Below are 68,816 nucleotides of genomic sequence, written 5' to 3' on the forward strand. Positions count from 1 at the left end.
CGGGCACCGGAGCGGAGGTGATAGCTTTTAGCTAGCTAGGGTAATCTCCCCCTTTTTGGCTTTTCGCCGTTTTGGCCGGCCTCTTGGATTGAGGTCTTGTTTAGTTTTTGGTTCACTTTAAAAACCAAAAACTTTTTAATATTTTTCTTTACATTAAATTTTACGGTACATATATAACATTAAATATTAATTATCAAATAAAAACGAAATACTACAGTATCTAAAAATCTAAAAGATTTTGGAACTGAACAAGGCCTGGATGCCACCGGCCTCGCTAGAATTTGTGCTGCTGACATGGAAGTTGTGCTACGTACTGTACTCATGTATGAAGTATTAAATATAGACGAAAACAAAAACTAATTGCACAGTTTGTCTGTAAATCATGAGATGAATCTTTTAAACCTAGTTAGTCTATAATTAGATAATATTTATCAAATAAAAATAAAAATTGATGACCTAGTACTCCCATGTCTATGCATGGCCTTTCGCGCCACACGTACCTATCTCTGCTGGAGTGTTGGTTGCTCCTTCTGCTTCTTGGGCGGTTATCAGGATATATATGCAACGGAATTTTGTTGCAAACCCACTATCACTTATCATCAGGACATGATCACAATTCACAGGTGTCAATCAGCGGAAGTTCGGCTTCTGTTGTATGCGTGCCGTGCCGTGCTGTGCTGTGCTGTCAAGACTCAAGACAGAAACAATAAGGTTGCCTTAATTGATTGTTTCACTCTAGTACTCTACTTTGCAAGATACCGCCTTTTGACCACTACACATGCATGCCTCTTTTCTACGGAGTTCGGCAGGATTTTTGCCTTTTCAGTTTTCAGAGGACAAACGCTACTAGGCATATACGAAAAGTGTAATTTTGCCACTGATCATTCCAACTCTCTTACGCTTCAAATTATTGTACCTCCTGCGGAAATCAAAGAGACAAATTAATTAGAGATCAGCACCGAGGCAAGGCGAGGACTACGGGAGCAATACATATATTCAAAAAGGAATGCATTGTGGGTTCTTGAACTTTCCACATTCTCATCTAGGTTCATAAACATTTAAATTGACCATAGGGTTCTTTAACTTTTTTTAATATTTCCATCTAAGTTCACTTTTTTTCTCTCGATCCGGCATATTACATGTTTTTCATTAAGAGAAAGTTATAGAAGCAAACATTACAAATTGGAGCAGTCACGATAGTGAAGAGTCATCACGAGAGCCCGAGGAAACCTAGCTACTGGGTTTGGGGCGGTGTATTACATCAAGCTCAGATTTTGCAACCAAATTGGGCAAGGAGTAGCCAGAGTCCCAAACTCGAGCTCTACCCAAACCTCGGCTTCTCTGATCACCGCACGAAAGAGATCCAGGACGCCAGACGATGTGCCCTGGAAGGTCCTGTTGTTCCTCTCGAGCCATAGGGTCCATGAGACAAGGAGCACAATCGTGTTGAAGGTAAGACGTGTGTCAGCGGCCAGACATTGGCGTTCTAGGAGCCACCCGTCGACCAAAGTAGCACTGGCCTACGTCACCAAAGCGACAAGGCCAACCGAGTTGAGGAGCTTGAGCCAAGGCTCCTACCTCACAACCGAGAAAGAAATGATCCCCGGTTTCACTCCCTTAGGCACGGAGCGGCAATCGTCGGCGTCTTGTAGTCCGTGGCGTATACAATGTTCCGTGGTCCAAAGCCTACGACGATGTAGCACTAGCGAGAAGAAAAACAGCGCCTTCACCCTCTAGAGCTCCTTTGCGCCAGGTAGCGACACCGTGCCGCCGAAGAAGACATGGTACGCGGACGTTATCATCCGGCGACGACTTCCGACAAAGCGATATGATGCCAATGATCGAGTTCGACAGTGCTCAATAGGCGCCGGAACAAATCCTCCACCGTCCTCCCTAAGTTCACTTTAGGTATCATTTACCTTATTTAACACTTTGTTGAATGTACGAGTTCAAAAGTTGAAAGATTTAGATTATCATTTTGACGGTTCATGGACCCAGATCTAAATATAAATAAAGTTTAAGGATCCATGTGTGTTTCACTCATTCAAAAGCTAGCTTTGCTCGTTTTATATATTGTGGCATGTATGCCACCGCTTGCCCAACCGACCATACAAAATATTTCAAATCACCATGAACTCACACGCATAACCACACCCAAATTAGATTAGAATACCCATTTGTACACTCGTAGCTTACAGCTGTATTCCTCACGCCCCCACGCGTATGTGGTATTGTGGTGGTTAGCGGCTTGACTTCTATGACAAAAATCTTGATTAATTGCGCATGCATGATCGCAACACTTCATGAAAATTAAGGTGTGGACTTCAAAATTGAACGAACTCCAAGACTGATATCCGTTTTATGTTTCAAGATTTCAAAACTTAGAGTTCAGAAATTTTAAATAACATCGAACGCTGGTATAATCTATACAAAAGCTATAGTTGTCAACGCAATCTATAACTTTGAAGTTGACAAGATTTTATTTAAAAATATATATTGAGTTTCAAATATTTTTTTACACCCTATATCAAAATTATAGAGCCCAACAAGATCTAAAATTTTATAGTTAAAACTCTTTATATAAAATCATTTGGGGGATGAAATATTTAATATATAGAATTACAGAATGATAATACAAATGGGTATGTCACAGCCTAAAGTTTTGGAACGTCACATCGGCTGTCATATTAGAATCACATAGGAGTGTTTGCATAGTAATAATAAAAACAAACTACAAAAGTCTTCGCACTCCGTGAGATGAATTTATTAAGCCTAATTAATCTATTATTAGCATATATTTACTGTAGTTTTTTTAATATAGCACAATATTGTTAAATCATAGTCTAATTAGGCTTAAAAGATTTGTCTCGCAAAATAGTTGCAATCTGTGCAGTTAGTTATTTTTTAATATATATTTAATACTCTATGCGTGAGTCCAAATATCTGATGAGATAGGGAGTAAACTTTAGGGGAAGAAACTATATAAGACATTAGTTGAGTAATACTGTTATTTCATAGTATTTGCCATTTCCCCTAAAAAAATATAGGCCCTGTTTCGTTGCTAAATTTTAGTTAGCTAAACTTTAGTCACTTTAGTAGCTAAAGTTTTAAACACATTAACTAAAAGAAGCTAAAATAGTTTAGTTCCATTAGTCACCTAAAAATAACTAAAATAATTTTAGTTAACTAAAATTTAGCAAAGGTAATCAAAACGAGGCCATAATATTTCACCATTTATTGCTAGAAGGTAGCAGGTTGTCATAAAAGCTATCTTTGGGTCCGAGTTATACTCCCTCTGTCCGAATGCAACTACGAGTTGTGTGCCACGAAATTAGTTCACGTTTAATTAAATTTCTAATGAAAACTATTTATGTTTATGGCTTTAAATTATTTTATTACAAAAATACATTTTGTAATAAACCTAATGATATTTATAATATTGATATCTTTTATTTATAATTGATCAAACTTAAGATACTAAACTGTGACACTATGTTAGATTTACATTTTTTTTCTGAACTATAAGTCACTCTGGTCGTACATTTGGTTGTATATGAGTTATGTATACTTTGGAGCTTAGGAGAGTCTCTAACAACCGTCTACTCTCTCTGTCCTATTATATGTTATTCTAGCTTTCTTCCAAATACAATCAAGGTCCTTTAAACCTGACATAAGGTGTGTCCGCTAGACATCCAAATAAACTGCCAAAACGACAAATAGGATAGATGGAGTACGGAGCTAGCTGACTAGGATCAGGTGACATGGAGGGTAGAGAGCAAGCAAAAATCACCTCGTCAGCATTTGGTTCCTCGCTGGCTCGGAGCTCTTTCCCCGAGGAGGCGAGGACACAAGCATGCAGGAGAAATAAACTGGGGACCACATATAAAGAGGAGAGAAGATACTATAATTTTTTAAAAAAAATTCATACACATGGTCCCACATTGATGAGTTGGCATCAACTAACTAGCAGCCGGCTATATTGTTAGGAATAACCTAGGCCTTGTTTAGTTCCGAAAAATTTTGGGAAATAGACACTGTAGCATTTTCGTTTGTATTTGACAAATATTGTCCAATCATGGACTAACTAGGCTCAAAAGATTCGTCTCGTCAATTTCGACCAAACTGTGCAATTAGTTTTTATTTTCGTCTATATTTAATACTCCATGCATGCGTCTAAAGATTCGATATGACGGGGAATGTGAAAAATTTTGCAAAATTTTCTAGGAAGTAAACAAGGCCCTAATATAAGGGCATATGTTTCCTAGTGGTTCAAATAAAAAAAGTAATTGTATCTAGACGAGGAAGCAAGCAACATTGTTCTAAAACAAAAGCTATTATGCTAGGGTCTAAAAGCTACTTTTACTTTATTCCTTTTATACATTGTTTCATTCTTATTCCTTGCTATGTAATTTGGACATAGTCCTAGAAACTAAACTCATGTTATAGTTTTCCTCGGCCACTAGAGCGTCCAGGATATCATGTCACTAGGGTCAAGAACTAAACAACGGAGTCAAAGACATGTTGATTCTCTATTTGAAAGAGTAATTTACAGTTGGATAAAATAACATTTTAGTGGCGGCCCAAACGAAGACATGTAGATTGGCCCTGCTCAGCCACGACACATGATTTGAGTGTTGTTTGGTCCTTTTGTTAGACGACACATGTGCTTCTCTTGCATGTGTCTTTGACAGTCAAACATATTGCGACATCACTATTTGATGTTATGTGGAACTTTTAGAGGGATATGGAGGCCGGGGATGCATGTCGCTGCAGTCTCTAACATGTTGCGACGTAACTATTTGATGTTACATGGATATTGTACGGAGATATAGAGACCAGGGCTTGATGTTACGTGTATATTGTAGGGAGACATTGAGGCCGAGGCAGTATTCTAGCCTAGCTTGGTGCATTGGGAAGCTCTGAATAGAGACACTATCTCTAATTTTATAATTCACCATACCACCTTATACATAGCAATTTGGGCATGTTTAGTTGGCTATCAAATTGCCATACCAAAGACTTCGTAGGAATAACTTTCCAAAACCAAGACAAGAATATTTCATATCTTTGGCATGCTAATTGTGAGACGTTGGTAATTTTTTGTATTACAAAATTGTAGCTTGTCAAAGTTTTAGTACCAAATTTTGGTCATTTACCAATCAGTACCCTTTGTCCTAGAATTTTGGTTACTTGAGCTCTACGTAGTGTGGGCTCTAGGGCACATTGGAAGTCTTCCCTTCAACATCTTTTTTTTTTTAAACAACACCTTTCAACATCTTTGATACAGTGTGCTGCATCACGGGGCATTGTTGTCCGAATCAGCAACCACACACGCCGGGGTCCGCCGGGGCATCGTTGTCCGCATCACCTGCGTCGAAGCCTCGGCCCCGCATCTCCCCGTCCCCGGCCTCCATTTTTTCCCCGTCGCATACGACGCATGCAACACGTGTGGCCGGCGCAGGATTCCGCATCGCCTGCCCCCCCTGCGCGTCCGTCTCCGTCTCCGTCTCCGTCCAACCCCAGCCGAGCGAGACCGAGATGAACTCGTCGTCGCGTCGGTTGCTGCTCGCGCGGGCCCCGTCGAGTCCTCACTTGCTCCCAGTCCCACAGCTGACCCGAGTGACCGTCCCCCGGGCGGCGCGCCTATATATATGGTGCTTCTCCCACTGCGAGCAAGGGTAGCTCGCGGCCACTGCACAAACAGAGACTGGTCCAAAGCACTAGAACGCGAGGGGAAAGAAGGAAAAAAAAACACCCGAGCTGTTTTGACCGGCGATTTGATTTGATCTTTTTTTTTTTTGGTTCTTCAGTGCGCCAGCCAAACCTTAACTGCTACGATCGATCGATCGAAGGGGGTAGGAAGTTTCTAGAGTTCTTCAGCCCATGGCGTCGGCGATGGAGCTGGTTGGGAGATCTTTCTTGCCGGGCTCTGCCGCCGCGGCGTCGCCGGCGGGCCGGGAGCGGCGGCGAGGCGGGCCCTGCTTCGCCGCGGTCGGAAGGGAGGGGAGTGCGCACAAGCGGCGGCCGTCGCTGAGGTCGACCGCGCCGGTGGGCGCGCTGGCCGAGCGCGTCGTGGTGACCCCGGCGCCGCCGGAGGAGAGGGCCGGGACGGCCCCGCCGGAGCCGCACCCGCAGAGCGTGGCCGCGCGCGCCGTGGTCACCGTGCGGCGGAGGCGCAAGGAGGACGCCAAGCGCCGCGTCGCCGAGCAGCTGGACGCCTACGCCGACAGGGTCGGCCGCAGCGTCCTCCTCGAGCTCATCAGCACGGAGACCGACCCAAGTAAGAAACATTTCTTCCGTGATCCCACCTCCACCACCCCCACCGCCGCCGCCGCCGCCGCGCGACGGCATGGAATTCCATGGCGCATCCGGCGGGCGGTTGCGTTGCATCTTTGAATTGTATGCTACTAGCAGTAGCACAATTTGGTTCCATTTTCTTCTCTCCTCCTCGCCCTTTTTTCCATTCCACTCGCCGCTCCTTCACCTTCATGGAAACCCGCGCGCGGCGAGAATATTCCAGCTGGTGCGCCTTGACGTCTGGGGCCTCTGTCTCCGAGTCATCATCTCCAAATGGACCATCACGTGGAGCTGTCTCTCTTGATTTGATTTCTGCCAAAAGCCGCCGTCTTTACCGTCTCCTCGGCGTCGAAACGGAAATGGAACGAATTTTACTTACGCCTGGCGGCGAGCATTCACCTGACGATCGAAATGAATTGGTGGCAGGAAAAGGGGGCCCCAAGAAGAGCCGGCGGTCGGCGCTGGTGGGGTGGTTCGAGAAGAAGGACGTCAAGGCGGAGCGGGTGGTGTACACGGCGGACTTCACCGTCGACGGGTGCTTCGGCGAGCCTGGCGCCGTCACCGTGCTCAACCGGCACCAGCGCGAGTTCTTCATCGAGAGCATCGTGGTGGAGGGCTTTCCCTCGGGCCCCGCGCACTTCACCTGCAACTCGTGGGTGCAGCCCACCCGCGTGGACCGCAACCCGCGCGTGTTCTTCACCAACAAGCCCTACCTGCCGGCCGAGACGCCGCCGGGGCTGCAGGAGCTCCGCCGCCAGGAGCTCAGCGACCTGAGGGGCGAGGGCGGCGCCGACACCACCGGCGAGCGCAGGATCACCGACCGGGTGTGGGAGTACGACGTGTACAACGACCTCGGCAACCCGGACAAGGGCGCCGAGTTCGCGCGCCCGATCCTCGGCGGCGAGCAGCAGCTGCCGTACCCGCGCCGGATGCGAACGGGCCGGCCCAAGACCTTCACAGGTGCAGCCTCCCTCTCCGCTTTCAATTCCCCTCTCACTCTTCACTTCTTGTCACCACCGCCGTCCGCCCCATAAATCCCGCGACAGTAACTGTGGCCGACCGGACACGGCGGAGGTCGCCGTCGCGCGTAGCTTTCGTATCGAAACCACCCGATCGCGGGCGACGTTGACCGACCGACGCTAACATTTCGTCACGCACGCACGGTGCTTGCTGCTTTGCTTGCTCGCTCGCAGACGATCGCGCGGAGAGCAGGGTGGAGTACCCGGAGCCCATCTACGTGTCCCGGGACGAGGAGTTCGAGGAGGGCAAGAACGAGATGCTGTCGGAGGGCGCGCTCAAGGCGCTGCTCCACAACTTCATGCCGCTGCTGGTGAGCTCCGTGTCGCCGGACATCCGCGACTTCGCCGGCTTCCACGACGTGGACAACCTCTTCAAGGAGGGCCTCCGGCTGAAGCAGGCACTGCAGGACCAGCTGTTCCAGAAGATCCCCTTCGTGCGCAAGATCCAGGAGAACAGCGAGGGCCTCCTCCGCTACGACACGCCCGACATCATCAAGAGTAAGCGACCCCCACCCATGATCCATGGAGATTCGATACGATAAGATACGGGGCACGACAATGGTGTGCTCATGCTGTCATTCTGTGTGGCAGAGGACAAGTTTGCGTGGCTGCGCGACGACGAGTTCGCGAGGCAGGCGCTGGCTGGCATCAACCCCGTCAACATCGAGCGGCTTCAGGTACACATTTCAATCACAAGCCCAACACGCCGCGGACATTGAGACTACACGTCCACTGCTCGCTCATCTCACTGCCGTTCGTTTCCTCGTGTCTCTCTTCCCAGGCGTTCCCGCCGATGAGCAAGCTGGACCCGGCCGTGTACGGCCCGCCGGAGTCGGCCATCACGGAGGAGCACATCATCGGGCAGCTGGACGGCATGTCGGTGCGGCAGGCGCTGCAGGACAACCGGCTGTACATGCTGGACTACCACGACATCTTCCTGCCGTTCCTGGACCGGATCAACGCGCAGGACGGGCGGAAGGCCTACGGCACGCGCACGCTCTTCTTCCTGACGGCGGCGGGCACGCTCAAGCCCATCGCCATCGAGCTGTGCCTGCCGCCCATGACCGACGGGTGCGCGCGCGCCAAGCGGGTGTTCACGCCGCCCGCCGACGCCACCAGCAACTGGCTGTGGCAGCTCGCCAAGGCGCACGTCTGCTCCAACGACGCCGGCGTCCACCAGCTCATCAACCACTGGTACGACACGACACTGTCTGTGTCAGTCTTGCAGGAGGAGGCAATCTCAAAGTCAAAAGTGTTGGATTCCACTGATCATGAGTTGTGCCAGGCTGAGGACGCACGCGTGCATGGAGCCGTTCATCATCTCGGCGCACCGGCAGCTGAGCGCGATGCACCCCATCTTCAAGCTGCTCAAGCCGCACATGCGCTACACGCTCAAGATCAACGCGCTGGCGCGGCAGATCCTCATCAACGGCGACGGCGTCATCGAGTCCGGCTTCACCCCCGGCCGCTACTGCATGGAGATGAGCTCGTTCGCGTACCAGGAGCTCTGGCGGCTCGACCAGGAGGGCCTCCCTGCCGATCTCATCAGAAGGTACACAGATCAATCAATCACATGAAAGTTGTGATGCTTCGTGCGATGCAATGGTGCTTGCTGACATGGGTGTTTTCTTTGTCACAACACAGAGGAATGGCCGTGGAGGACCCGACGCAGCCGCACGGTCTCCGGCTGCTGATCGAGGACTACCCGTACGCCACCGACGGGCTGCTCCTCTGGGACGCCATCACGCGGTGGTGCGACGCGTACGTGGCCATGTACTACCCGTCCGACCAAGCCGTGCAGGGCGACACGGAGCTGCAGTCGTGGTACAGGGAGGCGGTGCAGACGGGGCACGCGGACAAGCGCGGCGCGCCGTGGTGGCCGCGCCTGTCGACGCCGGGCGACCTGGCGTCGCTGCTCACCACGCTGCTGTGGCTCACCTCGGCGCAGCACGCGGCGCTCAACTTCGGGCAGTACCCGCTGGGCGGCTACATCCCGAACCGACCGCCGCTCATGCGGCGGCTGGTGCCCGCCGACGGCGACCCGGAGTACGCGCACCTGGTGGCCGACCCGCACCGCTTCTTCCTGTCGGCGCTGCCCAGCCTGACGCAGACGACCACCTTCATGACCGTCATCGACACGCTGTCCACGCACTCCGCCGACGAGCAGTACCTCGGGGAGCGGCCCGACGAGGCGTGGACGGCCGACCCGGCGGCGCTGGCGGCGGCGCGCGAGTTCGCGGACGAGGTGCGCCGCGCCGAGGAGGAGATCGACCGGCGCAACGCGGACACGGGACGCCGCAACCGGTGCGGCGCCGGCGTGCTGCCGTACGAGCTCATGGCGCCCACGTCCGGGCCGGGCATCACCTGCCGCGGCATCCCCAACAGCGTCACCATTTAGTCTCTCGCGGTACCGATAGCCATGGGAGAAATCTAAGCAGAAGCAAAATGATTTTTTTTTTGCTTTACTTCTCCCCCATTGCCAAATTGCCATTGATTTGGAGGTCTGAACAGGTGGAGTTTGATTTTTGACTAGGGGAGAGACACTGAGGAACTGAATGGGTGTAAATAATTTGTTATTATAGAAAAAAAATCAATGAAATATAATCATTAGAGTTCTTTGGACAAAGCAATGTCATCATACAGAACTGTTTGCTGTGCTTTGTCATGCTCAAGCTGTGTTTTCTTCAATTACCCCCGCGACAATTGGCAGTCAACATTTCGTTCGAACTGACCCGAGGGCGTCATATAATTTGATCGCTAAAACTTCACTACTGTCTGACCAGTTGAATGCGTGATAGTCAAAATTTGAGATATTTTCTAAATTCGACATTTTGCAGCCAAGATTTGTTAGAACAGACAGATGGCATCATATATTAGGTTCGTCACAACTTAAGAACTGTTTGAACAGTTGAATGCGCCATATTAGGATGGTCAAAAATTTAGGTATGCTTATTCATTACTTGGTCAGCTGTGCAATCTTCAAGCATTACGGGCAGAGACTGGGAGGAACAGAATGGGTGTGAAGATATGGAAAACATAATCGATGCAATAGTCATTGCTATATAATTCCCTTGATAAGCAAATGTCATCCGAACTGTTTGTTGTGCTGTCTTGCTGAAACATTGCTTTCTTGAAATACTACAACATTTTTACCTGCCCCATTTTGCAGTCAACTTGTCTAAACAGTTGAATGCGTTGTAAGTCTGAAAAGTTCAATACGTCATATAAGGTGATAGTCAAACTTTTAAGTATGCTTATTCATATTTGCTCAAGTTGTGCTATCTTCAAACAGGCATTTTACTGTCGTGATTTGACTCATTTTTTTTTTGCTGTCATGATTTGCTTCACCTGATTGATGATTACTGGCGTCATATAATCAGATCGCCAATTGAAGTTTTGTTTGACCTGTAATTGAAGGCGTCATATAATTGGATCATCAAATGAAGTGCAGTTTGACCTGTAATTGAATGCGTTATACAAGCAACGAGATGGTCCACTTTATGTGCATAAGCAAGATTTGTAGAAGAGCTGGCATAAGTTTCTTCACAGTACTCACTGACTTTTGTTCTTTCCCAAATTTGGTAATAATTTATTATACACAGATCTTAATCAAGATTCATGCAAAAAGATGGCTGATTACCAGAATCTTTGCCCAATTGGTCCAGTTTATACACAGATCTTAATCAAGATTCTTTAATGTGAAGAAATGCACTTGTTCAGATTTGTCTAAGAGCTAACATCCCTTTCTACACAGTACTAGGTGATTTTGTGATTACCAAATTCAAAAATAATTTAATGAAAGTTATACGCAGATCTTAACCAATATTATAGCCAATCTAAGGGCCAAGATCTTGTCCCAATGATCTTGTTAATTTATTAAGAGTGAAGCAATCCTAGCATCAAGACTAACTGTCGGGAAGACGAATGCACAAGCCATACAAATGGATGGAAGTGCCAGAATCTTTGCCCCATTAATCTCGGCAACGTACAGCGCTGAAGACGCTACTGAAACAAGCGCATCAGAGACTCTAATTTATTGCCTCCAAAGTTAAATTCAAGTCAATCTTTTCGTTTAGACATGTTTATGCAATTATCAAGTAAAAGTTGGAATTACGTCCGTTAGATTATCTGGCACAAATGTTGACCAGAGTAGCAATAGGGCGCAAGCCATTGTGCGGCAAGGCAAAAAAACACACACAAATATCTCAAAATATTCATCTTGCAATTGAACGACAAGGAGGGGGGATCAAACAGATCAAATAACTGTATGGGCAAGTAGAATGCACAAGCCATACAGATGACAACTCGTGCCAGAATCTTAGCCCAATCACTCTCGGCAACGTACAGCGCTGAAAACGCCATTGAAAGAAGCGCATCAGAGACTCTAATTTATTGCCTTGGAAACAAATTTATTCAGAAACAAACAGGCGAAAAATTGAAGAAAACGAAAGAAACGAAGAATTGAAACCAGATGGAAGGATTGGAGGCAGAAGATCGCATCAGACTCACGGAAGCTTTGTGCAATCAACACAGCGTATGATTGTTCAGAGTTTGATGGTATATATGAGCAAATCATCATCGTCCAACGCAGAACAGAAGCTCCAAAGAATGAAATGAAACAAAGTAGAAAGAGAGAAAATAACAAGAGCACAAAGAGAAATCTGAAGTAGACGGACGAGAACCAAAATGGCGGCTAGACGGACGAGAACCAAAATGGCGGCGGCGGCGGCGCGTGGTCGTGATGTTGTAGATGGACAGGGGCGCGGTTATATATAGCACCAGCAGGAGGCGCCGGGGCGGTTTCAAGCCCTAGCAACGGTGAATTTACGTTTTTGCCCTCATCGATTGGCCCGCGATCGTGAAAACAAATTGGGCCCTCGCTGCCTTGTAGTTGCAAGGCCCTTCTTGAATCCGTTTCAAGTTCAGACGGCCCACGACAATAACTAACGGCCCATCGCCAACTCCATTCAAAATCAGATATCTCAGATTGCGCCACGACAGGTCATGAGCCATCTAATCTAATAATATGAATAGCAGATCAGTAGTGTGTCGCGCCTGCGAACCTATTGTTGAGAATAGACATCGATGATGATTCCAAGTTTCCAGTCAATACTTGTTACATTTCCTACATCTAAAATTCTCCATCCCTTGCTGTTCTTCTTCCTGCTCAGATTGCTGTCCTTCTCTAAATCTCCGATCGGTGCTTGGAATGTATTTATTGGAAAAGAGACAGAAACAAGTATTTGAAGCTTACAAGCGAGCATGATTGAAAAGGCAATCACTGCAACTGGTTAAGGCTGGACATGTTTGGAACACAAATGCAGCGGTTGGCATTTCATCGAACAATTTGTGGACGTCGAGGTTGGCTTGCACCAACGCCATCCAAACATACTCCTAGACGACATATAACATCCGGCTAGTCTATGATCAAGATTGTAGGATTTTTCCTCGCTTTGATCGATGGCAAGCCACCAATTATTTTAATTATTGAACTTCCGAGCAAGTGAGCAACCACAAATCCAGAATTTGTCATCTGAAGCCCAAGTTCATTACTGTACTTCATCTCGAAATGTATATATATATATATATGCCTACATCCTTCGAGTTAACAAGTTCTCTCGTCAATTGGCGCGAACAACCGCGCACAAATCGAAACAGACAAAATGGGAGCTCAAATCGAATCACACATACGCAGACGTAAACCAAAAAAAAAGAGAGAAGCCATAAGAAGAACTGAGTTCGTGATGATGTGAAACATCGATCTCGAATCAAAGAATGTTTCGTTATTCCTCCGCACGCAGCGGCCATCAGCACACCATGCTGCTCTTCTTCTTATTGTTGGCGACCAGCCTCCGCCAGAAGGTGGTGACCTCCTTCTCGATGTCGTGCACCGACTTCTTGGGGTGGTCCGGCGCCTTCTTGCCGGCGTGCGCGTCCATGTCCGCCATGGTCTTGCCCAGGTCGGCGATGAGGCGCTCGGCGAGGCCCCGGCTGAAGTCCTCGCGGATGACGACGCGCATCACGGCCACGTGCTCGGCGTCGGCGGGCATGGTGTAGGCCGGCACGATCCAGCCGAACCGCCGGAGGCTCTCGGCCACCTCGAACACCGTGTACTTGGAGGAGTCCTTGAGGGAGAAGGCCACCAGCGGCACCCCCGAGTCCTTGGACACCACGTCGAAGTAGCCCATCTTCTCGATGCCCTCGCGGAGCACCGTCGCGTTGTCGCGGCAGTTCTGCATCACGTCCTTGTACCCCTGCCAATCGGTCATGGTGCCCGATCGAAACGGCGTCATCAGTCACACATGCCCAGCGAATGCAAGCTGTTGTGGTTATATTACCTCGAATCCGAGGCGGATGAGCTGGTAATACTGCGCGATAATCTGGCTCGAACCTGAGAGAAAGGCAGAAGATGAACTCACTGTTTGCTCAGTGGAAGTCTGAAAACAAATTGATCAAACAAAAGCAACAGAGTTACAGATCGAAGCGCAGGTACGGGGACCTATATACCTTTGGAGAAGTTGAGCGTGAAGGTTGGCTGGTCGGCGCCGAGGTAGTTGATGTGGAAGATGAGCTCGTCGGGGAGGTCATCCTTGCTCCTCCAGATGACCCAGCCGACGCCGGCGTAGACGAGGCCGTACTTGTGGCCGCTGACGTTGATGCTCTTCACCAGCGGCAGCCGGAAGTCCCACTCCAGCTCCGGGTAGATGAAGGGCGCGATGAAGCCGCCGCTCGCCGCGTCCACGTGGATCGGGGTGTCCCACCCCGTCTCGGCGTTCTTGGCCGCGAGCAGGTCGTTGAGCATCTTGACGTCCTCGAACTCGCCGTTGAGCGTGGAGCCGAGGATGGCGGCGACGCAGATGGTGTTCTCGTCCACCATCTCCGCGGCCTTCTCCGGGTCCATCACGTAGTACCCTTCCCGCAGCTTCACCTCCTTGAGCTCCACCTCGAAGTACCTGGCGAACTTCTCCCAGCACACCTGCACGTTGGCGCCGGTGACGATGTTGGGCTTGTCGTAGGGCTTGCCCGCCGCCTTCATCTTGTTCTGCCACTTCCTCTTGAACGCCAGCCCGGCCAGCATGATGGCCTCCGAGGAACCCACCGTGCCGACGCCGACGGCCGTCTCGTCGTCGCCGATCGGGGCGTTGAAGAGGTGCGCGATCATGTTGACGCACCGGTTCTGGAGCTCGGTGGTGACGGGGTACTCGTCCATGTCGACGTAGTTCTTGTTGATGGAGGACTGGATGAGCTTGTCGCACTCGGGCTCCATCCACGTGGTCACGAACGACGCCAGGTTCAGCCGCGGGTTCCCGTCCAGCATCAGCTCGTCGTTGATGATCTGGTACGCCGCCTCCTTGGGGATCGACTGCTCCGGCATCTTGAACCTGCGTGACGACGACGACGACGATGGCACGCACGCACAGCGGATTAAAAAAAAACCCAGGAGATTCCGGCCGCCAATCAATCAAGCGGCCGGCCGGCCGGCGGCGCGCAAATAAGGAGCTAGCAGGAGGATACCTCGGGAGCGCGGTGCGCACGTAGCGCGACGCGAAGGTGGAGCAGTGCAGATGGGACTCGGCGGCGTTCGTGTTCGCCGTGGACAGCGCCATTTTCGTACGTCCTCGATCTCGCTTGGGGGTTCAACGGCGGCGGATCTCTGGCTTCGCCGTTGCTCTGTAAAGAGCTAGTTAAATTTGCCTTGTCCGAGATGAGAGGAGCAGATCAGAGGATGGGGGGCAGAGCGGTGACGATGGTTTTTGTAAGGAGGACGACGCGCATGGGCGCGACGTGGTCGGGGCGCCGTGGTTCTTGCCGAGAACAATGGGCGTGCGCGCCCCGCTCGTACGTCGGAGTTCGGACCGGGCGCATGGCTTTCGGCACTGAACTCGGGTGTGTTGTGTCTGTCACGCCTCGATCTGCTTATCGCAATTCTTTGCACTACAACTTGGGCTCGTTTAGTTCACCCTGAAAACCAAAAAGTTTTCAAGATTTTCCGTCACATCGAATCTTGTGGCACATGCATGAAACATTAAATATAGACAAAAATAAAAACTAATTACACAGTTTAGCTGTAAATCACGAGATGAATCTTTTGATCCTAGTTAGTCCATAATTGAATAATATTTGTCACAAACAAACGAAAGTGCTACAGTACCGAAATCCGAAAACTTTTCGGAACTAAACAAGGCCTTGAGTCGAAAATCATGTGGACGGTTCATTCTCGGAAACACTACTAGCCATTGTTCAGTTTTGAAGTCGTAGCATTTTCGTTTTTATTTGATAATTATTATCTATTTATAAACTAACTAAGTTTAAAAGATCCATCTCGTAATTTTACACATTAAATTGTGCAATTAGTTTTATTTTTGTTTATATTTAATGTTTTGTACATGTGGCACAAGATTTAATATGATGAAAAATTTTAAAAAAAAATTAGTTTTTGGGTGAACTAAACAATCCTTCCTCAAAAATGGTCTCACCAAAAACCCATCTCTATCAGTCGCATCTCCCCCGTGCGGTTGCGCCCGACAGCCGGCCGGCCCTTCTGCAGCAGCCCGCTCGCCCCAGGCGGAGGCAGTTCCCTCTCGCAACAGGCTGGGCGAGACCGGGGGGAAGCCGGCGAGTGGCTGGGAGCAGGAGCTATTGGTGGCCGGCTGGGGAGCTCGTCCTCTCGGCGTTTGCTAGTCTGTGACGACCGGTGGCGGTTGGATGGGACAAGCAGCTCCAAATCTTCGGTGAGGCGCGGTGAGTCAGGTGGCGGCGTCAGGAAGGTGAGTGCTGTCTTCGCAGGGAATAGCAGGAGCGAGCTGTTGGTCGTTGAAGCGGCGGCAGCTTACGGGGGACGAACGCACGGTCTCTGTTCGACGAATCGCGTCTGCAGAGGAGCTGGGAAGAAAGCTCTGCTTCCTGGTCTGCGTATTTACGTCTGTGGAGAAGCTTCATTCACAGGTAAGCTGGTCGGGGGTGTGATGTCTCTGAATTTTTTCATTTTGAGGATTCCAGTTGCTTGCTTTTACTTTGTTTAGAAGCTAAGACTGCTGAGCTCTGTAAGTTAAGCTTGGGGAGAGTTTGAACTTCAGACTGAACACTGCGTAGAAGCTAAGTCTTCCAGGCTTTGTGATCGGTGGTGTGATCTCTCTGAAGTTTTACATTTTAAGGAAATCCTATTGCCTTATCTTTCTTTGTTTAGAAGCTAAGTCTGCTAAACTATGTAAGCTAAGTTTGGGGAAGTTGTACATTTTGAGAAATCTCCAGTTGCTTGCTTTTACATGTTTTAGCAGCTAAGACTGCTAAGTGCTATAAGTTCGGGGAGGGTTTGGATTTCGGTTTGCATATGGCTTAGAAACTAAGCCTTCCAAGCTTTGTATGATAATGATTAAACAACAGGAACTAAAGGGTGATTTTCGGGTGCCAGGGGGTATGAAAAGAAGCTCCTTATCTTACAAACTCAGAACCGTTAGCCGGAGAAGTAAGACCTTGGAAGGCGTCAAAGTTCTGGGTTCTTGACAATGATTGTGGTGAAGACAGTGACGATGACGACTTTAAAAAGGAGGATAGAGACCCTGATGAAGAAGATTATAGGTCTGAGAAGGAGTTCATACGTGATGCAACGCAAGTCGGGTTCTGAGTTGATGATCTGTTAAGAGCTGAGTCTTGTTAACAGACAATTTCAGTTCCCCAAAGTTTGCTTCAGTGGATAGGGGGCAGGCCATGTTAGGCATCCCCGGCCACTGGCATCTAGGATTACAGAGGCAGTGGCCGATTTGCGTTTCCAGAGAATGGAAAAACTGTGGAAGGGACCACTGCCGAAACTGCGCCCCCCGCAGCTTGGGCAAATTGGAGATATATTGATCAAAGACTTTAGGGAGTCCAACTCTCCTAGGACAACAAAATCTTTGAAAGATTTGTGCTTGGAAAGGGACACTTATTTTAATTCTAGTATTAAAGAAAAGATGGAGGGGCAGACAGGATCAGCTTCTGTGCGGGGTCGATCGTTGGGCTGTCCAATGGTGTTCGGCTAGGGTAGATTTGCGGCAGGCACGTTAGTTAAGATAGGATCTCACCCAACGTTTAGACCAACACAAGGATTAAATTGCATGTTTAATGCTGGGGGGTACCGAGGAGTCTGGCAGCAAGAAGAGGGAACTTAAACGCTCCGACTCGGGTACGGAGGGTTCACTCGCATCCTAATCAAGAACTCTTGTCAACAAGAGAACCCGTTTCTGAGAGCAGGGTCGAGCGGGAGACCGAGGGGAAGAAGATGGCGGGCAACTACGGTGCACGCGATAGAGGTGGATGGGGGAACGCGGGGGCGTATGGGCCCTACCGCCGTGATAGGGGTGCGGCAGGAGTGGGACGAAGCTGGGGCAGACGGGACAGTTGGGTCTGGCAGGGCCACGCACCCCGGGGCGATTTCCGAGGGGCACGGGGCTGCAGGTTGGGAGGATTTGGGAGGGGACAGGATGGACAATCCCCTCCTCCACCGACTGGAGGTGGCAGAGGCGGCGCTGGGGAACAGGCGTCTGGGAGATGGTATGGCAGGAAGATAGGCAACAACCACCGGTGCAGGGAAAGGAAAACAGAGCAGGCGAACCTTCTAAAGGTGTCAGGGATACTTCTGGGTAGGGGTTTGTCATGGACTTAGGTGTGGCTATCGAAGGTGACAGTAGTATGGATGGCGGGGATGCTGTCAAGGTGGGTGGTCGTTGCTCAAGCTGTTCAAAGAAGGGGCATGCGGCGGCGGCCTACAAGGTGGAGGTCTACCGTGTGATCTGTGATTCTCACGAACATATGAACCACAAGTGCCCTTTACTCAAAGCACCAAGGCCGGTGGCGCACGCTGCGGATTATGCTGTGATGGGGTTGGGTTTCTATCATATCCCATACCCACCATTGAGGGAGGAAAAACGAACTTTCGTGAAAGTTAGTGAATAAAAGTAGACTTTTTTATTTAATTTATACCATACCCTCGGCCTAATGGGCTAGATGCATTACCTGGCCTAGTATGGTCTGTGCCTGGGCCAGGGAAGCCGGGCTGAAAGCTGAAGTGCATGTAACAGAATCGTGGGCTTTATTGGCTGCTGGGCTGGCAATCCGCTTCAGCGTACTAATTTCTCTAGTCCGAATGGCTTTGGCACTGCCAACGCACGAGTGGAGACTGGAGAAAGAGCAACCCTACTACCCTGCAAATCGGGCACAGGGGCCGCTGGTGAGACACGTGCGCGGCGGCGAGGGAAGGTGGGCAGGGTGAGAGGTATCTAAAAGAAGCAGTGGCAGATTTTCAGACAGTGCGGCACCAATAAGCGGCTGCGGCAGCATAACCGGCACCAGGTCAAAGTGACGACTGAACAGGTTTCTCCATGATCCCATTTGATAAGTTGTAGTACCTTTTTAGTCTGGTGCATAATTGCAGCTACGCTAGATGCACGCGCAACTGAGGAGACCTGCTGTTGTATTCGAACCTGTTTCTGGTTGTTCTTGTCTCTTAGAATAGGATATGCTTTACTAAAGCACATGAACTAGCTGTTGAACCAATAGAACTCACCTTATCCATAATGTCCACCCGTTGATTATAGATTTATGAAAAAACACAGAATACATTTGAAGGCCCAAAAAGTCACTAAAACTGTTGTTGCCTCATAACCAAACTTCAGGCTAGTATTTTACTGGTATGTTTCGTCCTATTTTCTGTGTTCAATTATTGAATCCTTATGATTTCATCACTAAATTTGCTAGCTTTGATCCATATATCAGTATATGATGATTCATACATGTTTTTGAGCTATCCTTGGTGCATCATCTATAACCAGGCTACTGTCATGGATTCATTGTTGTATTTCACTTTGATTCTGTTGTATTTATGTATGAATTTGGCTTTAATGAGGCTGTATCATGTAGGCTCTGTATGCATATCCTGAATTTCAGTGCCGCATACACTATCTACACGGCCCCTGCCATGCTAGATAAACACAGACAACCACGTAAGCAGCAGGCCATGTCATCACCAGCAGCAAGGAGCATCACCTGCTCCTCCAAAGTTCCAGAGTTCTTGGTGGGCAATATCGGGCAGCCAATGCCGGCAGTGGGGCTTGGCACAGCGTCACACCCATTTGTGGCGGAGGACGTCAGGACCGCCGTGCTCACTGCGCTGGAGCTTGGCTACCGCCACATCGACACTGCAGCACTCTACGCCTCTGAGCGCGTTGTCGGCGAGGCCATGGCTGAGGCAGTGCAGCGCGGGGTTGTGGTGTCCAGGGAGGAGTTGTTTGTGACATCCAAGGTGTGGTGCACACAATGCCATCCTGAGCTTGTGCTCCCGTCCCTCAAGGAGAGCTTGATGTATGTTTCTTGAGCTTGATTCTGCTTCTCTCTTATTTTTAATCTAATAAGAAGCACAGTCAAATGTTTGGTACTTAATCAGTTTCTCACCAAGGTTAGAATGCAAGATATTGATGTTCTGAACCCATATGCAATGCCTATCTATGCTGTGTTGTAGGCACAAAGGTAACAACTATTATTTTAAGTTGAAATCAAGATTTCAAATATTGTGCAATTTGAAGCTGGAAACAGTTCACAACTAGAATATGAAATTGACTGATTTATGTCTGAATCAAGTTATTTGGGTTAACGGTTCTTCATGTATTCTGTAAGTCTTGAAGTGTAAAAAACATGTTTGGAAACAAAATATCCCATATCAAACATTACAGTTTACACAAAAAGCTAATATGCAGTATTCCATAGATCTCAGGTCATAAAAGTTACTACAGAACTAATGTTATATTCAGACATGTAAATGGATTTAGCATTAGAATTAAGTTCTTATAGTTTAACTTTAACTAATTCTGCAGTTCCTAACATTACCCTATACAATGATGGACTGCATATCACTTCATCTGTAGGAACCTTCAAATGGAATATGTTGATTTGTACCTGATTCATTGGCCCATGGCTGTAAAGCCTAGCAAGCCTCATTTTCCAATGAAAAGGGAGGACATTGTGCCGATGGACCTTAGTGGTGTATGGCAGGCAATGGAGGAATGCCATCGGCTTGGCCTTGCTAAAATTATTGGTGTTAGCAATTTCACAACAAAAAAATTGCTGGAGCTGCTTGCCATTGCAAAAATTCCCCCAGCTGTAAATCAGGTTTGTGCTGATCAACTGGATAATCCTAGTGTCCTAGTGGCAATAATCTTCGGGACTCCTGCTATTTAGCATAGCAAATGATTTTACTACATTGAACTTGGAGTCAATTTGCATTTCTATATGGCTGTATCTGTCATACCATCGAGCCTACCATGTCACCTCAAATATCATATCCATGATATTAATGCATGTGATAACCTTTGCAGGTTGAATTGAATCCCACTTGGCAGCAGAAAAAACTAATTGAGTTCTGCATTGACAAGGGTATTCACGTGGCTGCTTATTCTCCCCTAGGAGGCCAAAGAATCTCTAAAATGAACCCAGTACGACAATCTGACATTTTGGAAGAGATTGGAAAGGCTAGAGGAAAGTCAGTGGCTCAGGTATGAACTGTATTCTCCCAGTGCATATTATTATTTTCATTGAAATTCAATTTTCTCAAGAAAATCAAATCATTGAAGTGTTATGACCGGGAACACCTACAGCAGAAGGAAGAGAAGAGAGGAGTGTGAGGACAGCGTGGGACACTGTGGGAGCACCCATGACTCTTGGAACCGAGTCACCGACCGGATTAGAGAGTTGGTTAGATGTGTGGTTGTGTATCCCTTAGTTTGTAATATAGGCTAATGAGGAGGATCAGTGAAAACTCAAGCAGGACAACATAGCTGTTGCCCCCTGTGCCATGCACCCTCTTCTATCTCGCTGGCCCGACGGCGCCTGCACAATGCAGTTTCTTGGAAGCGCCGGCCGGCCGTCTCCCACAGCTACTCTCTCAAATCCCTCTCTAACACGAAGGCTCTCGCATATGTATTGAATTGGTGTAGTAACTTTGATGACTTTATGAGGATTGTTCACTTCGTTTTGGTTAAATAAAAGGTTTGTGTGTTTTGTCATGGCACCTAATATGCTCAGCTGCGAGAAATACATATTTGGGCAAAGAGAACTTTTACACCACAGCACAATAAAAACAGTCTATTATAGATTTAACAAAAGCAGAATTATGATTTATACTGCAAATCTGTCTCATTCTTTTGCTAACATCATGTGATTTAAGCAGTAGAACTGATTCGGCATTTGCCCCCAGATTTCACTGAGGTGGATCTACGAGCAAGGCGCAAGCATGGTGGTAAAGAGCTTAAAAAGGGAGAGGCTTAAAGAGAACATTGAAATCTTCGATTGGGAATTGAGTGACGAAGATCGGTTTAAGATTGGTCAGATAGCACAGCGCAAGTTGATCACAGTACAGAACCTCCTGTGTCCTGAAGGTATCTCCAGTGTGGATATCTCGGATGTTGATGTTCTTGAAATATAGCTGCGATCTCCATCTATTTGCAATGGACAAAAAAATTGGAGTACAGCATGTTTGATACGTCAGAAGCAGGTACTTTTGTTCATCAACAATCAAAAGCCTTTTAATCCCAAGCAATTGGATAGGTTAATCTTTTGTTCCCATGACATCCTTCTTTCTGAAAGTTACCTGATTTTGCCCTGCATAATTTGTGAGCCCTAGATAAAATACAACAGTTTATCCTAGCATATATACCATCCAACATAAATTTTTAGATTGAAATATGTTTTAGAGATTACCATTGAATCGTAATGGGGTAGCATTTTTTTTTTGTTGAACTCATAAGCATGCTCTTTTCCAGGATTCATGCCACTATTAAACAGTTCTTTTATTCGGTTCTAAATATGGTAGTGGCAGATGCTCTAGGATTCTGATGTCTAGCAACCAACACGGCAACAGTTCTGCACTTAGATGAAATTCATTGGGTTTCTTCACACAGGATTTTTCTATCAATGCCTTAATCCATTAATGCTGTTGCTGAAATGCTGGAAACTACTTATTAACTAATAAACCATGCTCCAAAGAGTAAAGAGAGCTGTAATGTCTTCGAAGAGAGAAAACTGTGCACTTTGTTTCACAGTTCACTAGTAAGTAGTAACAAATAGGGTTTTTTGGTGCCCATTAAACTATGTTATATTTCTTCTATACCATTTAAATTTATTTCCTCTTTATTTTGTTTGAGAACACAAATGTAGCAGGTATCAGTAGAAATTTACTGGTAATCCATGAGGAAGAGACGCGAACAGATCTCACCAGTTGACGCAAAAAATGGCTGTAATAGTGATGGAACGAGTAAATTGGTGAAACGAGTAAAGAGCGTACACCAATTTGGAGACGGCACTTTTGTTTCTAGATAGAGGAACCTTTGTAATGACTACATGTAGCACACACAACTGTATGTTTTGATTTTTTTTAAAGAATTATTAAAGCGGCCCTTTATATAGGAAAAAAAACCTAAAGCGGTTAATCAAACAAAACTTTAAAATGGTTTCGCTGATAAACCAGATAAAAAAGTACTGTTCGCTAATTTATAGTGAGAGAAAACTTATGGCTGATAAATTCAAGATGAAATTGGTTAGGTTAGATGCAAACGCCAAATTGGTTAGGTACTCCATTCCAGACTGTAATTTTGGATTTTTAGATACATAGCAAAAGTTAAAATGATTTTTAATTTGGATGAAGAGAGTATATTATTATAAACTCATGATCATTTATTGTAGAACACTTTAATGATTATTTTATTAATTTCTTGGATCTAAAGAGAGAGAACATGATGGAAGAAAGTAGTTATAGTATTTACAGGAATTCACGTGGTATGTGAGAGGCGAGTTGCCTGATCTTGTTTAGAGGCGTCCATGCCAACCGGGTAATTTTAGGCTCTCTCTATGCTTCATGTCGCAGGCGTCCAATATGCAGACGGAGGCCTGGATATTTTGTCGAAATTTGGCTTTCTTTGGAGCGCAGGATTGAAAAAATGTAGGAATAAGAAAATTTCGTTTTTCCTGTAACATCAGGCACAAAGGAAAGTTTCCTATGTTTTCCTGTATCCTACATTTTTTCTTTGTTTCTTTTTCTGTAATCCAGAGAGGGTCTAATTGTTCTATCACTTGAATTCATCATTCACAGTTAATTCGATAGAGTTCTGACTAAGGAAATATTGGTGTGTAATCATGTTTTTGTCCCAAATTGCCCTGCATATTGGTGAGGTCATTTTGTGATAGCCAACGAATAGTGCTACATCATTATCATATAGGCTTGTTCACATTCTAGTGGGATCCGTTGATTTAGTTATTTATATTTTGTTACATCGCCTCCATATTCAATTGAGACCCCATGTTTCTAGAAGAGTTAGAGCAACTCCAACAGTTTGCTAAACATCACTAGGCAAATCTATACTTTTGTCAAGTCTAAAAACCATTTGCCAAGTGAATAAATAGACATGGTCCAACAGTTTGCTATTTGGTTTGGCAAATTTAAAATTTGTGGCCCATATATCTTAACTTGTTGTGGGTCCTCGGCTGGGCGACGCCCTTCAAGCGCACGTGACGGAGATTTGCCTGCACTTCTTCCACATTGCCATACTGTGTTTCTTAGGTCATCGGAATCTCGAGGTCGTCAAGACCATTAAGCTCACCATCAACTTAGTTGGAAACTCCGTTGCGAAGAATGTAAAAAATCCATCCCCTTCCATTGCAATGACCGTAAAAAAAATTAAAATGGCATCATCAATCTGTAAATAGAGATTGATCTAGCATATATGTACAGAAGTCCATCCCCTTCAATTATCAAGAACCATCGACCTACAGATCAAGAAAGACTCAGCGCTGCACCTACAGATCGATCCCATGTACATCGATTCAGCATGTAACTAGCTGATCGAATACCATGTACATATCAACTCAGCATGCACCTAGCTGATTGGATCGATCCCATGTACAGCTTGATTCACCTAGCTGATCGATCTGTCCTAGACCTAGGCATCGGCGACAGATTGTCCAGCAACGTACAATGATGAAACGGGATCTTCATCCCCTGTAGTCCCACTGCAATTGCTACTACTAAACAAATCCTCCAGCTCTTTGAAAGCGCAACCGGCTGAAAGCCCTAGTTTGGTTTTGGATAATTGATGAAACCCTAGTACTAACCTCTATGCTAAGTGTGTGTAGACTTAATGAGGTTGGTAAATGCCAAGTGATGGAGCAAGTGATGATCATGGTGATGATGGTGATGACCACAAGATGATCAAGTGCTCAACTTGGAAAAGAAGAAAGAGAAAAACAAAACCCTATGGAGATCAAGGCAAAGGTATTGCTTAGGGTTTTGGTTTTGGTGATCAAGACACCATAGAGGGTGTGATCATATTTAGGATAGATAGCCGTACTATAAAGAGGGGAATTCTTTGGCTAAGCGGTTATCAAGTGCCACTAGGTGTCATTGTTCATGTGCATGCATTTAGAACCTAGTGAGCTAACTTAACTCCTTCAAAGAAAATGTTTGTGAAAATGCTAACACACGTGCACTTGTTGGTACACATGTTGTGGTGTTGGCACACTTTGAGAAGGAGGTGGAGTTTCAAAGGTAGAGAGAGGATGGGTTCCTCTCTCCCTCCCGCCGAGCTTGCGAGGCGGGATTCGGCGCTTTTTGAGAAAATAAAGTGCATATTTTCTATTGCGCCGGAGGGAAATTTGGAGTAGTCGCGGGAGTGTTTCTCGCTGAGAAAACACTCACCGGACGCTGGCTTCTGGAGCACCGGACGCTGCGTCTGTGCGTCCGGTGCAGACAGTGCCTGGCCCAGTTAGGGTAAGGCACCGGACGATAGGCACCGGACGCTGGCTTGAGCGTCCGGTGGTGCGGGCGTTTTGCGACCCTCTCTGCGCATGGGTCCGGTGAGCACCGGACGCTAAGGGTGCGTCCGGTGGCTTGCGTCCGGTGACCCTGCAAGTTTGTGGAGCTCTCTGCGCATGAGTCCGGTGTGCACCGGACGCGTCCGGTGTCAACCTGCTCAGCGTCCGGTGCTCTGCAGGTTACCGTTAGACTCTGACACGCGGCTGATGTTGGAGCACCGGACGCTGGTGTTGAGCGTCCGGTGCCCCTTTAAGAGTGTCCGGTGACCCCGTATTTCGCCTAGTGAAAGAGCCAACGGCTCTATTTGTTTGAAGGGCTATAAATACGTGTTTGGCCGGCTTGGGGCTCACTCTCTTGGCATTCTAACATACTTGACATCCTTGTGAGCCTAAGCAAACACCTCCCTCTCATCTCCTTCATAGATTATACATCTTTGTGAGATTGGGAGTGATTCCAAGTGCATTTGCTTGAGTGATTGCATCTAGTGGCACTTGGGGATCGTTCGAGCTGCGGTTTTCTTGTTACTCTTGGTGGTTGCCGCCACCTAGACGGCTTGGAGCAGCGGAGGAGGATTGGCACGAGTTGGTGATTGTTCGTGGCCATCTCCCGGTGATTGTGAGAGGTTTGTGCCTACCTCAGCGGAGAGCCAAAGGCAACATTAGTGGATTGCTCGTGTCATTGAGCTACCTCACTTGTGGGTAGGTTCTTGTGGTGTCCTAGTGAGGACGAGGTTCGTGCTACACCTCTTAGCCACCGAACCACCAAGTGTTGGTCGACACAACGGGGACGTAGCGTGCCGGCAAGCACGTGAACCTCGGGAGAAAAATCGGTGTCTCAATTGTGATTGATTGGCATTCTCCCGGTGCTTGATTGTTGATATATTTTTGATTGGTTCATCCCCTCTACGCGGCGGTATAAAGTTCAAACCATCTCTCTTTACATTCCCGCAAACTAGAGTAGCTTACTTGTATAGAAACTTTAGGTAGCTTTCTAGTGTAAGTAGTGACATAGCTCTTATGTGCCTAGTGATTATATCAACTAGAATTGTTTGGATAGGTGGCTTGCAAACACCCCATTAGAGCTAGAGCAAAAAGCTTCGCTTTGTTATTTACTAACCTCTTGCTCTAGTGAGTTTGTAGATTTTTTTTCTTTTTTAAATAGGCTATTCACCCCCCCTCTAGCCATATTAGGACCTTTCACCGGCCTCTCCATTAATTACCACAAAACCACCTTCCTCCCCATTTCGGTTCCTACTGATGAGGCTACCAGCCTCGGCTTTCGGTACCACCCTTTCTTCTTTCCCCCAAACCTACCTTGGACTTCCTCTTTCTCCCCCATAAAAATCTCTGTTGCTGACTGTCTCCCCCTAATCTCTTCTTGTGACAATACCTCTCCGGCTGGCAAGCTTCCCTCCTAAACAGGGCTGGGCGCCTAACTCTCTGTACCTCTGTCCTCAGCGCCCTCCCCCTCCACGACATGTCCGCCCTGAGTGTGCCAAAAACGGTCATCAAACAAATCGACAGCAGAATGCATGCCTTCTTCTGGACAGGAGACGATAAATGTCATGGATCAAAATGCCTGGTGGCTTGGGAGACTGTGCAAGCCCCCAAAGACAGAGGTGGCCTCGGGGTCAAAAATCTAGAACTCCAAAACATGTGCCTCCTCATGAAATTCATCGACAAACTGCTTTCCCGGGCTGATGTGTGTTGGAAAGATTGGATTGATTCTAGTACTGCCACCTTTGACACCCCGGTGCCTGGCGAAACTGGGTTTCTTTGGCGCATCGTTTCTGAAAATCTGGACACCTTCCGCTCCATCACTTACGCCCGTCTTAACAATGGGGCCTCCACTTCGTTTTGGCTAGATCATTGGCTTCCTGCTGGCCCTCTGGCCTCTACTCATTCTGCCCTCTTCTCCCACACCCGGCCTAACACTTCGGTGCAGTGTGTCTTCAATAACGGTTTTGATTTGCGTCTTCGCCCGAGGCTAACCACTGCTGCTAGCCATCAGCTAGACAACCTGCTTGACATTTTGCAGGAAACCTCACTGGGCGACAGCCAGGATGTTAGGCTTCTCAAGCTTACAAATCGCCCGTACACCGTCAGAGACGCCTACGCCGCCTTGGACTCCTCTGGAGACTATGGTGATGTGTATGGCAAGCTCATCTGGCGTACCAGACTGCCCAACAAGGTCAAAATCTTTGCGTGGTTATACTTCAAGGATCGACTGAGTACTAAAGTCAACCTCCACTACAAGCATATAGTCGATGGGCCAACCTGAAGATGCCACCTCGGGGACGAGGACCGGGATCATGTCTTCTTCCACTGCGACACAACTTCTGTAGTGTGGGAGATCATCCGAATGCAGCACCTCTCGTCCATGACCGATGAAGAAGCCTGGACAGCACAGACGCCACCTGACCTCGAAGCTTCCCTCTGGCCCTTCGTGTTCCTGACAATACTATGGAGGATCTGGGATGCTCGGAACGGCCACGTTTTCTGCAACGAACAATTCATTGTGCGTGGTGTGCTGTGCAACGTTCGCAATGACATTGTAACTTGGCGAAAACGCCTCCCCCTAGTCATGTAAACAGCCTCCTGGGCTGGCACGCTTTCATCAGCGATTGTATCACCAACTCTTTTGCACGCCGCGGATTACCGACTGACGGAGCTGTTTGAAATTCAAAAGGTGGGGAATCTCTCCCCCCGACTAAGTTTCAAAAAAAATGAAATGGGATCGAGGAGGGAAGTAAGCTACCTCGCGACGTCGGTCCTCCAGCTGGTGACGTCGGTCCTCGCGACGTCGGTCCTCCGCTCGACGAAGAAGGGCGTCGGCGCTGACTCTACTACCCACCACATTGGTCTCCGCGCGACAAAGAAGGTCATCCTCGGTCCGTCTACTCGCGACGAAGAAGGGCGCGAGATAAAGGAAGCCGCACACGGAGGGAAGGAAAGGCGGGGTCGCTTCGCGCGCGCGGGAGAAGGAGCGTCGTCGCACGAAATAGCGATGCCAAGCGTGCGAGACCCGCGCAAATATGCGCCTAGAAGGCCCGAAGATGCCAAGTTTCCCAATTTGCCAAGTCCTTTTGCCAACTTGTCGGAGAACGTTTTTTTATGATTTTAGCAAAAATCCAAGGATGCAAAATGCTTTTGTCAAACTGTTGGAGTTGCTCTTACGAGGATGAGAGCATTTTATTTTTCTACGTGTAGTAACTTGTGCAAACCTATATTATCTAATATATGATCAAATCTAACATACTAGCTAATGCAACATCTGATTTCCCTTGTGCTAGCCTATATATGAGTTTATTTATACACTGATTTGTAGTGGATCACAAGGATACACCATGTCTAATATAGTAATACGAAATCGTGTCTGATACAAGAGACTTGGTGTATTTTACTCGTAGCTGGCATGTAGTCCAGCATAAAGGCACACGAAAAAACTAGTATATCCATTCAGATAGGCTCATAAATAGCCACGAGTCGCGTGGGTCGTTGGGCGTTGGCTACTCCAGCAGTCCAGCAGCAGCATATTATCAGGGTGATCGTCCACGCGCGCGGCGTGGTTTTATTTTATTTATCACCGCTGCTGCTGCCGAGTGCCATGCGCTCGCCGCTCGGGGTTGTTACGATGAAAAGCCATAGCTGACAATTCGTTGATTTAGGCCTTCTTTAGTTTTTTTTAAAAAAATTTCTTAAATTCTCTATCACATCGAATCTTTTGGCACAAGTATAGAATATTAAATATAGATTAAAAATAGCTAATTAAATCTTTCGGCGCATATATAGAGCATTAAATATAGATTAAAAATAACTAATTATACAGTTTACCTATAATTTGCGAGACAAATCTTTTGAATCTAATTAGTTCATAATTGAACAATATTTGTCAAATATATCATGTCTATTTTGAAAAAAATTGCAATTAAATAAGATTTTATTGTAAGAGAAAAATGCTGCTACCTAGAAAAAATACTTATAAAAAATACTTAGGCCTTGTTTAGTTCACCCCAAAAATAAAAAACTTTTTAAGATTTTCCATCATATCAAATCTTGCGGCACATGCATGGAGCATTAAATATAGATAAAAACAAAAACTAACTACATAGTTTGTTTGTAAATCGTGAGATAAATCTTTTAAGCCTAGTTACTCTATAATAGACAATATTTATTAAATAAAAACGAAAGTGCTATAATATCGAATTCTAAAAATTTTTCGGATCTAAACAAGGCCATTATAAGACAAGAGAACGAAGAGCCTCGGACTGAACTCGATCAGCTGGAACAGCCATGCGGAACAGTGGCGGGAAGAGGCGGCTGCTGCTGTCGCAGTGGTGGGTCGTCCTCCTCGGCAGCCTCCAGCTCCCGGCGGCCGCCGGCGGCAGCGGCCACGTCGTCAGGCGCATGCGCGGCTTCGACGGGCCACTCCCGTTCTACCTCGAAACCGGGTACGTAGGTGCTTGCCTGCATGCCGTGATTCTCGTCCCTGCAAACCCCGCAAGTTTTTTTTCTCTTCTCACCGCCGGCGCGGGGGGCGGGCTGGCGGGTGGCGTTGCGATGCAGGTACGTGGAGGTGGACGAGCAGCACGGCGTGCAGCTCTTCTACTACTTCGTGCGCTCGGAGAAGGAGCCCGGCGAGGACCCGCTGCTGCTGTGGCTGTCCGGCGGCCCAGGCAGCTCCGGCATCTCCGGCCTTGCCTACGAGATAGGACCCTTACAATTTGTTGACGCCCATGGCTACAGAGGTGGATTCCCCACTCTGCGCTACCGACCTGAGACATGGACCAAGGTCACAACAATATAATGCCATTTCAATTCACGGAGCATATGCGCCTTGGGGCCTCTGAATCTTGGTTTCTTTCTTGGTTTGCGAACAATATTTTCGCAGGTGAGCAACATCATATTTGTGGATTCGCCTGTGGGGACTGGGTTCTCGTACGCCAAGACCAAGGAAGGGCTTAAGACCGGTGACACCAAAGCAGTGAAGCAGCTACTCATTTTTCTCAGAAAGGTTATTAGAGCTTTCTGCACAAATGAAAACGCAGCCTTCTGTATGTTTGCTCTAAGATCGATACTTGTTGTGTTGCAGTGGCTCCACGACCATCCCCGGTTCCTGTCGAATCCTCTTTATATTGCTGGAGACTCATACAGTGGTCGCATCATTCCTGCTCTTACATTAGAAATTCACAGAAGTAAGCTCTCCTCTGTACACCAGGGATCTTTATTTTACTTGGGTGCACATTTGATGATGTACAATGAGTGGCTACTGCCGCTGCCACTGTACATTGAAGGCACACTATAGTGAGCATTACTCTATGATAGAGTATTGAATCCACTCAGGCATTGTAACCAAAGAATGCTATAACTAAGTCAATCTTATAGTAAAAAATGATGTCTCTGAATCAAAACCACAATGTTTGATTGACCTATCATCTATCACACATTTGATTTAAACTTCTCATTTGATATTTATACTACAATAACTTGGCAATATTTTTGGCCATCCAGTGATGGTAATGAAGAAAATAGAAGTCCTGCTAGGCCCAGCTAGATGGAGATATATTTTGATGTCTACTAAATATTTGATTTTTTTTATTGTACACATGATGGAGCTGCTATTAACAGTAGATATGCTTACAATTTGCAGGCATAAAACTCGGTGAAAAAACATTTTCCAATCTCAAGGTTTGCTGAAATGTCTCTTATTTAGTTATTAAGATATTTATATCACCAGAGCTTACCTTGATTAACAACATCATCCATTTGCACTTTTGAAATGGTTCTTTTTTTTTATTTCCTTCTGTTATTTGTTCGGGAACAAGTCCACTCACAGACCATAAAAATAAAACGAATTGTACATTCCCTATGCAAAGGATCAAGATTTATAAATGAACATACCAGTTTCGTGCATGTTCTAGTTCTACTGTACTGATGTAGATATTTACTTAACATTTACTTTGGAGTTTGATTTTAAGATTAACTAATCTACAAGAAGATGATGAATCTTAATGGATCAAGAAGATACAAAGAAAAATGTTACTTTCCCTGGCTGGGTCTATCTGCACAATTTAAGTTCTGCCTGGGTTGGTTATAGAATACGTGGACAATTCGTTCTCTTTTGTTTTCTTTAACTCAGGGGTACATTGCTGGCAACCCGCTGACTGACAACCAGTTTGATACGGACGGCAAAATTCCATACTTTCATGGCATGGGACTTGTATCTGATGAACTTTACGAGGTGATCCATCATCTCATGAAAGCTAAAGTGATTTACAGAATACTTTCAGAGTATCATTCTAGATTCTCTAAAGATAACATTTAAGCTCATTCTAATAACAAGTAACCAAGCTGTTCAAATTCATGGTTTTCATAAAACAAAGTTACCCTTGTCATATATGTTTCACACATTTAGAATACAAATAATTTTACCTGCAGAACGCTAGGGAGAAGTGTGGTGGAAAATATAGTGCTCCATTGCATGCTATATGCGCAGAGGCTGTCCAAGCTATCTACAATGTGAGTACTCCTTAGATATTTTATACTAGTATGTGTGTAACAGAGAGCTATATTTGGAATTCATATTGATCATGTGAAATGACATATGGGATATAATTCAAAAACAGTCTTGTTATATACGATTTTAGTTATGCCTCCTGCAAACGTAGTATTACAAATAGTTATGTTGAAAATTACATGTCAGAGAGAAATTGATGTTCAAAATTACATGGTTTCTTAACTATAGCCTGTGGTGGCTATGAAACAACAAAGCTTATGACACTAGCTGCTCACATATTTTGAATCAGACATTTTAGTAGCCTATGCATCAATTGGGGCCATATATTGTGCTTATGTGTCCCTGTATAATGGCCGGGCATGTGGCTCTCATGATTTACTGGCTTACTGCCTAAATCATGAAAATGCAGTGCACACGGGATATCAATCAGCAATACATCCTGGATCCTGCTTGCCCGGATGATGATCTGTGGAGCCCCAAGACTGTAGCAGAGACAGATGGAATGAGTAGGGTGATGCTAGAGTCTGCACTGCTTGCCTCCAAATGTACAGTTGAGTTCCAAAGATCAGTGGCAAAGCTTTTGCCGTCCTTTCTAAAAAACGTTCCAATGATCATATCCTTTAATTAATTAATTCCCCTTGTCCATTCATCATTAAGTCCTTGCCTGCTTATCTGACCCAAACTTTCCTTTGGCCGCAGGAATCTTTATACAGTCTATCCTACACTTGGGGGAATGATGAAACAGTTCAGGAGAGCCTTGGTGTCCGCAAGGTGTTAGCAGTCTATTAGGGCGCACAGTATATACTCTTTTTTTTTTTGCGAGAAACAAAGGACACATTTTGCATTGACATTGGACATCTCTACGTTATTCCAGGGAACAATTGGAGAGTGGAAACGATTTAACCATGAATTGCTTTACAATCATGATATCCAGAGTGCAGTGGGGTACCATTCAAGGCTAGCCACAAAAGGATACAGGGCGCTGATATACAGGTAATTAGCCCAGGAAAGCAGTGCCTTTATATTGCAAATTGTACTGCATAGTCATGGACGTTTCAATATATGCAATGTTGGTTGGGCTAGCTAAGAAGTGGAAATTGTTTCTATATCTGTTGACTTGCTGATCAAAGTATTTGGATTTGTTGTTTGTGTAATTAATTTATTATGCAGCGGCGATCACGATGCTGTCGTACCCCATGTTGGCACACAGGCATGGATTAGGTACCTCAACTTGACCATCGTAGATGATTGGAGACCATGGTACGTTGGTGGGCAAGTTGCTGGGTAAGGAGCACGCTTACACAAGATATCTCATTCCAAAACGTCACCATACTCGATCTGTTGGTTCTTGGTTGATAGCACCCTCGACAATTAAGCTGTTACATTATATTGCTGTTGAATGTTTTCCTGTCAAATATATTTTTCTTCTGACTGTTATATATATGTCAACATTGCTATTAGTTTATGACTCTGAAAGTTGTATTTGGGCCTGTTGAAAATCTGTTCTAAAGTACTACCACAATTTTCTCAAACAAATCTAAAAGCAGTAGATATTACACATTAATACTGCCTCTACTTTTATGTTCCTCTAACTAGTTCATTTGTTTCTCCTAGATTCACAAGGAGTTATGCGAGTGGACTAACATATGCCACTGTGAAGGTAGTTAAGCTTTTTCCAAAACACAATTAGTTGAATGATCAGGATATCCGGTTTACTCTGAAAATTTGTAGTTATATGAAGTTATATGCACTAGTACATTTTATATCACAATCTTGAAATAATCTTGTGTGTATAATATTTTGCAGGGTGCTGGGCATATCGCACCAATGTATAAGCCCTTGGAGTGCCAAAAAATGTTAATAAGATGGATTTCAGGGGATTCTCTTTGATATATGTCTAAAAGAATGGTCCATCACTTATTTGAGTGGGTAGCATGCTGTACCTCAAAGTCAAAATAAAGAATATTTTTCATGTCATGCAATGAATAACTTGCCAAGTCAGCTGATTGTTTTTTTTTCTCGAATACGTAAAAGGTTTGCGCGTCGTTGTATTAAAACGGAGACGTAGAGTTTTTACATCGACGCGCCACTCGGGTGCACTAGACAGGGCTTAATGTTTTACAACAAGCTCATCCCCATAAGTACATGACGATTACTCACGTAATAGACAACCTAACTTGGTCGCGCCAGCGTTGATACCGTGCAAGTGCCAAGAGGCATTGTAGAAGCATCTTCCGTTTATCTCTTTCCATAACTCGCATGCTACAAGTACGAACAGAGAGTCTGCTCCCCGCCTTTTGTCACCGGTCCAGTGCGTCCGCCATGAGTTCCACCAAGAAAGGAGGGTGTCTCTACCCACTTGGGAAGCGTCTGCGCCGAGCGCCACCAGCATGTTCCACTAAGCCTGTCTGGAGAAGGAAGATGATATGCTACGATATGGTTGATCGTCTCTTGCTCCTGGTCGCACAGGAAGCAGTGATCGGGCGCCTCGAGGCCATGCCGGCCGTGTCCATCGGTCCGCCAGTCCAATGTCTTCGGTGTGTACTGTGAGCCAGATGAAAATTTTGAACCCTAGCGGTGCTCAGGTTCCCCAAATCCTCCTGCATCTGCGGATGGGGGGTGCGAGGCTGCTCTGTCTGTATGCCGACCTCGAAGAGTATGTGCCGTCTGCAGACCACCTCCAGACCATGGTGTCCTCCGTGGCGTTCAGCTGGTTGGTTTCCTTGCTCGGAACCTATCGATGGTCACTGAACCTGCACCGCGTATCAGTACAAGTACAACCTCTTCTTCGGCCACTGTGGCAGCGGTGACATCACAGGCCGGCCGAGCGGCTGCCCGGCGAGGAAAACATCGACCTGATGCTCGACGGCGGCCGGAACTTGGACGCTGCCCGGCGCCAGATCGCTGGTGCTGGTGACTGGTGAACGACCAGAAGTTGTGTAGGTGACGGACTGATGATAGCCCAACTGCAAATCGCTGACGCTGAGATTGCGTCTGGACAACGACGGCACCCGGTTCAGTCAAGTCAACTTTTATTGCTCGGCTAGCAGATACCACCAAAGTCCGAGCGCTAACGGATTACGTCGCGGACTCTCTTCTTCCCTTCTCTTCTGGCTACGTTCATTAAAAAAGGGGAACCAAACAAAAGTCGTTTTGTCTTACACTGCAACGAATCTCACGGTAACCTGATTCCATTAGCGTTAGCACTCCCAAAACTGAACCAAACACTACCTGGGTGGTGGAGGTTCTTCTTATGTATGATGCAGAAATCTGCATAAATCGTTCTTGTCATTGGGATCTACTCCCAAATAAGAGCACCATATATACCATGGAGATATTTGGCCAAAGGACAAACAGAATGCACCATAGATTCGTCTGATCCCCTTGTTGGTTAACTCGTCTCTCTTGCTTTGTCTCTTCTTGGATCACCCGTGAAGAACTCCAATATGCTTTAGACAAAAATTCAATGTTGACTAGTTCCAAGGGTGCTCGGCCGGCCACCTAATAACATGCATCTCAGTCTCAGCCGTCCTTTTTGTTAACGATTATTTGGTCGGCTGAACACTTGAATAATTCAATGTCATTGGCTATTTGCTGGTCGTCTAGACACTCGGTTCACTAAAGAGAACCCTTGCCCAGCTCGAGCCGAGAAACTTGAATTTTCATCGGCAAAGCGGCCGCGGGATCGGTGGATCACACCACCCACAAATCAGTGTCAAACCAAGAGCTCCGGCGCCATGGCAGCACCAGCAGGGGCGGGGAGCACCAGCGCCGGCGGCACGCCGCCGATGATCCCACGCTACCCTCCTGGCGTTCCGGCGGTGGGTCTCGGCACGTTCTCCTACCCGTTCGTGGCGGACGACGTCAGGGCCTCCGTGCTCGCCGCGCTGGAGCTCGGCTACCGGCACCTGGACACCGCGGCGCTCTACGGCTCCGAGTCGGCCGTCGGCGAGGCCGTGGCCGAGGCGGTGCGCCGCGGGGTGGTGGCGTCCAGGGCGGAGGTGTTCGTGACGACCAAAGTGTGGTGCACGCAGTGCCACCCGCACCTCGTGCTCCCTACCCTCATGGAGAGCTTGCAGTAAGCTTCTCGAGCTCAGCCAAAATCTAGCACCGCGTGTGCATCTTCGTAAGGACACGATTAATGTTCCATACACTTTACAGGATTCTAGTTCAAAACTTGAACCTTGTTTCTATATATGGTGATAAAGTGCAGCCGTGAACCAAATAAACCTATAATACCATCGAAAGTGGGATGAAAATCGTCAGGATATATCCGGTACCATCCACTACCGGAATCCCTATGATTGCCGAGTGTCCGCAGATTCGCCGAGTGTAACCCATCAGACACTCGGCAAATACTAGGCATACGACACTTTGCGAACTAGGCTTTGTTGACATACAGTTTGCCGAGTGTACGTTCGTCTATACCGTGAGCGGTACTCAACAAACACTTTACCGAGAGTATTCTATATTGTGGCGACACTCAACAAACAGTTTGCCAAGTGTTTGTTGTCCTTTGCCGAGTGTTTGGCAAACAAGGCGATTTCAATAGTGGTCTCACATCGTTTTCTAAATTTGATCCACTCAAATTCGTATTTTTGGACAAATTTGAAATTGTTATGAAATATGATATGCCAAATTTGAAAACGGGCCGAAAACGTTTTAGGTGTTATGCGAATCATGTTCTACTTTTCCAGTTTTATTCAGAATATCCAGTTTTTGAAACGTATATACCATTTTTGGTCCACTAGAAGTCCACTCAACTATGGCAAGACGCAGTCTTAAAAAAATATATATATCTTTTTAATATGATCTTAGATGAAGATGATTTTTATATAAAAATTATAGTTTTCGATAAGGTCTGCAACTTTGTAGTTTGAGTTTTTTCATTTGAGATTATTATACGATGCTCAAAAAGTTACAGCAGTATATTAATCACATATAAGTGTTTGTCGTCTTAGAAAAAATCATATCTTTTCTATATGATGTCAAATAGAGATAATTTTTATATTAAAGTTGTAGTACTTGTTAATTGTTATACATTTGGTCATACACTTGTTAATTGTTACGCACTTGATCCTATGGATCGGTATTCTATATTGATTTTCCGTATACTCACCATGTTTGACATAATTATACTTGAATCAGTGTGTTTTCAAAATTCGTGGTATTATGTAAGTTTTGTGTTCGACTTTACTGCTTTCACTTTTATTTTTTATTCAAATGTAAAAGTAGAAAATGGTTGAGGGATTTTCCAAGACGGACTCCATTTTGTGCAGAAGCGCTTAGCCTTCTTCTAGGTATCGAACTAGTTCTTGCTCCGCACGTATGCACGCCTTGGATCACTCAGTGCTCGTCAGATCAGTCGTAATCTTTGTGGGACAGAGGTTTCTGCAAATAAGTCAATCTTCAACATTCCAAGGGGGAAAATGATGTTTAAAAGTAAAATACGTTATGCCAAAAAATAACACCACAAGCTAATAATACTATGCACCTTCAAATGTTAGTTATGTAACCAACTTATATTGCAGGAACCTTAAAATGGAATACGTTGATTTGTACCTTATTCATTGGCCCATGGCCATAAAACCTAGCAAGCCTCACTACCCACTGAAAAGGGAGGACATCGTGCCGATGGACCTGAGCGGTGTCTGGCAAGCAATGGAGGAATGCCATCGGCTTGGCCTTGCTAAAATGATTGGTGTCAGCAATTTCACCACAAAGAAGCTGCAGGAGCTCCTTGCTGTTGCGAAAATCCCACCAGCAGTAAATCAGGTTTGTGTGGATTGATTGGATCAACTTTCAACTAGATATGTATAGTCTTTGCTCGCAAAAAAAGATATGTATAGTCTCACCCATTGGCAGTATCGTCTTCCTTCACTCCTGTTATTACCTGTTGTTAATGTTCTGCCTCTGCAGGTTGAACTGAATCCATCTTGGCAGCAGAAAAAACTAATTGAGTTCTGCAGAGATAAGGGTATCCATGTGACTGCTTACTCTCCCCTAGGAGGCCAAACTGGACCAAGTTCAGTACTGCAGTCTGGAGTTTTGGAAGAGATTGCCAAGGCTAGAGGGAAGTCAGTGGCTCAGGTACTAGTGATTGCAGTCTCTAAATGCTTAAACTTGGTCTCAATTTATCTCTCACATGTGTTTTGACAGTTTTGAATAGTTGCTAGTAGCACGCATATGACTGACTTTGCATGCATTTTTTTTCTCTAGATTTCACTGAGGTGGATTTACGAGCAAGGCGTGAGCATGGTGGTGAAGAGCTTCAAACGGGAGAGGCTCGAGGAAAACACCATGATCTTCCACTGGGAGCTCAGCGACGAAGACCGGTTGAAGATTAGTCAGATGCTGCAGCAGAAAATGGCTACAGTGACAGGGCTCCTCTGCCCCGATGGAGTCTCCAGTGTGGATATCGCTGAGGTCGATGTTGTCGAGATGTAGTTGCATTGGCATCTCCATCTATTTGTTGTGCGCTAAGACTTTGGTGGCACGGTATTTGAAGATGTGTCGTCTTGTGAGCAATGTAGAGATGAATTTCTCTATGCTAGCTATACAAATCAACTCTTATATATTATCCTTCCAAAGAGAATATATCTGGCGATACTCTATCATTTCTTTTGTTCTGAAAAACGACAGGCACTAGATTTGGATTCTTGAAGAAAAATGGGAATGAAATGAAGTGCAACAGGTGAGATTCAGGGGGTAAAAGGAAAAAAACCCTTGTGCCCTGTTCATCCTTTGGCTTGTAGACTAGCTAGAAACCATGGGGGGACGCGAGGTCAGCTTGTGGGGTTGGACTGCAGACGGCCATAACTCTCGTGGACAGGGCTGGAGCTCGCAGGGCCAGGGACGGTCGGGCGCGCAGAGCTCGCGAGGCTTGGAGGTTGCGCTCGCGACAACGGGGGCGAGCTCACGTAGCCAAGGCGGGATCTCGCGCTCACGAGGATGGGCGAGCATGCCGGCTTGGGCCTTGTTTAGTTCCAAAATTTTTTAGCAAAATGTAAATAGTATCTTCGTTTGTATTTGACAAATATTGTCCAATCATGTCCTAATTAGGATCAAAAGATTCGTCTCGTCAATTCCGATCAAACTGTATAATTAGTTTTTATTTTCGTATATATTTAATACTTCATACATACCTTTAAGATTCGATATGACGGAGATCTGAAAAATTTTACAAAATTTTTTTTCGGAACTAAACAAGGCCGGCCAAACCGCGGTGCAGGCTGGGCATCGGCAGGAACGGCCTGGGCCTAGTGTGGGCTGAGCACCAGTACGGGCGGCCGTGCCCCAAGACGCTGCGTCGGTCTAGGTGGTCATGCCCTTGGCCGCCGCCCCAGCTATGTTGCTGGGACGGGCGAGGCGAGCAAGAGCGCCTAGAGGAGCCGTGCCGATTTTTTTCGTAGCCAATTGGACCGCGTGGGGAAGAAAGAAGTATGTCTGTAACCGCGTACAATGTATCACATGGGGAGATGTTCACGTTTGTGAGGGTCTAACGTGACACCCAAACTTTCTCAATTTTTTACCACAAGCTACACATGTGATATGATGACACCTCGTCAAAGTTACACGATTTTTGAACTCGTTTGAATTTTCTATAATTTTAAACTTATTCCGTACCGTCTCAAAAGTCAGGGTTCGCGAAGGAAACGTGCGAGAGTGTTTTCGTGCACACTGCCTTAAATTAGCGTAATTACCATGAATATCAACTTTTCGTGCATAGAAACACGTGATTTCATGCACTTGCAGTTCTAACCTATATTTTTCAAGAAACTCACTGAAACGAAAAAAGCAAGAAATATAGCAAATATTGATAAAATTATATCAAATTTAAATATGCCGCATAACTTTAACTAGGAAGCATAGGGAAAAAGTTTGGTGGCCAAAAAACAAAAAAATTGCCGAGAGGTCTTGCCCTAGCTCTCAGCAAAGGACCCTCTTTGCCGAGAGCTGAACCATAGCTCTCGGCAAATTAATTTCAAAAATAAAAAAAAAGAACAGTGCTTTGCCGAGAGCCCACGATCTAGCTCTTGGCAAAAGTCGACCCATTAGCTTGCCTGCCCGCCCCACCGCGACACAACCCACACACACACACACACACTAACTCACACACCCCGCAGCACGCCGCCGCCGCCGCCGCCACCTCCCCCGCCACCAGCGACCCGTCCCCGCCCGTGACCGGCCCCGCCCCGCCGTCCCCTGGCCCCCGCGCCCCGGCCCCGTTCGTGATCGGCCAACGCCCGCCGCCGGCCGCCCCTGCCTGCCTCACCCCCGCCCTCCATTGGCCAACGCCCACCCCCGCCCGCCCGACGCCCCGCCCTCCCCCGGCCACCGCCGGAACGGGCCAGCCCCGCCCGCCCGGCCACCGCCCTCCCCTGACACCGGCACGCCGCCGGCCTGGCCCCCGCTCCCCCCCCCCGGCCTCGGCGCGCCGGCCCCGCCCCACAGCAGCAGGGGCTCGCCCCACCGGCCAAGCCCCCCCGCCGTCGCCACACAACAACAAGGAAGAGGGAGAAGGATAAAGGAAAAGGAAGAAGGAAGAAAAAGGAGGAAGAAGAAGGAGAAGAAATGGGAGGAAGGAGGAGGTGCCTCGACAGTCTTCTCCGCGTGCCCGTCCCGCCGACGCCCTCGCTGTCACTGAACCGGCTACTAGCACGAAAAGGTATACCCACCCCTTCTCTTCTCATCGACTTATGTTAGGGATGGCATTATTGCATTGTTGGTGATACATGAACATGGTCTTGGTGAATTAGTAGTAGTTAGTAGTGACTTGATATACATGTGCTGTTAGTGTGGTGGATGGTGTAGGCCTTCGTGCCGTTTCTTTTGATATGAGTTGTGGTTACCGGCCATCGCGCCGTTGCTTTTGCAGGATTTGGTTACCTCCTCGCGCAGGGGAGGTGCTGCCGAAAATTTGACCTAATCGTAGTGTTTCATTTTGCAGAGAGGTGTGCATAGGAGCGGAGCCGGAGTGTCTCTGCTACACCGTCACATTAGGTATACCCTCTCTTCCCGCATCTTGTACTTTTCCTGCATTCTTGTTTAGGGTTTAGGGTTTCTCGTCGTAGATCACGTTACCCAGTTAGGCGTCTCTCGTCTAAAATAGGTAAGGTTGGAAGTATGCAGATTATTGCATATCTCTAATCGTATCAGTTTCGGATCGTCCACGTTTTTTGGACAGCCCGCGTATGCGTAGTAGGGTTAGTTTCAATGGTTTGCTCCTATCCGAGATAGAGTTTCGACATCACCTCCATGTTGTTCTTCGGATACACACTCTCCATGCCAAGACGTGTATCTGGAGAACAGCGGGGCAGTGCTACTGAAATTCTATCTCGGATCGGAGCAAACCATGGAAACTAATCCTACTACCATGCCGGGGTGGGATTAGGACCTATTCTCACCTATTAGATGTTAGGTACACCTTTTATCTGCAAGTCACATTACTCGTCGCTATATATGTTAGAGGATGGATGATCGCCAGTGGATGTACACAGGCCGCAGAAGTCAGACTGATTTCACCAATGAATGGTTCACGAAGACTGAGGCTTTTTTGGAGAGTGCATTTGGACCGGCTGCGAAAGGAGGCAATAGAGTGTTGTGTCTCTACATGAAATGTGCAAATAGGAGATGGCAAGACAAGATAAGAATGGGTCAACACCTTCTGAAGAATGGATTTATGCCGGACTATACTCGATGGGTCTACCATGGTGAAGCCCATCGGACGAGAGAGGAGGTGGTGAGACCATGCATCGAGCATGTTGATGATGATGCTGGGGTCACACACATGTTAGATGACTATCAGCAGGCACAATTCTTCGATGGACGTGCGGATGAAGAGACCAAGGAATGTCCAAAGGCGTTCTACAACATGTTCTCTTCAGCACAGAAACCTCTTCACGGCCGAACAGACGATTGTCAACTCGATGCCATCGCACGCTTGATGGCGTTTAAGTCTGATGCTAACATGAGTCGAGAATTCTTTAATGTAATGCTGACTATGATTGGTAGCCTGCTGCCAACTGACCACGTTCTGCCAAAGAACTTGTACGAGTGCCAGAAACTCCTTGCCAGCGAGACGCCGATCAACTTGCCCATCAGCAACAGATGCCAGAAATGATAGCGTTTCTGCAGTCGGTTGGGGCCCAAACGGTGTAGCCCTGCCAGCTACGCTACTGGCTCCACGGCAACCCCCTCATGTATTTACCACTCCTATTAATACTCCTGTGAGGAAACTCAAAGACACAAGTAAGTTCTAAACTAGTTATTGCCGTCATCTTGTCTAATAAACTATGTACTCCTTTGTGCAGCTTCCGTCGGCGGGTTCGAACGCGGCACCTGGCATTTCTCCAACACCTGGCATCTCGCCGACACCTCCAGATGGTGGCTCTCCTGCGGTACGCGGCCTAGGTGTCCCTCCTATCAATTGGGGGCCTTCACAGTGAGTCATGTCGACTTAGCTTGAGATGCAGTTAGTTTGAAGTATGTGGACTATGTGGTGATGCACTTGTTTTGTTTAAACATGTGGACTTTGTGGAATATGTGGTTATTGAACATGTTAGACTTAGTTTGGATGTATGTGAACTTAGTTTGGAGTATTTGAACTTGTTGTGATGGACAAAGTGATGGAAATGATCATTTATGTGGATTATGTGGTATATATTGTCATCGATATCGAATATGTGAGCTATAGGCTCTTGGATGTGAAATATGTGATTTTCTCGAAATATATGTGTCATATGATCATTTCAGTGGAAATTGGATGAAAAAACAAAAAAAAAGTTTTTGGTCGATTTGCCGAGGGGGGCTCTCGGCAAATCTGGAAAAATGGTGCCTTTGCCGAGAGCCCTCTCGGCAAAGCTGAAGAAAATGGTCAATTTGCCGAGAGCCAGGGCCAGGGCTCTCGGCAAAGGAGCCATCTGCTGGCAAAGTACCCACCATTGTCGGCAAAGAGCTTATTCAAAAAATAATAATTACTTTGCCGAGAGCCCACCTAGAGGCTCTCGGCAAAGAGGTTTAAAAATATATATTTCTTTGCCGAGAGCCTCTGGGAGGCTCTCGGTAAAGACTTTTTCCAAAAAAAAAAGTCAAGCACCGGCGGAGAGCAGCCAAGCACCGAAGCGTCGTCGGCTCGTGCGGATCGTCGACGACGACGACGACGAGGAGGCTGCGCCGTCGTTGGTCCGACGGCCTCGGAGCCGCCCAGACAATGCGCCGGTCGCCACTAATCAAGTGGCCAGCGGCGCCGCTGCCCCGCAAGCTGTCGAGATGGGGGCACAGGTGCCGACCGGCCGGGCGAGGAGGAGGTTCACCGCGACCCACCGTCAGTCAGACCTGTAAGTGTTCGACTTACGTATTTTGGACTCCTCTTTGACTTTTTTTTTTGAAATTTAACTTTTGTTCCTGTAGTGCGGCATCGGATGTCGACCCCGGCCAAACTGCCAGCCAGGAAACGGGCGAGCCTGCCCGCGGTTCTGGGGATGCGGCCCCCCAGACCACAGAGCAGCCAACAGCTGCAGTCGCGCCTGGGAGCACCGAGGGCCTCCCGAGCGCGGCACCGACTACGACAAGCAGCCCGACCAGGGCTGGAGAGGCTCCCCCAACTGACTCCTCAGAGAAGGGAAGATCTCCGACCGCCCCTCCTGCCGGGGGGAGTGAAGTCCCCACGCCGCCCCGAGCAGGAGCCTCTTCGGCTGCGGGCTCCCCAGGTCTGGTCCAAGGGCCAGTAATACCTGGGACCACCACCGGGGGTGACGCAGCACAGGAGGAGGAAACCCGGGCGGCCTCCGATGATGAGGTGGAAGAGATTGAGGGTCGTCCCCGTGATGGCCGCCAACACGTGTATGTGTGGCGCCAACGCGGGGATCACTTTATCGGGCATGAGGAGCTCGCCGAGACCGAAGAGGCCGCCAGGGTGGAGCGCGCGGCCAAGCGCCTCGTCGACGAAGTCAAGGTAAGCGGCTTTTTGTACTGCTGTACATTCTTTTGCCTTGTCTTGCATGGTCGTTATATGCTTGCTTTGTAGGGCGCAATGAAAACGGCGAAGTACCGGAAACGGTGCTTTGACCAGATAGAAGGCGTCATGGCCGAGAACAAGGCCCTTGCCGCGGAGGTAGACCGGTTGCGGTCGGAGGTCGGGGAGAAGGTGGTCGAGATGAGTGCCGAAAAGGAGCGTCGTCTCGACCTCGCTCGTCGTTTGGCCGACCAGTACCGGCTGCAAGAAGGTTAGTCACACGCTCCAAGCAGCTTCGCGTACTTGTATAGTTTGCTTTGCTGACCAGTTTAGGATTCACGCAGACTTGGAGGAGGAGGTGGCGAGCCTCCGACAAGAGAAGGAGCAGCTCAGCCAACAGCTCGCCGGTGCGCTGGAGTCCGGGCGGCGAGCAGGAGAGGAATTGGGTCGAAAAGACCGGGAGCTATCTGGTAATGGGTGCCGCCTTGTTGGTTGCTGCCTGCCCCTTTGTTATGCCGAAAATAACGCTTCGTTTCGTTTGCAGTGCTCAAGGTGAATGCCAAAAAGCACCTGGATGATCTGATCAAGGACCGGGACTCCTGGAAGGTCAACTGTTGCAGGATCTGGAAAGGAGTGTCCCCGGTCCTAGACCTGATCAGTCCCGAGCTCCCGGAGAGCCAGCCCCGCGCGCCGCAGTTGACCCCGGTCGAGAAGGCGCAACGGGCGTGGGACTGGCTCCAGCAGTTTGTGAAGGACGCCGGGGAGTTTGCCGGCGCGCACGTCCTCAGCATGGTGCGCGCCCACTACCCCCTGGTCGACTTGAGCAGGCTGGAGAAGGGGTACCCGAAGGAAGTCGGCCCGCAGGACGCGGACGAGCTTCGGGGTAGTCTGCTGGACTTGTCGTCGACAGTGATCGGCGACATCAATCTGTGCGGAACGGCCACTCCTCCAGACCAGCCGGGTTCAGATAGGTCGGCCAGGGAGTTGTCGGGCGCGTCCGTTGCGGGAGATGGGCGGTCGACGCCTGCGGTCTCGACCAGCCAGGCGCCGGTGGCCCCGACCCCTTCGTCCGGGCAGCAGGGCCAGGCGGGTGATCAGCCCGAGCAGCTAGGCCAATAAAGTAGTCTGTAGGAATAGACTAGTGTTTGCCCGTCAGGGTATTTATTGTAAACTTTGTATGTAAAGTTTGTAATAAAGTTTACTTTTTGTCATGACTGTTGTTTTGAGCGCTGTAAGAATATCTGAGTGACGTGTCACCGTATTTGTCTTGGTTGTCGCTAAGAGCATCCATTGCAGGAGTTTTGCCGAGTGCTGTGTGTGACAAGGTATAGGCAAAAAATAGAGAATTTCATTATCAAAAATTATAAGATACTTACAAAAGAAAGTCATTAAAACTTTATGGATAGAAACGTCGCAGTTTGTCGATGTGCCAAGAGTTAGGCACTCGTGTTCCGTCTGGGTATGCCAATCTGTAGGACGTAGGTCGTGTGACCTCGGTCACCACGAAGGGTCCTTCCTAGGGAGTGGATAGCTTGTGCATTCCCTCCTGGCTTGTTTTCCATCGAAGCACCAGATCGCCGACCACGAAGGAACGGTCCTTGACGTTCCTGTTGTAGTATCGCCTGACTGCCGCGAGATATTTTGCTGTTCGGAGACATGAAACTAAACGCTTTTCCTCCATGCAATTGATTTCGAGTTCTCTAGCGTTGTCGGCGGTCGCCTGGTCGAAGTGCTCGATTCTAGGAGATCCAAAGTGTATGTCAGACGGCAGGACCGCCTCTGCACCGTACACCATGAAGTAGGGAGACACCCCTGTGTTTCGACTGGTCTGGGTTCGGAGGCCCCAGACCACTGCCGCCAATTCTTTCATCCATCGACCGGGTGCTCTGTCGTTTTCGGTGTACAGCCTTTTCTTTAGGGCGTCAACGATCATTCCGTTAGCACGTTCGACTTGACCGTTGGCACGTGGATGTGCCACTGACACATATTTTATGACTATGCCTCTGTCATCGCAGAAATCCCAAAAAGTGGTGCCAGTAAACTGAGTGCCCAGGTCGGTGATTATGCTGTTCGGGATGCCGAATCTGTGTATGATTTGATTGAGGAACTCCACAGCCTTCTCGGAGGTTGCCTTGACCAGGGGCATGTATTCAATCCACTTGGAGAACTTGTCGATTAACACGAAGACAAACTTGAAATTGCCCGGGGCTGGTTTAAATGGTCCGATCATGTCAAGCCCCCAGCAAGCAAAGGGCCAAGACGACGGGATGGTTTGAATTTCATGGGAAGGTACGTGGGTCCTCTTAGAGAAAAACTGACATCCTTCGCAATGCCGAACCAGTTTTTCTGCGTCGCCGACCGCGGTTGGCCAATAAAAACCTGCTCCGAAAGCCTTTCCGACCAGCGTTCTAGATGCGGCGTGATTGCCGCAGGATCCAGCGTGTATGTCCTCCAAGAGCTTGATACCATCATCTTGGGGTATGCACTTGAGCAGTACTTCGGAGCTTGCGTTTTTCCGCATGAGTTTTCCGTCGACCAGGATGTAGTTCTTTGATCGTCGGATGAGGCGCTCGTTCTCTGTTTTGTCCTGAAAGCCTGTCCCGTGTGATATGTATTTGATGAACGGGGTACGCCAGTCACGTCCACCGGTTGTCGGAGTGGCGTCATCTATGAGCATTGCCTCGGTGGGTTGCTTGTCGACCAGGGGGGAGCTTACGCTCGGCTCATGGATGTCCTGGACGAAAATACCCCGCGGGATTTGGGCCCGAGATGAGCCTAACTTTGACAACGCATCTGCTGCTTGGTTCTTATCCCGGACCACGTGGATGTACTCTATGCCATAGAAGTTAGTTTCCCATTTGCGAATTTCTTTGCAGTAGAGATCCATCTTCTCGTGGGTTGCGTCCCACTCCTTGTTGAGCTGGTTGATGACCAAAGCGGAGTCGCCGTAGACATAGAGGCGCTTGACCCCCAGTTCAACGGCTAGTCGTATGCCATGCAAGCATGCTTCGTATTCGGCGACGTTGTTTGACGCCGGAAAAAGGATCCGAAGGACGTAACGGAGTTTGTCCTTGTTGGGTGATACGAACAATATCCCAGCGCCTGCACCGTTGATGTTCAAGGACCCGTCGAAGAACATTGACCAGTGGTCTGAGACATCGGGAACGGAAGGCTCGTTGAGATCCGTCCATTCGGCAATGAAATCGACCAGGGCTTGAGACTTGACAGTGGTGCGACTCTGGAACTCCAGGGAAAATGGACATAATTCCATTGCCTATTTCACGATTCTGCCATTGGCGTCTTTATTGCGCAGGATGTCCCCAAGAGGAAAGCTGGTTGTCACCAGGACTCGATGGCCGTCGAAGTAGTGCTTCAGCTTTCTTGACGTTATCAGGATGGCGTATATAAGCTTCTGTATTTGTGGGTACCTGGCCTTGGACTCGTTTAAGACTTCGCTTATGAAGTAAACGGGTCTCTGGACCTTGAAGACGTGACCTGGTTCATCTCGCTCGACCACTATTGCCGTGGAAACAACCCTGTCGGTTGCAGCAATGTAAAGGAGGAGGTCTTCATTGGGCTGAGGCGCTGTGAGGACAGGTGGTGAAGTGAGGAAGGTCTTAAGCTGAGTGAACGCAGCGTCGGCTTCCTCTGTCCAAGAAAATTTTTCTGACGCTTTCAATAGTTTGAAGAAAGGGAGGCCTTTTTCTCCCAGCCTTGAGATGAAACGACTGAGGGCGGCCATGCATCCGGTTAGCTTCTGAATATCCTTGACGTTTTTCGGTGGTCGCATGTCGAGTACGGCTTTGACTTTTGAAGGGTTTGGTCGTATGCCGTCGCGACTGACGACGTTGCCGAGCAGTAGACCGGAAGGAACGCCGAAAATGCATTTCTTGGGGTTGAGCTTCCACTTGTACCTATTGAGTGCCTTGAAGGTTCGGTCTAAGTTGTCGATTAGGGTGCTCGCGTCCCTTGTTTTTACGACCACGTCGTCCACATAGGCCTCGACGAGGTCATCGCGAATCTCGTCGTGGAGGCATTGCTGGATGGCCCTTTGATAAGTGGCCCCGGCGTTTTTAAGTCCGAAAGACATGGTAGTGTAGCAGTATGCGCCGAAGGGTGTGATGAAGGATGTTTTGATCTGATCTTCTTCCTTTAGCGAGATCTGGTGATAACCAGAGTAGCAATCTAGAAAGGAGAGGAGTTCGCATCCGGCCGTTGAGTCGACCACCTCGTTGATGCGAGGAAGACCAAAAGGATCTTTAGGACAGTGTTTGTTGAGATCGGTGTAATCAACGCACATTCTCCATTCATTATTCTTTTTGCGTACAAGAACCGAATTGGCGAGCCAATCGGGGTGATACACTTCTTTTATGAATCCGGCTGCTAGAAGCCGTGTTATTTCTGTCCTAATAGCCTCCTTTTGGTCACGAGCGAACCGTCGCAGTTTTTGCTTGATTGGTCTTGCGGTCTTCGAGACATTTAAGGAGTGCTCGATCAGGTTTCGTGGGACACCGGGCATGTCTGCGGGTTTCCATGCGAAAACGCTCACGTTGTCCCTTAGAAACCTGACGAGCGCGTCTTCCTATTTTGGATCCAGGTTAGCCCCGATGAGGGCTGTCTTCTCGGGGTTGCCTTCGACCAGCTGCACTTCTTTGTACTCCTTGGATTTCGAGTTCTTTCTGGCTGTCTCCTGCTCAGGTAATCGGAGCTGGTCGGGAGGCAGCTGTGCGGCTTGGTTTGCTGTTTCCGCCATGCGGATTGAGAGGTCGATTGCCTCGGTGATCTTGAAGCTTTCTTCTTCGCAGGTGTACGCGGTGTAGACGTTGCCTCTGACGGTTAGGACACCCTTCTCCGTGGGCATCTTAAGGACTAGGTATGAGTAGTGCGGGACTGCCATGAACTTTGTCAGCGATGGGCGGCCCAGTATGGCGTGATAGGTCCCGTCGAAATCCGCGACTACGAAGTTGATGAACTCCGTCCGGAAGTGATCGGGTGTGCCGAATTAGACAGGCAATGTTATCTGTCCGAGGGGCACCGAACTTTGACCTGGCAAAACCCCCCAGAATTGGGCGTCGTAAGGTTTTAGTTGTGCCGGTGATATCTTGAGGGCGGGCAGGCTGTTGCGGAAGAGGATGTCGATGGAGCTTCCCCCGTCCACGAGCACGCGCTCGAATCTGATGCTGTTGATGCAGGGATCAAGAATCAGTGGGAAACGACCCGGCTCTGGGATAGCGGCCCACTGGTCCTTCCTGCTGAACGAGATCTCCCTGTGGGACCCCGCGGGAAATTTCGGATCTGCGATCAGCCCGTCCGTGCTGTCTATGTTGAGGCAGGCTCTCTTTAACAGCTTTCTTTCTCGCTTGGACTCAGTGGAGACCTTGCCCCCGAAAATGGAGTGGACCACGTCGGTGGGGCTGACGTATTGGTGTCGGGGGTCCCTGTCTTGGTCCTCATCCTCATCTTCGTGGTCGTGCCCGTCGCGCTTGTTATTTTTCTTGGCGGAGTCCTCTTGGGCGGCCCGCCGTGTATAGATACTTTTGAGGACGCGACACTCTTCCATGGTATGGTTAGACTTTGGGTGTAGCTGGCACGGTCCCTTCAGCGTTTTGTTGTAGTCGTCTTGGTAGTCCCGTCGTCCATTGGGACGTTTGACCGTATTTACTTCGTGGTCGTATTCGCGAGGGCGCTTTCCTCTGAAGTCGTCGCGGCTGTCGCGCCGCCGATCCCAACCCTCTCGGTGATCGCGGTTGTCGGAGCGGCGGTGATTTCTGTTGTCGTAGCGACCACGACCGTCATCTCGCCGGGAAGGCTGGTCGGGGCCTCTCGCATCGTCTCGGATTAGTTTTTCTGCGTCATCAGCATCGGCGTAATTTTTAGCCGTGGCGAGGAGCTCTGCTACCGTTGATGGGCGCTTACGCAACAGCTTGTTCCTCAGCGCTTCATGGAAACGCAAGCCCTTGATAAAGGCTGATATGGCCTCGTCATGAGAAATCTTCGGGATTTTGAGGCGCATATCCGAGAATCGTCGGATGTAATCGCGCAGAGGTTCATTCTTCCTGTCTCTTATCCTTTCAAGGTCATACTTGTTTCCGGGCTGCTCGCATGTGGCGATGAAGTTGTCGATGAAAGCCTGGCGTAGCTCTTCCCAAGAGTCGAAGGAGTCCTCGGGCAAGCCGAGAAGCCACTGATGACCAGCCTGGTCGAGGACTACGGGGAAGTAGTTAGCCATGACGTGCTCATCTCCTGCCGCTGATCGGACGGCGATTTCATAGAGAGTGATCCAGTTCTCTGGATTTTCCTTGCCGTCGTATTTTTTAAGTTTTTCGAGCTTGAAATTGCGGGGCCACACGACCTGGCGGAGGTGTGAGGAGAACTGTCTTAGGCCCGGAGGACCGTGGGTCGCATCGTACTCGATGCGGCGCAGGTTTTCGTGGACTGCTCTCTCTGCGGCGCGCCTGTTGATGTGGTCCCGGGCATCTTTGGGAGGGATGTTGTGGCGGAGATCCCTGTGTTGATCTTCTTCTTGGCCGCGTACGCCATGAATTTGCTTGCGGCGGCCATCGGCGTCCCGACCACCATCGTCGCGCCGCGAGTCCCCTCGACGGTTGTCGGGGGAGCGGCTGCGGTGACGCCTGCTGGGTGAGACCTGGCTACGATTAGTCTGGTCGGAGGCGGCTTCCGTATAAGAGACGTCCTGGACTCTCTTGAGCAGAGTGGCTGTCTGTCCCATTGCGGCGATCAGGTGTGCTCGGATGCTGGTCCGGACTCCCTAGCATTCGGGGGTGTCAGGAAGCCGATCCAGGTTGGCCATGGCGACAGCCACGTTGGCGCTTGGCGTTTTGTAGACCGGCTGGTCCCCGACCATGTCAAAGGCATCGTTGAGGTTACTTGGTGGCATCTGTTGTTGCTCGTCCGCACGCCGTCGGGCGCGATCGGCGTTACGCTGTTCGCGGAGTTGCCTCTGGTCATCTGTTTCTCCGTCAACAGCCGGTTCGTCGGCGCTGACATTGAACACAATATCCCCTCGCCGGGGGGGGGGAATATCGGGAATCGGTCGAAACCCGGAGGGTGTGAAGGAAAATCCAGGTCGTAGCCCTCGTCTTCGGTGTTTATAACCTCGGTGGGGACGGAGCCGGTGCTTGAGTTGGTGCTGGAAACCTGGCCGTCCCGTAGCTCTCGGATTGTCACCATGTTGACATGGTGACGATTGTTCCTTGTCGGCGACCAACCCGCCTTGCTGAAAACGGATTGGACATGCTGTGAGTAAACAGAGGCCGAGTTGTTCAGGCCGCAAGGATAGTCTTCCTTTTTGAGCTCGACGGATCGTCCTGAGGGGGTTGAGGTTATCGTCAGGGACGTTCCCAGCCGTTCGTGTGTGGCGACACGAGTTGGCCGGCGGGATTTCGAAAAATCCGCTCGAGCAGCTCGGTCGGGCCGGCGCAGAACTCCATCTATTAGTTGGGAGACTTCGAGTAGCTTGGAGTCAGCGCGATCGAGCGCTTGGAGGAGGTCCGAGCAGTCGATCTCCTTTCCCTTGTAGAGTGGGAACGGTGGTCGGGAGCTTGGTGCCGTCATGCGTGTGGTCGGAGACGGCGTGATCTCAGATTGGATCTGGATCTCTTTCGGAACCGTGGTCGCGAAGCCGCCGCTGCACGTCGTCCACGTGATCTGGCCGACGGTGAACGTGAGGCCTTCGGGCACGGTCGCGGAAGCTGGGATCGTGACCATCTTGTTCGCCGGAAAAGTTGCACGCACACCCCCTACCTGGCGCGCCACTGTCGACGAAAGCTAGTCGACAGTCTACCTTGGGGTATACCCTCGGTAGTAGTTTATCGGTAGACGGTGCGCAAACTACGAACTCGATGGTGACGCAAGACACGGACAAGCTTTTTATCCAGGTTCGGCCGCCGAGTTGGCGTAATACCTACGTCCTGCGTCTGGGTGTATTGATTTGTGTTGAGAGAATATGATGTCCTAGGGGGGTCCCTCGCCCCTCCTTATATAGTCTGGAGGGCGGGGTTACAGATCTGGAAACTAATCCTAGTCGGTTACAATTGCCATGGATAATTCGATGTCAATTCCTATTCTAACCGACTAGAATCCTGCTTGATCTCCACATCTTGTTTCCTTGCGCGAAACTCCAGGTTGTCGGATCAAGCCTTGAACTCGTCTCGTAATGGACCAAGCCTCCTGGCCGAAATCTAGCCGTAAGGTATAGGGGTTTATACCCCCATAGAGGCTCTCGGCAAAGAGGTTTAAAAATATATATTTCTTTGCCGAGAGCCTCTGGGAGGCTCTCGGTAAAGACTTTTTCCAAAAAAAAAATTTAAATTTCTTTGCCGAGAGCTTGGCCAGGTAGCTCTCGGCAAATCCGCCGTCAGCCCGCCAACGGCCGTAACAGCTAATTTTCTTTGCCGAGAGCTAGGATTGGCTTTCGGCAAATCCTTTGCCGAGAGCTCGATGAATAGCTCTCGACAAAGATCTCTTTGCCGATAAAAGATGTGCCGGCAGGCCTTTGCCGAGAGCGAAACTGCCTTTGCCGTGCGTCCCAGGTTCTGGGCAAAGCCCATGTAGCAGTAGTGATTTATTCTGTTCATGCGGATGAAAAATTGTTAATTAATGTGTGTCAATATTCGAATCTATGGTTTTAAATCAACAATTGTTTTGTGCAACAAATTGGGGAAGACAAAATTTGTTTTATACCCAGGCTTTGTTTAGTTCACCCTGAAAATCAAAAAGTTTTCAAGATTCCCCGTCACATCGAATCTTGTGGCACTTGTATGAAACATTAAATATAGACGAAAGCAAAAACTAATTACACAGTTTAGCTGTAAATCACGAGACGAATCTTTTGATTCTAGTTAGTCCATGATTGGATAATATTTGTCACAAACAAACGAAAGTGCTACAGTACCGAAAAGTTTTCACTTTTCGGAACTAAACAAGGCCCCAGAATTGCAAAATTGTAGGGAAAGAAACTTGATATCCATGTAAGCAAGGCTCCTTACCATCTAGACTTGTAGGGAAACTATTTGTTTCCCTTGTTTACAAGGAATCTCAGTATGCGACGTGATTCTCTAACTGGTGTGACAGTAAACAAAACGAAATATACTACAAACACGTTGTCAAAGCGATGGCATCAGTAGATAGAAGTTTATAAGGGATTTAATATTCCGGATCTGAAAAGATCTCACACAATGTGCGCGTGATTCTCGGAGACTCGAACTGGTGCATGATGATAATAAAAAACGAGATATGGAATCAATTGAGAATAGTGAGGCACGCAGGGATTGCCGGTTTGCCGCCCAAGGCATCAATGGCAGGGAGGACTAGCACCAGATCGACTGATCATAAGAGCAAGTATAGTAAACCAAAGCTTAGAGTTCGGTATCGTATTTTTTGCCGGTCTCCATCTATAAATTCAGGAATTTTGATAGGAATTCTGACGTTTTTTTTTTGATAAATTTTTAAGTACAAATTCAAGTTGATATATCAACGAAACTCTATCGATGCTTTATTTGTCGTTCCATTTGTATTTGTCGGTTTCATTTTTAGACAAATCACTGATTCCGAAGATGTTGGCAGCAGGTGAGGTAGCACAACCCACGTGGATTCATGTGAGAGTGCCTCACATCATGTCACGTTAACTTTCTGGTCCTTCTGGACTCGGGTGACAGGGTGAGACTCCGCGCCCATGCATGTGGAATCTCTACTATAAAGGTACTACTCCAGTAGCAGAGAAAACGGTTCCAACGACGTAAGGCTAGCTAGCTACTTGTCGCTGCACACGCGACGCACCCAACGCAGCTCGATCGCGCAGAGACGAATAATGGGCTCGCTTGGCAACGCGGCACCGGCGGCGGCAGTGCCGGAGGTGGCCCTCCGGTCCGGCAACGCGAGGCCAATACCGGCCGTCGGCATGGGCACGGCGGTCGCGGCCCCTATGAATGCAGTGCTAGCGGCCATCGAGGTTGGCTTCCGCCACCTCGACACCGCCTCAATGTACGGCTCGGAGAGGTCCGTCGGCGAGGCCGTGGCCGCGGCGGTGCGCCGCGGCCTCCTCGCGTCCCGGGAGGAGGTGTTCGTGACGTCCAAGCTGTGGTCCACGCAGTGCCACCCGGACCTCGTCGTCCCGTCCCTCCGGGAAACCCTCAGGAACCTGCAGATGGAGTACCTGGACCTGTACCTGATCCACTGGCCGGTGTGCATGAAGCCCGGTCCGATAGCGTTCCCGGCCAAGAAGGAGGACGCCGTCCCGTTTGACTTCGAGGGCGTCTGGCGAGCCATGGAGGAGTGCCAGCGGCTGGGGCTCGCGAAAGCCATCGGCGTCAGCAACTTCACCACCGAGCACCTCGGCAAGATCCTGGCTTTCGCCACGATCCCGCCCGCGGTGAACCAGGTTGAGCTGAACCCGGTGTGGCAGCAGCGGAAGCTGAGAGCGTACTGCGCCGACAAGGGCATCCACGTCGTGGCCTACTCGCCGCTGGGAGGGCAGGACTGGTCGCGCACTGGGGAAGGCAACGGCGTGCTGGGATCCAAGGTGCTCGCGGAGATAGCCCGGCGAAGAGGGAAAACCATCGCACAGGTATGTGGCTATCTATTAGAGAGCAGCTTTGATTTCGCGCTACGTCATTTCTGACATGGATTTATTAGTTGATCTGAACTTCAGTGGCGGCAATATAATGTAATCGTTGAGAGTACGTGATCTGATTCTCTTTCTTATTTCCTTTTATATAGGTGTCATTGAGGTGGATATATGAGCAGGGAGTGACTTGGATTGTCAAAAGCTTCAACAAGGAGAGGCTCAAGCAGAACCTGGATATCTTCGACTGGAAGCTGACTGAGGAAGACCGGCACAAGATCAGCCAGATCCCGCAGAAGAAGTATGTCACGGCTGCAGCCCTGTTCTCGACGGAGGGTGAATTCACCTCGGTCAATCTTGCAGACATGGACATTGTTGAGGAATAATGTACACATCGGACCAGGACATGCATGGTCACTGTTCCAAAAAAGGAGGAGGAGTGCCCTGTTGCGTAATGCATGCCTTATACTCCTGTTCGCTTGAGCTTATCAGCCGAATCTACCAGTCATTTAATAGTATTTTCTCTCACAACAAATCAACCAACTATACTTTCTGTCAGGCCTTATCATCAATGAAGATCTTTGTAAACTATGAATGGAGGTTTAGCAATAGATTAAGTGTATGATGTATTTCTTTCGCTTTATTGCAGCCGTTTGTTTGGTCAATGGAGTGATGGTGTGAATGCTACATGAGCAACGAAGTCTATCTCATAATAAAACTTTGTAACAATTTACGGTCACGATGTTGAGACCAGAATATTTTTCATTTGCTTGATGAAATAAACTTTCCTTTATTTGCAAAGGTCACCAGCGAAGCAATTAATGGGCTGACTTCTTTTACCGTGTCCCCATGTTGGCGTTCTTGTTTTCTGTACCACTTTTCCTTCTTCGCCTCCACTACCCTTTCAGCGATAGTAATCACTCCTCCATCCTCCACTCGTCAAGCGGTTTTTCCATGGAGGGAACCATCATTGACGTTGGTGTCAACCGTCATCCTCATATGTGCACAACTCATGGCTAGATCTAAGACAACTTGGGGTGGAGGCTTGTGGATTGTTGCCTTAGATAGTCGGTATCCATGACGATATCCCTTCGATGTTCTCATCACAAACACAACTTGACTCCACACAGATGGCGGCAACATGGTCTTCTTCGCTCCACTGAAACCTCCTCCACCACTGCCCCTCTCCTTGTCATCACCTTGCTTCCTCCCACTAGTTGTTGCTAGGGCAAGCTTTAGTCACACCCCTGACCTCCATCTGAGAGCCAATTATTAGGTTCCCATGGCCCTTCTCCTATGGCCTCTACAACTAGACCGACTGATTACATGGTCATGGTCACTAATAAGCTCTCGCTTGAAGAGATATATTGATATCCTTTGGGGGCATCCATAGGAGAAGATGGTTTCACAACTCCTTGCCCTATTGAGAAGACTCCATCTGAATAGCTTGTTGCAACAATGGAATACCATGGTACCATGATCCGTTATAGTACCAGGATGCCCCTCAAGATGCACACATGATGCACCATAACTTCCATGCATCACTCTTCCCACACAGTACCAAAACAATTCTAGCAATCGATGTCCCATCAGTCTTCATTGTCACCTGCTTCGCAGGGATGGGCTACCATTGATTGTAACCAACTACGTTACGAAGGAAGTGGTCTTCTGACTACATTTTGGCACAAGAAAGGAAGTCATTTTTAGTAGCAGAACAATCCCTTTTTACATATCTACAAGCTATGGTCCCTGTCCTGGAGGAAGCTATATTGAAGAGGCATCTCATCAAGAGTGTTTTTTGGTTCGTAGACATCCATGACTACCATTTAGCACACTACTTGGAGCAGGCTGCTCCCACTAAGGTTGGGGCTAGTACCATGGCTAAGGCCTCACAACTTTTGCCTTCAGCTACGGTCAATTAAATGGTACACTTTTGGTGTCTTAGGTTGTTGTAAGACACTTCGGTCGATCAATTTGTTGAACAAACAACTCCATCCCTCCAGCCACTAGAGGTTTTTATCGTTTTCAAGTCTTAGGGTTATTTTCCTTTTTTTTCTAGTCATATAATCAGAAACATACACCAAGCAGAACATTGTCATGCTTGCATTCAAAAGAGCTTGCTCTTCCTTATTCTAGCTTTAATCATCATATTATTTATTTCTTTGACATGGTATCCCTGTTGATCAGAGCCTATCCAAAACGAAGGAGTTAATGAGAGAAAGACAGACAAACAGACAGAGAGGTCAACAATGAAAAGGGACTAAATCAAGAGTAATCTTTCCATTAGATGATACGGTTTTTGTTTACAAGATCACCACATAAAATTTATTGAGCTCAAACAATAAACCTAATTTGTGGAAATATGGGGTAATGGTTCACTTTAAAAAAATAGATTGTCATATATACAATTTATAGGAGGTGACCACTATTATCAAGAGTTTTTTTTGTCACACAGTGTCTTTGCTACTTTCATCTAGCTTTTATGCATGCTTAATTTGCAATATGCCAATATCACTTTTATCTTTATGCATATTGCTGGATTGTTATAAGCTATAAGTAAATGTATCTTTGTTGATCACAACGATAAATTATTTTAGATTCGCCCAGAATAGGTATCAAGCGCAATGGATGCATCATCAAACTCTAACCTACACATGGGCAAGGGTTTTTCGCTCGAAGCTTGTCGCATTCAAGAAGTTTGGCGGTCTTGATTGTAGGTTTAGCTGCGTGGTCGTAGATAGTATTTCTACTCATTTTGTGGTTTCTTTGTTGCTGCTCGGTTATATCTTCCACAAGTTGTTTTAGCAGTCTACGTAAATTGTTGCTTGTCTAGTCTCTGTTCACTGTAAAAATTCTTCATTTGTCATTTTTATAAAAAAAAATACTTAACATGTTTTCAGCAGAAAAAGAAAACAAAAAATAGAGGAGACAATGCGTCTTCTAGTAGCTTGTCGTCATCTCATACTTTTGTCCCAAACGCAGCAATGAGCACTACGGCGTCCATATTGTCTCATGTAATTGCAGCGCTATCAGCCCATCGTATTTGTGGAAATATGAGTAAATTGTATATCTTTTCTAAGTTTAAGTTTTTATCAGAGCGTTGTATCATAATCTTAATATATGATATAAGAGTTAATTAAAAGTCGTCGTATGTTCGAATTACTATGTCGGATTTTATATTTGTAAATAGAATAAATTGAGGGTGCTTCCGAGCTTGTACGTACGTAAGGAAAGCGTGACTATAAAAAGTGCCTGCTTCTCCTATCAGGTTGAGTGGCTGACTAAACTGATTGAGTTTGATAAAAACAAATGCTGAAGTGTACGTCTACTGAAGCAAAAAATTGAAGATACACGCCTCCACGTCAAGAGACCACTTTGTTATCTTTTTCGTTTTGTATCTACTGGGAAGGATCACTATCCTAAGTTGTTCACAAGCCGAAAGGAATCCGCTTCTCAGAAGCGGTGGAATCAGCAGACAAGAAGACCAGCAGACAGAGAACGGAGAGCACGCAGCAGGCTGCGCCGGCCATGGCGTCACCAACAAGGAGGGTCGTCGGCACCAGCAACTCGGAGATCCCAACGTTCCCGGTGAGCTCCGCCGGCCGGCCGGTTCCGGCCGTGGGGCTCGGCACGGCATCGTTCCCGTTCGTGGAGGAAGACGTCAGGGCCTCCGTCCTCGCTGCACTGGAGTTCGGATACCGCCACCTCGATACCGCTTCGCTCTACGGCACCGAGGGTGCCGTCGGCGACGGCGTGGCCGAGGCGGCGCGGCGCGGGATCGTGGCGTCCAGGGAGGAGGTGTTCGTGACGACCAAGATATGGTGCTCGCAGTCCCACCCGGAGCTCGTGCTACCTTCCCTCAAGGAGAGCTTGCAGTAAGAGTTTGTTGAGCTTAAGGTTTTGTTTTTGGTTGCTTCTTTTTATTTGCTTTCAAATAGTAGGATACAACGCTCTGCGGTTGAAATTTCGGTTCTTGAAAGGAAGAGTAACAGAAATTTTGATCTGGAACTTAGAAACTAAATTCTTCAATTTCAGTCTGCCAATTTCGCAGTAGCTGCAAGTACCAAGCACATTAAAATACGTTTCTTTTGGTGGCAAGCAAGATTCTTATCTCTTCATAATGTAGGAACCTTCAAATGGATTATGTTGATTTGTACCTGGTTCATTTCCCGGTGGCTGCAAAGCCCGGCAATCCACAATTCCCGATTAAAAGGGAGGACATCATGCCCATCGACCTAAGCGGTGTATGGCGTGCAATGGAGGAATGTCATCGGCTTGGCCTTGCTAGAATGATTGGTGTCAGCAATTTCACGACTAAGAAGCTTCAAGAGTTACTGGCCATTGCTGAAATCCCCCCAGCAGTAAATCAGGTCTGCGCAGATCATATGAGTCAGTGATGGCAATGGCGAGTCTTTGCTTTCATGTTTTCTGGTCCTTTTCTTAATGACTGATAAGCATGATATACTCCACATATAAGGCCGTCTTGGGAACGCTGGACGTTTTCATGTCTCATGCGTTTTTCTTGTGAAAGAACTCGTTCATATAAAATTCCTATACTATTCCTATACGTTGTACGTTCTGAAGAACCATAAAGAGAGAACTAGATATTTTACTATATTTATTTTTCTTGAACATGCAGAACAGCTCTTTTCTTTCATCAAAGAAGAAAGATTGTCCATATGGATATTACAACATTAAGACTTGAAGGCGTTTTAATATTCATATAATAAATAGTTATTCAACGAAAAGGGGTTTTAGGGAATAATCGTCTTTGAAACAACTTTGTATATGGTATATCCTCAAGTATACCTACACCATAAACTGACATATGAGATAACCTTGTGCAGGTTGAAATGAATCCAATTTGGCAGCAAAAAAGGTTAACTGAGTTTTGCAAAGATAAGGGTATTCATTTGACTGCCTATTCTCCCCTAGGAGGCCAAATAAGCGCCTTTGAGGCCAATCCAGTACTGCAGTCTGAGGTTCTGCAAGAGGTTGCAAAGGCTAGAGGAAAGTCAGTGGCTCAGGTACCAACAATACGTCTCAATAATGTGTCTACCTTAAAGTTTAGCAGTTGTTCAAATTTCTCGTCACAGTTCAATATCATAAAGGCTTTTGAAGTGTAACTACCGAGTTTATATAAGCACTTTTAGCTTAATGTCTGAGTAGGTATGTGCAGTTTGTATTCTTCATAAAGGTTTTTGCAGTTTGCCAAAGAACATGCTGCGCTCAAATTAGTGAACTTGTTTTCAGCCAAGTGTAAAATCAGTAAGTTAGTAATCCTTTTGCACAGCATGGAAAAACCATATGATATATGGTAAAATATGAGTTAAAAACTGTCAATGTGTCAGGTCTTAACTTTTTGTGTGATGTTAACACTTATCAGCATAATGACTTCCCATTCTCCCCTAGATTTCGCTAAGATGGATCTATGAGCAAGGCGCTAGCATGGTTGTCAAGAGTGTGAAAAGGGATAGACTCAAGGCAAACATGGAAATCTTCGATTGGGAACTCACAAACAAAGACCGGCGTAAGATTAGTCAGATACCGCAACACAAGACGGTCACGGTGTCAGGGGTCCTCAGCCCACATGGCGTCTCCAACATGGATTTTGCTGAGCTTGATATTGTTGAAACGTAGCAGAAATCTTCATCTATCTAGTTGCAGGGGCTAAAAATTTGATGATTAGAGTTGCTTTGATACCGCCATCTCGAATCAAGAATACATTTGCTTTGATATTGCTATCTAGAATCTAAGAATAAAAAGTAGAGTGTGGTCTTTATACTTGTCATGAGGTCTCATTGGAGCCTCAAACTCTCAAAATATATTTTTATGTCCCTCAACTTGTTCATATGTTATAGTCCATAAACGTTTAAATGCTATTTCTAGATCATGTACTTGTCTCATTTTTTTGTGACCTTCATGTACTTTGTCTCAGGGTGCCATCTAGATCCCTAAAGTTCTTACGCGATGCCATCTAGATCAAAACAGGACATGCTCCATTTTGCCATGTTGTGTGCCATGATGGACTCCCTTGGCTTAGTTCTTGAACAATAGGTCCCTCTCATACTCCTTTGGCTTGAAGAAAGTCGATGCATACATAAAGGAATGCAAACGAAATACGATACAAATGATTGACATAAAAAATTTGTAATTTGAGTATTCAAATATCCAGACTCAGATACGGACGAATTAAACTCTTCTAAATGGATTCGGATTGAATACAGTCAAAAAATATCCATACCATTTGCCCCCTCGTGCTCAAGTCAGTGCGGGATGAGAACATAGAAAAGCATAGATATGGAGCACCCTGATCTCTAAATGGATTCAGAATGAATACGGTCGGAAAATATCCATACCATTTGCGCCCCTCGTGCTCAAGTCAGTGCAGGATGAGAACATAGAAAAGCATAGATATGGAGCACTCTGATGTGATTTGAGCCAAGTCAAGATGTTCTGGGACCCAGAAATGATCAGTGCGGGATGAGAACATAGAAAAGCATAGATATGGAGCACCCTGATCTCTAAATGGATTCAGAATGAATACGGTCGGAAAATATCCGTACCATTTGCGCCCCTCGTGCTCAAGTCAGTGCGGGATGAGAACATAGAAAAGCATAGATATGAAGCACTCTGATGTGATTTGAGCCAAGTCAAGATGTTCTAGGACCCAGAAATGTTTTTTTGAGAATTTGACCTATATATAGGTAACACCTCTCAATAAATTTAGAGACGTGAAATACTATTTGAAAGTGACATATGACGTCAGGACATGGAGCAGCAGATTAGGGCTTATTTGGACCTTGATGACACTTGTAGTAAGTTTAGAGAGTCAAAAATAGCATTTTTTTATCACAATATGGATGAGCCCCATGACAAATCTAAAGATATGAAAATACGGTTAGTGGAAAATTTTCTAGGATTTTTAGTGTCGGTGTATTTTCCATAATCCAAATAGTAATTCTATAGTTATTTTTTCCAATGGAATTCTATAGTTATTTTTAGTTGTGAAATTAATTAATTCTGAATAATAGAAAACCATAACCCTAATATCTACTGACCTTGAACCCCCTTGCTATAAATAGTAATTCTATAGTTATTTTTTCCAATGGAATTCTATAGTTATTTTTAGTCATGAAATTAATTAATTCTGAATAATAGAAAACCATAACCCTAATATCTACTGACCTTGAACCCCCTTGCTATGTTGAGAAAGTAGACAATTTCCGGATTAAACTTAGATCATAAATCACAACAATCTTAGATATTAGTATAAGCATAGCTCATATATTAGTTAGATTAAACAACATGAACATAAAAAACTAGTGTAAGCATAGCTCGTACACTGATCAAATTAAAAACATAAACGCAATAACTAGTGTAAGCATAGCTCATACAATAGTCAGATTAAAAAAACATGAACATAAATACTAGTATGAGCATTGCTAGCATACTAGCCAAATGAAACAACATGAATAATGACATTGGATCACGGGGTGTGTATCTTTCAACTGTAGAGGGAGACAACATCGCAGGTGGTTGAGACGTTTTGTTTTGATAGTGGTACGAAATTGTTGATGAGTGTTGTCGATGAAGATGCGAGAAGCCTACTAGTGGTCGAGATGACGTGCTGACACAGCCCTAGAAAGACGAGCCATCATGGAAGTTGGGAGCAATTGCATGAAGATAACTTCTGAAAGGTCCTGGTTTGGTTTTGGTAGTTAAGTGACAACCTAGGTAGACTAATATGTGTTTATGTGAGATACATAGAAGATTAGTCTACAGGTGAATACGAGATGAAGGAGCTCATTTCATATGAGACATGATATGGAGTCATGTGACCAAGGTGGATAAGATCAAGATAAGGCTTGGCTCGACGAACTGGTTACAAGTGTGAATGACAAGTCGAAGGCTTTGAAGCGAGGCACCGTGTGTGACAGTAAAGCTTGAGCAAGACTTGGCACTGATGGACCGAGACAATAGTAAAAAGCAAGTGAGGTCAAGATTGATGAACCAATACTGTCACGTGATGATATGAATGGATCATATCATTTGGTGATTGGTTGGTGCATGTGTTGCATCAACATCGGAAAAGTTGAAATGGAATGCGCAAGACAAAGGTATAACCTAGGAAATTTCCATTTCACCAGTCATTGGTGTGTAGAGATGTTAGAAAGGTCCTAATATGGCTAGAGAGGGGGTGAATAGCCTATTAAAAATTCTACAAACTCACTAGAGCAAGAGGTTAGTAAATAACAAAGTGAAGCTTTTTGCTCTAGCTCTAATGGGGTGTTTGTAAACTACCTATTCAACAATTCTAGTTGATATGATCACTAGGCACACAAGAGCTACGTCACTACAAGCTATACTAGAGAACTATGTTACACAAGGCAAAGTAAGCAACTAAACTAATTATACTACTTTACGGTAAGTAAAGGATAGGATGAGATATTTATACCACCGTGTAGGGGATGAACCAATCACCAATATAAACAATCAAGCACCAGGAGAATGCCAATCAAACACAATTGAGACACCGATTTTTCTCTCGAGGTTCACGTGCTTGCCGGCACGCTACATCCCCATTCTGTCGACCAACACTTGGTGGTTCGGCGGCTAAGAGGTGTAACACGAACCTCGTCCTCACTAGGACACCGCAAGAACCTACCCACAAGTAAGGTAACTCAATGACACGAACACTTTACTAGAGTTACCATTCGGCTCTCCGCTGGAGAAGGTACAAAACCCCTAACAATCATCAGGAGATGGCCACGAACAATCACCAACTCATGCCAATGCTCCTCCACTGCTCCAAGCCGTCTAGGTGGCAGCAACCACCAAGAGTAATAAGAAAACCGTAGCCAAAAATCGATTCCCAAGTGCCACTAGATGCAATCACTCAAACAAATGCACTTGGAATCACTCCCAATCTCACAAAGATGGTTAATCTATGAAAGAGATGAGTGGAAGGTGTTTGCTTAGGTTCACAAGGATGTCAAATATGCTAGAATGCCAAGAGAGTGAGTCCTAAGCTAGCCAACAACTATTTATAAGCCCCTCAATCAAATAGAGTTGTTGGCTCTTTCACTGGACAGCCCATAGGGTCACCGGACGCTCAGCCCCTGTGTCCGGTGCTCTAGAGGAAGCCATGTGTCCCCTACTTGAATCTCGTGCGTCAAACTCTAACGGTAATATTCGAACCACCGGACACGGTCAAGTAGACACCGGACGCGTCCAGTGCACACCGGTCACGTACGCGAGAGGTTTACAAAAACACAGGAGCACCGGACTCACTCCGAGCATCTGGTGCTCTCAATCAAACTTCACTGCTGAAGTCAAGCCACACCGGACGCACAAACAGGGTCCAACCCGCGTCCGGTGCTCAACCCTAACATAGCCAGATACTAACAGCACACCGAACGCGCAGGCTCAGCGTCTGGTGCCTGTAGTCAAAGCGTCCAGTGAGTGTTTTTTAGTGAGAAACACTCTGGCGACTTCTTCAAACTTTCCACCGGCGCAATAGAAAATATGCAATTTATTTTCTCAAAAGCGCTGAATCCCACCTCGCAAGCTCGGCGGGAGGGAGAGAGGAACCCAAACCCTTCTCTACCCTTCAAACTCCACCTCCTTCTCAAAGTGTGCCAACACCACCATGTGTGTACCAACAAGTTCAAGTGTGTTAGCATTTTCACAATCATTTTCTTCAAAGGAGTTACGTTAGCTCACTAGGTTCTAAATGCATGCACATGAACAATGACACCTAGTGGCACTTGATAACCGCTTAGCCAAAGAATTCCTCTCTTTATAGTACAGCTATCTATCCTAAATATGATCACACCCTCTATACTGTCTTGATCACCAAAAAACCAAAACCCTAAGCAATACCTTTGCCTTGATCTCCATAGGGTTTTGTTTTTCTCTTTCTTCTTTTCCAAGTTGAGCACTTGACCATCTTGTGGTCATCATGATTATCACTATGATCATCTCTTGCTCCATCACTTGGCATGTACCAACCTTATTAAGTCTACACACACTTGGTATAGAGGTTATTACTAGGGTTTCATCAATTACCCAAAACCAAACTAGGGCTTTCAAAGTTTATGACTGGATTTAGGATAGATGACCTTACTATCAAGAGGGGTAAACTTGCTTGCATATCGGTCATCTAGTGTCACTTGAGCGATCTAACTTTGCATACATGCTTGGATCGAGTGGTGTGACAAGTTGAGAGGCTAACTCCTTTAGAAAAATATTTGTAAAAATGCTAATACACATGCACATGGTGGTGTATACTTGGTGGTGTTGGCACATTTGCAAAGAAGGTGGAGTTTGAGGGTAAAGAGGGGTTTAGGATCCTCTCTTCCTCCTGCCAAGCTTGCGAGATGCGATTCAACGTTTTCGTGGAAATGAAATACTTATTTTCCACTACGCCGGAGACGGTGTTGAAGAGGAGGCGAAGTGATAGAGAAAAACTCGTCGAACATTGAGGTCGGTAGCATCGAATGTTGGACCTGCATCTAACACAGTGTTGGCAGAACTGTGTGCATCCCTATGGGTAGTCGACACATCTGACGCTCAGGCGTTGGCACGTTCGACGCACGTGACGTTTCTCAGGGTTTCACGAAGTGTACGCGTCGGACGCTGAGGCTCGTCTGATGGCACCCCGTAGGATGTGTCTGATGCGTCTCCAAGTGATTTGGGAGCTCTTTGTATTGCGTCCGGTGAGAGGAAGGCGCGTCTGGTGTGTGGCACCTGGCACGTCTAACGCCTTCTGACCAAGTGCTTTAACATTCAAGTGACCACTAAAGATCAATGAATGACGTTTAACTAAGGACACATGGCTGATAGGCTATTTATATAGGCTTGTCTAACTCAATCTTGTGTCACCAACATGATTTAAACCATTTAGAACTCATATATGCAATCTTAAAGGCCAAGAAACCCAAACCACTAAAGAGGCAGCACCCTCCACAAGTCAAGCGGCTAGATTTTGGCGGACTATATTCACACAGGTGCCGTGAGCCGACACCCTCTGCCCCACCCAGCCCAATGAGGTGAGGAAACACGTACAGGTGGGCTTTTTCCTCTTCATGCCAGATGTAACACCCTAAAATTTACTCCTTTTAAAATATAGATAAAATTATTTAATTTTGTATTTTTGTGTTCATGAAAATATAGGAAAAATAATATTTTTCATTAAATTAAAATTTATCATAAGGCTTAGCAATATTATTATGCATACATGCTGGTGCATATGTTTTGATGTGATGCTTGTTGCTCCTTTATGTGTTGATAGTAAGAAAAATATTTAAAATACGTTTAGTAGATCGATCTTCCTTATTCGGCACGTATTTATCTTTTATCTACAACCAAATTCCTTGTTTCTAAGCTCAAATTTTTATTAGGACCTTCCTAAAATATTTTCTTTGTCACTCAAAGCACTTCTTTTAGTTCCTCGTCCATCAAGCACTCTCTACAAATTTTTCGGGAATTTAATGGCTATATATCTGCCTGCCGAGTGAATCTAATGGCCCTAACTTGTTAGACGAAACCTTTGAAAGGCTTCATAGTGATCTCTGCCGACCTTCCTTGGAAGTGGGTTAAGAGGCTGATCACCTCGGGCGAATGGGTAAATCATGACTCATGGGTAAAGATGTGCAACCTCTGCATAGTGTTAAAAACTGGTATACTAGCCGTGCTCACGGTCAAGAGCGGCCTTGGGGATTCTTGCATCGACGATGATGTTTCTTGTGTGTTATATATGTTCATTATTTATTATTTAATGCTCTACATTAATTATGTCACATTGATCATGAGATTGTGGGATCTATACAATCTAGTTGCTATACTTGTGGAGTTCGACATGGACTCACTCTTGCTATTTCCCCCCACCCTTCAGGAGAAGTTTAGGCTTGTGATCAACGAGTCAGTTGGATCCTGTAGAGAGAAGTTAATACTCGAAGTTCAGAGTTGTCTATCCGCTGTTTGCTATCAAAGGTTATATCTTTTATATTAAGTACGTTATATATTTATGCATTGTCTTTTGATATTACCCTTTATTTGTAGCTATATGTGAGATTTGACTTCTAAAACTCACATATGGTGCGTATCTGATTTTGTCCTTAAAATCGGGTATTACAAAGTGGTATCAAAGCAATGCTGACTGTAGGACGCAAGCCTAGTTAGAAATTTGTCGTCTTAAAGTTTTGGAATTGTCATAAAATACTTGCTCTATAAACCTTGGTATTTTCATCCATACTATATCCCTATCCTTGCTATTTGTCTCCACCTTGTTGCTTATTTTAAAACTACATGTTCTCACCTTCACTCCTTGATTCAGTATGCTATTAGAACCTTTTCTTACCCCCTTCTTGCGTCTTTGAAACATAAGTTTTAGGATCTTTGCCCTTAATGAAGAGAACGATAATATCGCAAGTTGAGTGAAGTGTGCTTAGTTGGTTTGTGATTATGTTTATGTTTGATTTAGATCTTTGTAATGAGTGTAATAATTTTGTGATTTCTTCACAATTTCATTTAGTTTATAGACCTAAGGCATAAGGATTAATGAAATAAGTAGTTGGGTTTGGCTATCTCTTGTTTCTATCCCTTGCTGATTTCTGGAGTAGCCTGCAATAATTCTGGTGTATCTCAAGTTCTGATCGTGCAATGTTTATCAAATTTTTTTGAGAATAACTAGACTTCAAGATATTTCTCTAACTGCAAAAACCACCCTCATAGCTATTATGGTTTGGAAGTTACAAAAATCACAAGGTGACACAGTTGTGCTGTCAGAAATCTGGACCAGTTTTGGTTGCCTACTGTTTTAGACAAACGAAACTATAGAATTTGGAGAAGTGGTCTATATACAAGTTGTAGAAAATTTTCTAAGCTTTCCAACAGTATAAGCTGGAAGTTATTTGGATAAGTAGAACCTGAGTTATGACATTTACAATTGGATGTTTCTGTTCTGTTTCAAAGTCTGGACAGTTTTGGTATTTTCTATCTTCAGTCAAATTAATTTCAGAATCTGGGAAAATGTTGTATACGAAAGTTGCAGAGGATTTCCTAAGATTTTTAAAAATGTAAGGATCAGCTCCAGATGAGTTAAGTAGCTCGAGATATAACTTTTGGAAGTTACTGCACCTTTGCTGAGACATTATCAGGAAGGATATTATGTTTGGTTATTTTACCTATGCTTAAAGACAGGACCTAAGGAGGACTTCTACATGAAAGTTGTAGGAAATTTCATAAGTTTTCTAACGATATAATCTGAAACTCTATTGGATTGACAGAATAAGAGTTATACCTGTTTTACTACGCTAGTATTTTTCATATCGCGGGGAAATTTCAGGATACCTGTTTGCTCCCTTTGGGATGTCATAAGTTCTCAATGTTAACTTGTCTGGAAAGAATGCAAGCTACCTTTCTTGGTCCTCTAGTTGACTTTTCTTAAGGGGGGTAGCCTAATTAAAGAACTACAAGGAGAAGAAGTGGTTAATAACTGGAACATCTACAAGGACATCAAGTGCTTGGTATGTTGGTTTGTTTCAAGATATCATTCTATTTGGAGTGTGCTAATACCAATGGAGGTTTATGTCATTACTGATACTCATAGATTAAGAGTTGTGTATGAGGATCAGATGACACCAAAGTATACAGAGTTGTATGTATAGTGTGAGAGTGAAGCAACTTAACTGTGATAAAGTTACCGATAATTGAAACTTAGTGATGAAACTAACCTTGGATCAAGAGACTCGGTACAGCGAATTTAAAAGACTATATGATGTGTAGCGTCTAAAAATGATAGGAGAAATAAGTTTAAAGAAGGATCATACCTACTACACTAAGTGTCTCGTTAATATTTTAGAAATACTTGAGAGGCTACTCGGAGTAAGAGAGTTGAATCATTGCTATGAAGATATAACTACTCAAGAAAGTGAACAAGATTCAAAATCTACGTCTCTTTGATAACCGTCTTCTGAATCTCGAGGACGAGATTCATCTTAAGGGGGTAGAATTGTAACACCCTAAAATTTACTTCTTTTAAAATATAGATAAAATTATTTAATTTTGTATTTTTGTGCTCATGAAAATATAGGAAAAATAATATTTTTCATTAAATTAAAATTTATCATAAGGCTTAGTAATATTATTATGCATACATGCTGGTGCATATGTTTTGATGTGATGCTTGTTGCTCCTTTATGTGTTGATAGTAAGAAAAATATTTAAAATACGTTTAGTAGATCGATCTTTCTTATTCGGCACGTATTTATCTTTTATCTACAACCAAATTCCTTGTTTCTAAGCTCAAATTTTTATTAGGACCTTCCTAAAATATTTTCTTTGTCACTCAAAGCACTTCTTTTAGTTCCTCGTCCATCAAGCACTCTCTACAAATTTTTCGGGAATTTTTTTTTAGCTTCTGTTCTCACTTTTCTGTGAGCATGATCTAATTTTTAGATGCTCCAAACAATCTTCTCATGAGCTCCAAAAGCTTTATTCGGGTTCCCCATGTTCTATAATATCTCTGAGAATTTTTCCTGAATTTTTGAAGCTTTCGGAGTATTTTTCATGGCTTAAATCATAATTCTGGACTTTTCTAGGATTATT

At 46.6% G+C, this 68,816-nt stretch overlaps 7 protein-coding genes across 14 annotated transcripts; 6 read left to right on the forward strand and 1 right to left on the reverse strand.

Moving 5' to 3' along the window:
- On the forward strand, positions 5,482-9,942 carry LOC8065835 (putative lipoxygenase 5). The gene is made up of 7 exons (XM_002446509.2): positions 5,482-6,280; positions 6,724-7,257; positions 7,491-7,814; positions 7,908-7,993; positions 8,098-8,510; positions 8,602-8,868; positions 8,961-9,942. Exons 1-7 carry the CDS (start codon positions 5,884-5,886, stop codon positions 9,712-9,714), a joined length of 2,775 nt encoding a protein of 924 aa, XP_002446554.1. The 5' UTR covers positions 5,482-5,883; the 3' UTR covers positions 9,715-9,942.
- Positions 12,842-15,221, reverse strand: LOC8065836 (glutamate decarboxylase). The gene is made up of 4 exons (XM_002447875.2): positions 14,832-15,221; positions 13,824-14,698; positions 13,655-13,707; positions 12,842-13,570 (listed from the first exon to the last, which is right to left on the reverse strand). The coding sequence occupies exons 1-4, from the start codon at positions 14,921-14,923 to the stop codon at positions 13,124-13,126; spliced, it is 1,467 nt and encodes a 488-aa protein (XP_002447920.1). The 5' UTR covers positions 14,924-15,221; the 3' UTR covers positions 12,842-13,123.
- On the forward strand, positions 15,794-23,490 carry LOC8065837 (NAD(P)H-dependent 6'-deoxychalcone synthase). 8 transcript variants are annotated; one of them, XM_021463735.1, is made up of 6 exons: positions 15,794-16,262; positions 19,212-19,652; positions 20,213-20,456; positions 20,663-20,839; positions 21,541-21,837; positions 23,206-23,490. In XM_021463735.1, exons 2-5 carry the CDS (start codon positions 19,219-19,221, stop codon positions 21,766-21,768), a joined length of 1,083 nt encoding a protein of 360 aa, XP_021319410.1. In that variant the 5' UTR covers positions 15,794-16,262; positions 19,212-19,218; the 3' UTR covers positions 21,769-21,837; positions 23,206-23,490. The 8 variants fall into 8 exon arrangements, with proteins under 8 accessions (XP_021319410.1, XP_021319412.1, XP_021319408.1 ...); XM_021463737.1 differs by lacking the exon at positions 23,206-23,490 and adding an exon at positions 22,487-22,711; XM_021463733.1 differs by lacking the exon at positions 23,206-23,490 and adding an exon at positions 22,500-22,711.
- Positions 29,442-33,657, forward strand: LOC8065838 (serine carboxypeptidase-like 7). Its single transcript, XM_002446512.2, has 13 exons — positions 29,442-29,599; positions 29,715-29,940; positions 30,040-30,162; positions 30,241-30,343; positions 30,799-30,836; positions 31,288-31,389; positions 31,587-31,667; positions 32,075-32,215; positions 32,365-32,436; positions 32,540-32,658; positions 32,836-32,949; positions 33,280-33,325; positions 33,472-33,657. Exons 1-13 carry the CDS (start codon positions 29,442-29,444, stop codon positions 33,553-33,555), a joined length of 1,407 nt encoding a protein of 468 aa, XP_002446557.1. The 3' UTR covers positions 33,556-33,657.
- On the forward strand, positions 35,403-38,213 carry LOC8065839 (NAD(P)H-dependent 6'-deoxychalcone synthase). The gene is made up of 4 exons (XM_002446513.2): positions 35,403-35,743; positions 37,197-37,440; positions 37,585-37,755; positions 37,885-38,213. The coding sequence occupies exons 1-4, from the start codon at positions 35,403-35,405 to the stop codon at positions 38,110-38,112; spliced, it is 984 nt and encodes a 327-aa protein (XP_002446558.1). The 3' UTR covers positions 38,113-38,213.
- LOC8065840 (non-functional NADPH-dependent codeinone reductase 2) lies at positions 53,373-54,977 on the forward strand. The gene is made up of 2 exons (XM_002446514.2): positions 53,373-54,206; positions 54,359-54,977. Exons 1-2 carry the CDS (start codon positions 53,451-53,453, stop codon positions 54,587-54,589), a joined length of 987 nt encoding a protein of 328 aa, XP_002446559.1. The 5' UTR covers positions 53,373-53,450; the 3' UTR covers positions 54,590-54,977.
- LOC8065841 (probable NAD(P)H-dependent oxidoreductase 1) lies at positions 57,626-60,077 on the forward strand. The gene is made up of 4 exons (XM_002446515.2): positions 57,626-58,078; positions 58,330-58,573; positions 59,051-59,230; positions 59,616-60,077. Exons 1-4 carry the CDS (start codon positions 57,732-57,734, stop codon positions 59,841-59,843), a joined length of 999 nt encoding a protein of 332 aa, XP_002446560.1. The 5' UTR covers positions 57,626-57,731; the 3' UTR covers positions 59,844-60,077.

This window comes from Sorghum bicolor, chromosome 6 (assembly GCF_000003195.3).
Source record: "Sorghum bicolor cultivar BTx623 chromosome 6, Sorghum_bicolor_NCBIv3, whole genome shotgun sequence".
Classification (NCBI taxonomy): domain Eukaryota; kingdom Viridiplantae; phylum Streptophyta; class Magnoliopsida; order Poales; family Poaceae; genus Sorghum; species Sorghum bicolor.

Excerpts from the sequence above, each read along its gene's own strand:
- LOC8065841 (XM_002446515.2), top strand. The coding sequence starts at position 57,732 with ATGGCGTCACCAACAAGGAGGGTCGTCGGCACCAGCAACTCGGAGATC. Across the intron at positions 58,079-58,329 it reads TCCCTCAAGGAGAGCTTGCA|GAACCTTCAAATGGATTATG; the intron begins GTAAGAGTTTGT and ends TTCATAATGTAG. Across the intron at positions 58,574-59,050 it reads TCCCCCCAGCAGTAAATCAG|GTTGAAATGAATCCAATTTG; the intron begins GTCTGCGCAGAT and ends AACCTTGTGCAG.
- LOC8065840 (XM_002446514.2), top strand. The coding sequence starts at position 53,451 with ATGGGCTCGCTTGGCAACGCGGCACCGGCGGCGGCAGTGCCGGAGGTG. Across the intron at positions 54,207-54,358 it reads GAGGGAAAACCATCGCACAG|GTGTCATTGAGGTGGATATA; the intron begins GTATGTGGCTAT and ends CCTTTTATATAG.
- LOC8065835 (XM_002446509.2), top strand. The coding sequence starts at position 5,884 with ATGGCGTCGGCGATGGAGCTGGTTGGGAGATCTTTCTTGCCGGGCTCT. Across the intron at positions 6,281-6,723 it reads CAGCACGGAGACCGACCCAA|GAAAAGGGGGCCCCAAGAAG; the intron begins GTAAGAAACATT and ends AATTGGTGGCAG. Across the intron at positions 7,258-7,490 it reads CCGGCCCAAGACCTTCACAG|ACGATCGCGCGGAGAGCAGG; the intron begins GTGCAGCCTCCC and ends GCTCGCTCGCAG.
- LOC8065838 (XM_002446512.2), top strand. The coding sequence starts at position 29,442 with ATGCGGAACAGTGGCGGGAAGAGGCGGCTGCTGCTGTCGCAGTGGTGG. Across the intron at positions 31,668-32,074 it reads CTGTCCAAGCTATCTACAAT|TGCACACGGGATATCAATCA; the intron begins GTGAGTACTCCT and ends ATGAAAATGCAG. Across the intron at positions 32,659-32,835 it reads TACAGGGCGCTGATATACAG|CGGCGATCACGATGCTGTCG; the intron begins GTAATTAGCCCA and ends TTTATTATGCAG.
- LOC8065839 (XM_002446513.2), top strand. The coding sequence starts at position 35,403 with ATGGCAGCACCAGCAGGGGCGGGGAGCACCAGCGCCGGCGGCACGCCG. Across the intron at positions 37,441-37,584 it reads TCCCACCAGCAGTAAATCAG|GTTGAACTGAATCCATCTTG; the intron begins GTTTGTGTGGAT and ends CTGCCTCTGCAG. Across the intron at positions 37,756-37,884 it reads GAGGGAAGTCAGTGGCTCAG|ATTTCACTGAGGTGGATTTA; the intron begins GTACTAGTGATT and ends TTTTTTCTCTAG.
- LOC8065836 (XM_002447875.2), bottom strand. The coding sequence starts at position 14,923 with ATGGCGCTGTCCACGGCGAACACGAACGCCGCCGAGTCCCATCTGCAC. Across the intron at positions 13,708-13,823 it reads CACGCTCAACTTCTCCAAAG|GTTCGAGCCAGATTATCGCG; the intron begins GTATATAGGTCC and ends CCTTTCTCTCAG. Across the intron at positions 13,571-13,654 it reads TCATCCGCCTCGGATTCGAG|GGGTACAAGGACGTGATGCA; the intron begins GTAATATAACCA and ends ACCGATTGGCAG.
- LOC8065837 (XM_021463735.1), top strand. The coding sequence starts at position 19,219 with ATGCATATCCTGAATTTCAGTGCCGCATACACTATCTACACGGCCCCT. Across the intron at positions 19,653-20,212 it reads TCCCTCAAGGAGAGCTTGAT|GAACCTTCAAATGGAATATG; the intron begins GTATGTTTCTTG and ends CTTCATCTGTAG. Across the intron at positions 20,457-20,662 it reads TTCCCCCAGCTGTAAATCAG|GTTGAATTGAATCCCACTTG; the intron begins GTTTGTGCTGAT and ends TAACCTTTGCAG.